This window comes from Protopterus annectens, chromosome 6.part0, assembly GCF_019279795.1.
Source record: "Protopterus annectens isolate FY-2018-M chromosome 6.part0, PAN1.0, whole genome shotgun sequence".
Taxonomy (NCBI): domain Eukaryota; kingdom Metazoa; phylum Chordata; order Ceratodontiformes; family Protopteridae; genus Protopterus; species Protopterus annectens.
This window is the reverse complement of record NC_056737.1, coordinates 971,842,384-971,914,472: the sequence shown is the minus strand read 5'-3', so window position 1 is coordinate 971,914,472 and position 72,089 is coordinate 971,842,384.

The window sequence follows — 72,089 nt, the reverse complement described above, 5'->3', positions numbered from 1 at the left end:
TACTTAGCACATCTATTCAAATAATAAAAATCTCTTTTAAGTCACTTTCATTATTTTGATATGCACAATTAAAACTGATAAAAAGAATCCTTAATATCCTTTAAAAATGTACATCTCTTCCCACTGGGAGATTACTACATTGATCAAAAATCTGATTTTTGTTTGTAAATGTTGCCAGCTACATTTTTTATAATTATTACTATGTACAACATGTGGACTGTGCATAGTTATGCCAACTTAAAAAGCAGGGCAAAATTTGGAATTAACACAATAAGCATGTGGCATTCATTGTAGGTGGCCAAAAAACACCACACAAAATCGAAGCATTCCACAAAGAAAAGACCAAAGACATGTCCATTACAGAATAAGTATAAATGCATTGGAAAAATAAAAATAAAAAGTTAGGTATTTTCATACTACTGTTGCATGAAAAAGGACTTCATCAGAACTAGTATATATAAACTCATTAATTCCTTTGTAATAACTGAGTTAACTAATATGGTCCTCTTAAAGATATAAGCATAAAAAGAGAAAAGATGCACAAACATGAAAATAAAAATAAACCACCAACAGGAATAATCTATCTCTCCAATAAATGCACAACAAATACTTGTCCACAACACACTCAATGTGTCTATATAACAAAGTTAAGCACCAAAACAAGATTAACATATAAAAAGTGTGGTTTTAAAACAAAATTAAAAAATATGGTCATATAGACTTTGTAGCAATGCTTTAATAAATATGAATGTAAATAGATGCTAAAATGTATGTATTGCTAAAATGAGTTTGTAAAATCTTAATTAGTGTATGAAAATAAATAATCTTGAATAAATATCCACATTAAAAATAATTTATATGGTGGACAGTAATTATAGTTTCACTGCCCACAAATAAAGAACTAGGTAAGAAAAATATGTTAGTTTAATCCAGGAGGTATGGTGGGGCTCAATTTTTTATTGTTGGACAATATGATTCAGATTTTTTGAAAACGATTAACTAAATTAAATAGTTTACAAATAGAAAATGCATATTTAAGAGAATGTCTTAATTTAAACATTATTCATTGGGGATTGCTTTGATACAAATGTTCTAATGAGACTGAAACTAATTCAAGTTTTATTCTGAACTTACAGAAATATTTGACAGGAATGTGAGCTCAACCAGGCTATCATAAATTTGAATGAGACTAAGATACAAGATTTCTTCACTTAGGTTAAAGACTTGAAAAACAAGATACAAGATGATTTACTGTGTTGTATCCACAATTATAAATATTAACAAGTGTTAAAAAGGCTAGAGAAAAACTGAATTTGTACAGAACAGGAAAAAAAATACGTAAATTATAAGAGACAAAAAATAGTTTACAAATAATTCTGCATTCCATCAGCCCAGTAGCAGCAATAGTAGTCTACATAATAATGAAATAGTGGGAGACCCTGCACATTAATGGACACTAGAAGTGGTGATTGTAATTATTATGGAATTATTGGTGAATCTTGTGATCCGCACCCTGATATTGGTTTATGGTAGGAATCTGTGCTTTTGATTCCCCAGTGCAAGTCAGAAAGGTTGTCCAACAGACAGAACACAGTGGGGGGTTGGTACCTTAGAATACTACAAAATGATAATGGCCCCCAACAGTCGAACAACTGGGCAAGGGAAAGGAACAGAGGAAGAAGGAAAAGCGGAACATATTAAATTTCAAGACTAGTGATGACATAATTTCCAACAGTGGCCTACCTTTAAAACATCAATACAAAAAAGAGCAGTAAAACCACCAGGCTGCTATTGTCCTTTTAATAAAACAAGATAAAACAACGTTAAAATCACATGAGCGCTTTTGGGTGTGTACCCTTCATCAGATTAAATACATCTTGTGCAGTACATACTTTTAAACACAAGACAACCAATGACAATTCAGTATACCACCCTCTTCCTCTTTAAGGCTGGTTTTAATGGTATTAACCCATTCAAACCTGAATGCCTATGAGCTGTAAGTTCTATAATCCACTTGGATTCATTAAATTCTGTATAATTTACCAAATCCCCTCCTCTTATACTACCCTTCACAGCTTGCAAGGCCATAAATTTAAAAACATGTCCTGTGTTTTCCATCACATGTTGATTTAGTACATTATGTTCATTATTTAACCTTATATCTAAGAGATGTTTCAAAATTCTTTGTTTGAACAATCAGTTAGTCTTGCCTATGTAAAAAGATGTACATGACTGACACTGAGCTACACAGACAATATTACATGTCTTACAGTCTGCGTATTCATTCATATAATAAATTCTGTCTGTAACCGGATGTTTAAAATAATTTTTTTCTTATAATGTGGGGACAGGCTTTGCAGCATCCACATCTGTAAGTACCCTTACTTTGAATATTAGTTTTCAGTACCCTTCTGTTCTCACAACATAACAAGTCCTTCAGGTTTTTATTTCTCCTATAACCTAAGGAGGGGGTATGACCCACTAGGGTACTTATCCTATTATCAGTGAAAAAAATTTTCCATTTGCATCTAATAATGTTACAAATGTCCTTAATGTCACTATTATAAGTTAATGTAAGACGTAAATGATTTGGGTGTCTACTACCTCTACCCTGATGCTCTAAATCAGTTGTTATTTGTGTGGCATTTCTAGAAAACCATGGTTTTGCTCAATCATTTCTGTTATGTCTGCTGTCACATATTATATTTTTCACCTTATTTCTCTTGTAGCCCCTATCAATTAAGTTGGAGGTTAAACCAATAAGCTCTTTGTCGAATTGCGTATTATTCATTCAAAGGCATGAGATTCTATTCACTTTTCCCCTGACAATATTGTCAAAGGTGTGTCTTGGGTGCATGCTGTTGTAGGCCAATAGACTATTCTTCCAACACTCCTTTTTAAATAAAGACATTTGTATGTCACCTGCACTTCCCTTGCTTACACTTGCATCCAAGAAGTCAATACCTTTTGTAGAGAAATGTAGTGAGAATCTAAGGAAGCTAGTAATTCCCACTAAATAAGCAACCAAGCATTCTAAGTCCACATTCATGCCATCCCATAAGAAAAAAGTCTCATCCATAAACCAGGCATAATAGCTAAGATGCATATTCCATTCATGTAAACCATTGAAAATTACATTATCTTCCCAGAACACCATAACCAAATTTGCATAGGTATTAGTGCATGGGGTTCCCATCGCTATTCCTTGTTTTTGTTTATAATCGGTTCCTAGGCACAAAAAGCTTTATTGTTAAGTATCAATCTAGGTATCTCACAAACTGCAGTGGTGGTGCTGCGGTAGCGTTGTCGCCTCACAGTAAAACGTCCTGTTCTATTCTCAGCTAAAGCGTCTTCTGTGTGGAGCCATGCGTGAATGGGCGTACCTTCGTTGAAGGTTGTGTGTCAGGGCCAGCAACTCGGCACATAAAAATCTACTGCCAATCATTAGCGGACCGGAGTTCCACTGTGGCGACCCCTAACCGGGAAAAGCCGAAAGAAACAACAACAACAACATCAATCTAGGTATCTCATGAATGAGCCTATTCTTGTTGGAATCAAATACCTTCTTACTACTCAATATGCTGTTAATTGCATCAATGCCAAAATCATTGCTGATGTCCATAAACAAATTTTTAACATCCAACATGACCATTAGGTAATCTTGTCCATTGCTTGAACTTAAAAATTCATACAAGTGTTGTTAAAAAATGACCAGTATCCTTTAACATTCTGGGGAATAATGGTAGAATCTGCTTAAGTGTACATTCAACCCAAATAGACTGATTTTCTGTGGCCCACCCCCTCTCATCACTAGGAATAATCACTTTCTCTTAGACATGGATTGAAGTAAACTCTCCTTTGTAAATGGTTCTCAATAATTCTTACATCCTGTAGCTTTTTACTAATAATGTTATGGCCACTTATTATTCTCCAGTTATTAATAGCATGTATAATAGCCTGTCTACAGTAAAGGTCAAAGCTATAACCATAACTTTATCATGCCTAACAACTACTAGACTAGGCACAGTATTGTCTATTTGTATAACTAGTTTACATTAGCTATTTCTGAGAGCATTAGTTTCTTACACTTTGGAAATTAAGATATTGTTGGGGTAACCTCTATCTTTAAATTGACTCAATAACAATAATAATACAGTTTTATCATAGGTTTTGCTGCTCAGACTAAAGCCTTCCCATTTCATCATAGGCTTCCCCTTTCAGTATAGTAATTTTTAAGGAGACTAGAAGCAGGACTATTTTATATGACTGACTTTTTAGAAAAGTTGAATTTCATATGATACAAGACCACTTGATAGACTTTTTAGAAAGTCAAACAAATTGTGCAGAGATCACAGTACAGTGGGAACTAGGGATTGTGCCATTTTCCCCACTGTAGAGTGATCTCAGAGTTGGTATATATAATTAGTAGGGGGTATGGGAGGTCCAGGGAGGGCTTGCCTCCCTGCAAAAATGTTGTTTCTGCTATTTTGTGCATGTTTGACTTTTTATACAGTCGATTACATGTATACAATCATGTGAAATAAATTTGACTAAATGTATACTAGAACACGTTAAGTACCCATTTTGCATTACCTGTTTCTTAAAAAATATTGTTTCTATCTTTGCCTGCTCATCTTTCTCAATTACAATACTATAAAACATTTGATCACAAAAGACAATTTTAAATACTTATCACATCTATTCAGATAATAAAAAACTCTTTTAAGTCACTTTCATTATTTTGATATGCACAAATAAAACTGATAAAAATAAACCTTAATATCCTTTAGAAATCCACATCTCTTCCCACTGGGACATTACTGCATCAATCAGAAATCTGCTTTTTGTTTGTAAATGTTGCCGACTACATTTTTTATAATTATTACTACGTACAACATGTAGACTGTGCACAGCTATGCCAACTTAAAAAGCAGGGCAACATTTGGAATTAACACAATAAGCATGTGGCATTCATCATAGGTGGCCAAGAAACACCACACAAAATCGAAGCATTCCACAAAGAAAAGACCAAAGACATGTCCATTACAGAATAAGTATAAATGCATTGGAAAAATAAAAATAAAAAGTTAGGTATTTTCATACTACTGTTGCATGAAAAAGGACTTCATCAGAACTAGTATATATAAACTCATTAATTCCTTTGTAATATCTGAGTTAACTAATATGGTCCTCTTAAAGGTATAAGCATAAAAAGAGAAAAGATACACAAACATGAAAATAAAAATAAACCACCAACAGGAATAATCTCTCTCCAATAAATGCACAACAAAGACTTGTCCACAACACACTCAATGTGTCTATATACCAAAGTTAAGCACCAAAACAAGATTAACATATAAAAAGTGTGGTTTTAAAACAAAATTAAAAAATATGGTCATATAGACTTTGTAGCAATGCTTTAATAAGTATGAATGTAAATAGATGCTCAACTGTATATATTGCTAAAATGAGTTTGTAAAATCTTAATTAGTGTATGAAAATAAATAATCTTGAATAAATATCCACATTAAAAATAATTTATATGGTGGACAGTAATTATAGTTTCACTGCCCACAAATAAAGAACTAGGTAATAAAAATGTTAGTTTAATCCAGGGGGTATGGTAGGACTCAATCTTTTATTGTTGGACAATATGATTCAGACTTTTTGAGAACGATTAACTAAATTAAATAGTTTACAAATAGAAAATGCATATTTAAGAGAATGTCTTAATTTAAACATTATTCATTGGGGATTGCTTTGCTACAAATGTTCTAATGAGACTGAAACTAATTCAAGTTTTATTCTGAACTTACAGAAATATTTGACAGGAATGTGAGCTCAACCAGGCTATCATAAATTTTAATGAGACTAAGATGCAAGATTTCTTCACTGAGGTTAAAGACTTGAAAAACAAGATACAAGATGATTTACTGTGTTGTATCTACAATTATAAATATTAACAAGTGTTTAAAAGACTAGAGAAAAGCTGTGAATTTGTACAGAACAGGAAAAAATACGTAAATTATAAGAGACAAAAAATAGTTTACAGATAATTCTGCATTCCCTCAGCCCAGTAGCAGCAATAGTAGTCTACATAATAATGAAATAGTGAGAGACCCTGCACATTAATGGACACTAGAAGTGGTGATTGTAATTATTATGGGATTATTGGTGAATCTTGTGATCCGCACCCTGATATTGGTTTATAGTAGGAATCTGTGCTTTTGATTCCCCAGTGCAAGTCAGAAAGGTTGTCCAACAGACAGAACACAGTGGGGGGTTGGTACCTTAGAATCCTACAAAATGATAATGGCCCCCAACAGTCGAACAACTGGGCAAGGGAAAGGAACAGAGGAAGAAGGAAAAGCAGAACATATTAAATTTCAAAACTAGTGATGACATAATTTCCAACAGTGGCCTACCTTTTAAACATCAATACAAAAAAGAGCAGTAAAACCACCAGGCTGCTATTGTCCTTTTAATAAAACAAGATAAAACAAAGTTAAAATCACATGAGCGCTTTTGGGTGTGTACCCTTCATCAGATTAAATACATCTCGTGCAGTACATACTTTTAAACACAAGACAACCAATTACAATTCAGTATACCACCCTCTTCCTCTTTAAGGCTGGTTTTAATGGTATTAACCCATTCAAACCTGAATGCCTATGAGCTGTAAGTTCTATAATCCACTTGGATTCATTGAATTCTGTATAATTTACCAAATCCCCTCCTCTTATACTACCCTTCACAGCTTGCAAGGCCATACATTTAAAAACATGTCCTGTGTTTTCCATCACATGTTGATTTAGTACATTATGTTCATTATTTAACCTTACATCTAAGAGATGTTTCAAAATTCTTTGTTTGAACAATCAGTTAGTCTTGCCTATGTAAAAAGATGTACATGACTGACACTGAGCTACACAGACAATATTCCATGTCTTACAGTCTGCGTATTCATTCATATAATAAATCCTGTCTGTAACCGGATGTTTAAAATATTTTTTCTTATAATGTGGGGACAGGCTTTGCAGCATCCACATCTGTAAGTACCCTTACTTTGAATATTAGTTTTCGGTACCCTTCTGTTCTCACAACATAACAAGTCCTTCAGGTTTTTATTTCTCCTATAACCTAAGGAGGGGGTATGACCCACTAGAGTACTTATCCTATTATCAGTTAAAAATGTTTTCCATTTGCATCTAATAATGTTACAAATGTCCTTAATGTCACTATTATAAGTTAATGTAAGACGTAAATGATTTGGAGGTCTACTACCTCTACCCTGATGCTCTAGATCAGTTGTTATTTGTGTGCCATTTCTAGAAAACCATGGTTTTGCTCTATCATTTCTTTTATGTCTGCTGTCACATATTATATTTTTCACCTTATTTCTCTTGTAACCCCTATCAATTAAGTTGGAGCTTAAACCAATAAGCTCTTTGTCGAATTGCGTATTATTCATACAAAGGCATGAGATTCTATTCACTTTTCCCCTGACAATATTGTCAAAGGTGTGTCTTGGGTGCATGCTGTTGTAGGCCAATAGACTATTCTTCCAACACTCCTTTTTAAATAAAGACATTTGTATGTCACCTGCACTTCCGTTGCTTACACTTGCATCCAAGAAGTCAATACTTTTTGTAGAGAAATGTAGTGAGAATCTAATGAAGCTAGTAATTCCCACTAAATAAGCAACCAAGCATTCTAAGTCCGCATTCATGCCATCCCATAAGAAAAAAATCTCATCCATAAACCAGGCATAATAGCTAAGATGCATATTCCATTCATGTAAACCACTGAAAATTATCTTCCCAGAACACCATAACCAAATTTGCGTAGGTATTAGTGCATGGGGTTCCCATCGCTATTCCTTGTTTTTGTTTAAAATGGGTTCCTAGGCAAAAAAAGCATTATTTTTAAGTATCAATCTGCGTATCTCATGATTGAGCCTATTCTTGTTAGAATCAAATATCTTCTTACTACTCAATATGCTGTTAATTGCATCAATGCCAAAATCATTGCTGATGGCCATAAACAAATTTTTAACATCCAACGTGACCATTAGGTAATCACGCCCATTGCTTGAACTTAAAAATTCGTACAGTGTTGTTAAAAAATTACCAGTATCATTTAAAATTCTGGGGAATAATGGTAGAATCTGCTTAAATGTACATTCAACCCAAATAGACTGATTTTATGTGGCCCACCCCCTCTCATCACTAGGAATAATCACTTTCTCTTAGACACGGATTGAAGTAAACTCTCCTTTGTAAATGGTTCTCAATAATTTTTACATCCTGTAGATTTTTACTGATAATGTTATGGCCAGTTATTATTCTCCAGTTATTAATAGCGTGTATAATAGCCTGTCTACAGTAAAGATCAAACCTATAACCATAACTTTATCATGCCTAACAACTACTACACTAGGGACAGTATTATCTATTTGTATAACTAGTTTACATTAGCTGTTTCTGAGGGATTTAGTTTCTTACACTTTGGAAATTAAGATATTGTTGGGGTAACCTCTATCTTTAAATTGACTGAATAACAATAATAATACAGTTTTATCATAGGTTTTTTTCTGCTCAGACTAAAGCCTTCCCATTTCATCATAGGCTTCCCCTTTCACTATAGTAATTTTTAAGGAGGCTAGAAGCAGGACTATTTTATATGATTGACTTTTTAAAAAAGTTGAATTTCACATCATACAAGACCATGTGGTAGACATTTTAGAAAGTCAAACAAATTGTGCAGAGATCACAGTACAGAGGGAACTAGGGATTGTGCCATTTTCCCCACTGTAGAGTGATCTCAGAGTTGGTATATATAATTAGTAGGGGGTATGGGAGGTCCACAGAGGGCTTGCCTCCCTGCAAAAATGTTGTTTCTGCTATTTTGTGCATGTTTGACTTTTTATACAGTCGATTACATGTATACAATCATGTGAAGGAAATTTGACTAGATGTATACTAGAACACGTTAAGTACCCATTTTGCATTACCTGTTTCTTAAAAAATATTGTTTCTATCTTTGCCTGCTCACCTTTCTCAATTACAATACTATAAAACATTTGATCACAAAAGACAATTTTAAATACTTAGCAAATCTATTCAAATAATAAAAAACAATTTTAAGTCACTTTCATTAGTTTGATATGCACAATTAAAACTAATAAAAATAATCCTTAATATCCTTTAAAAATGTACATCTCTTTCCACTGGGACATTACTGCATCGATCAAAAATCTGTTTTTTGTTTGTAAAGGTTGCCAACTATATTTTTTATAATTATTACTACGTACAACATGTAGACTGTGCATAGCTATGCCAACTTAAAAAGCAGGGCAAAATTTGGAATTAACACAATAAGCATGTGGCATTCATCATCGGTGGCCAAAAAACACCACACAAAATCGAAGCATTCCACAAAGAAAAGACCAAAGACATGTCCATTACAGAATAAGTATAAATGCATTGGAAAAATAAAAATAAAAAGTTAGGTATTTTCATACTACTGTTGCATGAAAAAGGACTTCATCAGAACTAGTATATATAAACTCATTAATTCCTTTGTAATATCTGAGTTAACTAATATGGTCCTCTTAAAGGTATAAGCATAAAAAGAGAAAAGATACACAAACATGAAAATAAAAATAAACCACCAACAGGAATAATCTATCTCTCCAATAAATGCACAACAAAGACTTGTCCACAATACACTCAATGTGACTATATACCAAAGTTAAGCACCAAAACAAGATTAACATATAAAAAGTGTGGTTTTAAAACAAAATTAAAAAATATGGTCATATAGACTTTGTAGCAATGCTTTAATAAGTATGAATGTAAATAGATGCTAAAATGTATATATTGCTAAAATGAGTTTGTAAATTCTTAATTAGTGTATGAAAATAAATAATCTTGAATAAATATCCCCATTAAAAATAATTTATATGGTGGACAGTAATTATAGTTTCACTGCCCACAAATAAAGAACTAGGTAATAAAAATGTTAGTTTAATCCAGGGGGTATGGTGGGACTCAATTTTTTATTGTTAGACAATATGATTCAGACTTTTTGAAAACAATTATCGAAATTAAATAGTTTACAAATAGAAAATGCATATTTAAGAGAATGCCTTAATTTAAACATCATTCATTGGGGATTGCTTTGCTACAAATGTTCTAATGAGACTGAAACTAATTCAAGTTTTATTCTGACCTTACAGAAATATTTGACAGGAATGTGTTTGAGCTCAACCAGGCTATCATAAATTTTAATGAGACTAAGATGCAAGATTTCTTCACTGAGGTTAAAGACTTGAAAAACAAGATACAAGATGATTTACTGTGTTGTATCCATAATTATAAATATTAACAAGTGTTTAAAAGGCTAGAGAAAAACTATGAATTTGTACAGAATAGGAAAAAAATACGTAAATTACAAGAGACAAAAAATAGTTTACAAATAATTCTGCATTCCCTCAGCCCAGTAGCAGCAATAGTAGTCTACATAATAATGAAATAGTGAGAGACCCTGCACATTAATGGACACTAGAAGTGGTGATTGTAATTATTATGGGATTATTGGGGAATCTTGTGATTTTCACCCTGATATTGGTTTATAGGAGGAATCTGTGCTTTTGATTCCCCAGTACAGGTCAGAAAGGTTGTCCAACAGATAGAACACAGTGGGGGGGGGGGGGGGTTGGTACTTTAGAATCCTACAAAATGATAATGGCCCCCAATAGTCGAACAACTGGGCAAGGAGAAGGGACAGAGGAAGAAGGAAAAGAGGAACATATTAAACTTCAAGACTAGTGATGACATAATTTCCAAAAGTGGCCTACCTTTTAAACATCAATACAAAAAAGAGCAGTAAAACCACCAGGCTGCTATTGTCCTTTTAATAAAACAAGATAAAACAAAGTTAAAATCACATGAGCACTTTTGGGTGTGTACCCTTCATCAGATTAAATACATCTTGTGCAGTACATACTTTTAAACACAAGACAACCAATGACAATTCAGTATACCACCCTCTTCCTCTTTAAGGCTGGTTTTAATGGTATTAACCCATTCAAACCTGGATGCCTATGAGCTGTAAGTTCTAAAATCCACTTGGATTCATTGAATTCTGTATAATTTACCAAATCCCCTCCTCTTATACTACCCTTCACAGCTTGCAAGGCCATAAATTTAAAAACATGTCCTGTGTTTTCCATCACATGTTGATTTAGTGCATTATGTTCATTATTTAACCTTATATCTAAGAGATGTTTCAAAATTCTTTGTTTGAACATGCAGTTAGTCTTGCCTACGTAAAAAGATGTACATGACTGACATTGAGCTACATAGACAATATTACATGTCTTACAGTCTGTTCTCACAACATAACAAGTCCTTCAGGTTTTTATTTCTTATATAATCAAAGGAGGAGGTATGACCCACGAGGGTACTTATCCTATCATCAGTTACTAAAATTTTCCAGTTGCATCTAATAATGTTACAAATGTCCTTAATGTCACTATTATAAGTTAATGTAAGACGTAAATGATTTGGATGTCTACTACCTCTACCCTGATGCTCTAGATCAGTTGTTATTTGTGTGGCATTACTGTCAAAAATGCACTTTAAGGAGACATTTCTACTGAAGAACATTAAATCAAAAACAACATCATTCAATATGGCTCCAGTACTTGGAACAAAGATCATTCCTTTGTTCAACACAAATCATTGCTCTTTAGAAAGTGCATAATCCAAAATATTAACAACAATATTATAAGTACCATCAGTCATGTTGACATCCTTCATTTTTTTGGTTCCCTGTTGTAGGAGCTGCTCTGTTTCCAATTCACTTTCTTCTTGACAGGAACTGGGAGCTGTGGAAAAGAAGAAGGGACCTTACAAGCTACTGAATACATTTTACATATATATATATATATATATATATATATATATACATATCTATATTTATATATATATATATATATATATATATATATATATGGGTATGAAATATGCTTGGCGAACTCAGTTGGCATCATTATCATACAACAGACTGGTAATTGTTATAGTAAATGCCTTGTATATATAGTTAAATGCTCTACTTGTCCATGTTTTTATGTTGGTAAGACAGACAAGACTTTATGTGAGAGGGCCTATAAGCATTGCTATGACATTTCTAAGAGGAGTTTTAACAATGCTCTGTATAAACATTCAGTGGTATATAAAGTTTTTAAAAAGTCTGAATAGTTTTGGTCCTTTTCATCTGCCATATCTTCTTGGTTCTTGGATTCACCATAGATGATTGAAATGCTAAAGCTAGTAATCAAAAAACACCAAAACTAGAAGCAAAATCAAACCAAGAATGAAAACCACTTGGCACGACAGGACCCGGGAGCACGTAAACAAAGGCTTTCAAAATAAGCAGATGAAGAAATCAAACAGCTGCTAGGTCTCCAAAAAGATTCTTTAATATAACTAGGCAAAGTAAAAATCCACAATATCTTCCTGTTAGCTAGTAATCAGTAAAAGCCCAGCTGTAATACTGGACAGATTTAGCAAGGCATAATCTAGTAGAATTCTGGCAAGATAATTTATTGGTCATAGCAAACACTCTCAAAAGCCTAAAAATGGCTTTACACATGGCTATCACCATATGGTATATATAGAAATCATAATTATGATTCACTTTGCAATCAGAGATACAAGAGTTTTACACCATCTGACTGTTGTTCAGACCATCAGCTTTCTTATTAGAAAGGTTAGAATTAATTTAAACAAGACAAGCATCTAGGCCAGTGAGATATGAGCTCAACAATATTCCAAGTACATATGTGATAGAGATGAACAATAGATTTAAGGGATTAGACCTACTGAATACAGCACATGAAGAACGATGAACAGAAGCCTGTGATTTTGTCTGGGAGGTGGCATAAAAATATGCTAAATAAAAAGATTATGAAGGCAGAATGGTTTTCTCTGGGGCCTTTAAAAGGGGTCATGATAAAGAGGAAAAGTCAATGGAGATAGGAAAAAATATATCAAACTGAAAGCAGAGTTTCAGTGAATAGCAAGGCAAGATATGAAAAATAAACTAAAAAAAACCCAGTAACTGCCAGGCAAGGTGTAATAAAAAACTAAATAATAAAATAACACCAAAAAGGCAGGAGGTAGACTTTCAGTAGTTTTTAGCGTTGTTAATCTTTGTCACTATTTGTCACAAAGACTTCCTCAGAAACACAGAAACATAGTGTAAAAATAAACTCACCATTATATAATTGCATCAATTAATTCTAAAAACAATCATCACTTTCAACCAATTATGTAAAACATGTTTCAAATTACGATTGCTATTTGTTGGCCCACAAAAATCAAAACTTCCTGAAAAAACGAATGCTTTCTAATAGTCACTTTTCTTTCTTTTAAAAACAACTAATATTTAGGGTCTATATTGAATTAGCGAATGCTTAGAAAAGCGAACACTAATTCATTGACCTCTTTTAAGCGAAAGCTTACAATCCCGAACACCCGGAACAACGATTTTTTTTCACAAGGCAAAAAATCGCTGGGCTGGTTTTGGGAGTTTGCCATTTCCTCCACTGTGGTGCGATCTCGGAGTTGGTATATTTAAGTAGGGGGGGCGTGGGTGGCGAAGCCCCCCACGTTATATAATGTTTTAAGTTTTTTTTTTTTGTTTTTTTTTTTGTGGTTCCGAGTGTTCGAGATTTTAAGCTTTCGCTTAAAAATGGTCGATGAATTAGCGTTCGCTTTTGTAAGCTTTCTCTAATTCAATATAGACCCAATATTTGCTATATCATTTAAACCTGGTGAAATATATGAAGCAAGATCTAGCTAACATTCAGCTTCTCTTTGCTCTACTAAATTCTTGTAATTTCCTCCCCTTGGATCTTGACTAACCATTTTTATTATAGAGAAAGTGAATTTTTTCCAATTTGAGCATTCTATAGAATGTTTATGTAAGGCATTATTTACATTTTTACTTTTTATTGCATACTGGTACTCTTGAATTCTCTTTCTCAAACTTCTTGTAGTCATTCCCATGTAAAAAGCTGTACATGCTGAGCACAAAGCTATGTACACTATTCCACTTGTTCCACAATCCAACCTACCAGGAACTGAAATAGTACGATCTAAATGTGTTAAACAAATGTATGATCCTTCATGTATAAAATTTACATGTTTTACACCCCAAACATTTGGTCATTCCCAAACTTCTCTGAGTTGGAAAACATTCTAAGTCTTTTTTCTTATTTTCCAGCATCTGTTTAATACTATAATTCTTCCTTATACACAAAGTTTGGACTATCACCTAACACCCTGGCAACATCACCATTGCCTAAAATGACCTTCCAATTGTTACTTATTAGTTTACATATAACGTAATTGTCAGTGCTCATGTCCAAACAAAATCTGGGTCCTTCCCCTCTACTCTCCTTTCTTCCCCTCATATTGTCAGAAGGACTCTCTTCCTTTTTAAAAAAACCTTTTACTAAAATGGGTGGAAACTGAGTATGCTTCTTTGAAATAATTTCTTGAGCTGCCCCATTCAATAATTCACCAGGATACCCCATTTCCAAAAATAAATCTTTTATGAACTTCACTTCTGTAATAAAAACAATATCTTCCACTGTCATATGGGATGCTCTAATGAACTGTGCTCGTGAAATATTCTTTTTCATGAACATAGGGTAACTACTTTTAAAATGTAGGTAACTATTACAAAAAGTACTCTTTCGATGAATACTACTAAAAAAAGAACTTGTTTGTGTGTCCCATCTAATATCTACATCTAAAAAGGATACCTTAGAACCTTGCTCACCCAAAGTGAACTTTAAAAATTCAGTTCATGCCAGAGGGCAAAGAACTTTAGTAGATGAGCAAGGTTTGACAGAGGAGACTTGTACAGAGAATATTTGTTACTTGTAAATTGAATTCATATCTAGTGGTCTAAGCTGACAGAAGCCAAGGAGTTACCATTCATTATTTCTGCCTTTGGTAAAGGTAGTTGGGGTTATGATAAAAGTATGCAGTACATTGTTACATATCAATGCACCATAAGGTAAAGACAAATGCTGTCAGGTACCTGAAAACATGATCTAGCCATTGTAACAAACAGAAACCGTCAGAAAATGGGCACTGTTTCATAATACAGAAAGTGGCTTCAGGACACTAGCTGCACATTCTCATCATGGCTGTCTGCACTTGCATTACAACAGAGTAGAGCCACCATGTGAGAGTGATCACATGGGGAGAGTGATGACAATAGAGGACATGAGGTCAGGTTTTTATCTACAGAATTTGTATATATTTGGTTTTGAAGAACAGAGAGGCAATTTTGGGGTGAAATACCATGGAATGTATGATTTACTCATTATAGAAGGACCTTCTTTTGCCATCCAGTTCACCAAGCTATAGGTCTACTCCATCATAGTGAGGTTCAAGAATGACATCATAATTACGGGTCTACTCCATCATAATGAGGTTCAGGAATGACATCATAATAACGGATGAACTGACACAGTGCTTAGTGACCCAATGAACTGTTTTGGAGCATCTTGATAAAGTGCATGATGATCTGTGGCTTTGGACTGCTGCCTGGAATGTAAACATATCATTTTTCATGGATGGGCATGGTTTAAAGCAAGCATCTGCCAAATGCATTTTCATTGTTCCCTGAAAGCTTTTCTTTTGTGCACCGGATAGCCTAGATGCTACTATCACTATGCAGGAGAGGAACATATGATTTTGCAATCCACATTGGTCTGGTGTTGAGTTTGCAAACTGAGGGGACTATGGAAATCATTCATTATATTGTGTTTTCTAGTGTGCCAATTATAGGTACATGAGTACTAACTAGCCTATTGATCTATGATGATCTTAAGAAGCCAGGAGTTTCTTTCCCATGATAGTTTTTAGCCCTTATTTTGTATATGGATAACCCAGAGGTGGGCAGAACAAGGATATGTTAGGACATTTACTTGCTGCCCCTATTCATGATAGATGTCAGTGCTAAACTGGAGATAAATGTGCTGTTTCCCATCCAATTACCCAAATTAAGCTTAAATGAAGCAAGAGAAGTACTTTGCTTTATGTGGCATAGAAGATGGTACAAAGAAGTTGTATCCCCTGTGATACATACCTGTCCTTCCAGAATGTCCCATTTATGTTGCAATATGGTTTGAGATACCCTGAAATGGTGTGGTCTATATTAGATCAGCGAACGCTTAAAAAAGCGAATGCTGATTGATCGAACTTATGTAAGCAAAAGCTTGCAATCTCGAACTGTCAGAACAGCGATTATTTTCCTAGGGAAAAAAATCGCTGATCCAAAACACATACACACAACACAAGCACACCAAACAAACAGCAATCCACACACACATACACCTAAAATCTGACACTTAACCCTACACTAAACTATACACACACCACTAACTATCCACTTACCTTAACCCAAACCCTAACCCTAAGGTCCGTCACTATCACACACTCACCTCACCCGCTCCCTAACCCTAACTCATCTAACCCGCCCTAACCCTCACGTCCACACAATCGCACACATACCTAACCTGTGCCCTAACTCACCTAACCCGCCCTAACACTCACATCCACACAATCGCACACTTACCTGAACCCGACCCGTAACTTTCCACCACAGCACTGAAAATACCAAAGCAACAGAAACGGACAACTTAATTCTTTCCCTAGGAAAAAATTCAGGTTCCTGTTGCTTTGATATTTTAAGCTTTCGCTTGCATAAGTTCGATCAAGCAGCGTTCGCTTTTTTAAGCTTTCGCTGATCTAATATAGACCTGAGATGGTGTTCACACTTGAAATGTGTAATAGGTCTGAAAGGCTTAGTTTGTTGAGTCTCTATATGCAAGGCAGAGGTCACATCTTAGCAACCTATAAGATACTGAGAAAAGGGAAAAGGGTTTTGATATAATCTGCATACTTTTTATGGCTTAAGCCCTTTTTTTACTAAGAAAGCATTGCAGTCATTCTAGTTATGACACATGTTTGGAGAGATACCATACCCCTCAACCTCTTAGAGCAAAAAATCTGGACAAAGCCATAAATAAAGGTGGGGGGGCAAAGGCCTAAAAATAGAGACACTTTTTAAATATTGCTCTTACAAACTTAGAACATAGCTAGAATAACAGATTTTGCATTAGCATGAATTTTCTGAAGGGTATGAATCTTGGAACTCAAATGTCTGTCATTATTTTCTGACTTCAACCCTCAATAATTTACCAAAAATGTGCCAGAAAAACACAATTTTTATGAGAAATGGAGCAAAAATATGATGCAAAAATCTGGATATTCTGTGAAAATCTGTACAGTTAAGAGGTATGAGAGATACATACTGAATGGGACATTATACTCAGTACTCAGCCTAATGAGAGCCAAATTCAGTGGAATGATTACATCCTTTGACCTGGACACTATATCTTTAGATATATGCAGGGAAATGAAAAAGGATTTCCTGACAATAGTGGGTATGTGGTGGTCAAAAGAAAGTTCATTGCTGGCACAGGTTCCCAGATCCTTAAGGAATCAAATATCAAGGGTATGTCAATGTGATAGTTAGAAGCAAAGTCATGCATGCTGAATGATACTGTTATGTATTTCCTGGCATTTAGTTTTAATCCATGGTTTTAACACCAGCTCTTTCTTTAGGAAATGACTTCTCAGAGAATACTAGCATCTTCTGGGGAATTTATGATGGCAGTAAGTTTACAGTTATCTGTGAACGTGGAAAGCCAAAAACCCTTAACATTTGCTTTGACCTCCAAGAAGTAAATGCCAAAGTGGAGTGGACCAAGGGCTGAAGCCTGAGGTACACCACTAGTGACAGGTCTTTTGGCGGAGATAGAGCTGCACACTCTAATTTCCTGGGTTCTATTTGTGACATCAGTTTACTATCCAATGAGTTACAGAGGGATTTACATTTAGCTGAGAGAGTTTATCTAAGATACCTGAGTGAGGGATAGTGTCAAACATCTTTGCAAGGTCCAGATGTGGAATGTGTACTGATTTGACCTCATCCATTGTTTCAGTAACTTTTCTCGATGAAGTCAGTCAGGATGAGTAGGCAGGATCTGCCCTTTACAAATCTGAACTGCTGTTACTCAAGAGTTTGTAGGTTACGTCATGCTCTTACTAAGTAATTCCATAATGATCCTTTCCATAGCCTTACAGATGAGGCTGATCAAGCTTATGAGTCTATAATTATCCGAGTCCATTTACACCCCACCTTTATTCAAGAGGATTACTGATGCTGTCCTCCATTCATCCAGCACAAGTCATGTTTGGAGGCTGATAGTGAATAACATCTATATGGGATATGACAAGTCCTGTTTCAGACTGGCCAGTAGGCAACACTGTATGTTATCTGGTCCCACAGAAGCAGTATTCTTGGCCTTCATCAGGTTGGACAGGATTTTGAATTTGAAACTCAGTTTTGTAGATTAGCCTCAGCATAATATCTGAATACTGAGATATTAGAAGATGCTTCCAGCTTTATTTTTATGATTATGGTATTCAATATAGTGTTAAGAACTCAGATATAGTAACAAATGGGAAAGAATTAGAATGTGGTATCCAAAAAAATGTGTTCCTAACTGAACGATTTCCCCCCTTTGCCCCTTTTCTTCCACAAGATAAACTTTTTTTATAAGCATTGATTTGAGGTAGTTGTAATAGTATTAACCTTTCATATTTTTGAGGACGTAACTTTTTAATCTTGTTTGTAGAGATGCAGTCTGCATTCTGATAGCTGAAAGCAGTAGGTAGATATGGCACCCTGTTATTTTTATGCACATCTCAGGTTTCAGGATAGTTTTGTCTGTCTGATTCAATTAAATGTGACTTCCTGGTAGTTTGCATTACTCAACATGTTTTATCCCTCTTGGAAGGAAACAATACAGTAGACAATTCAGAAAGCTTTGTGCATGTCCTCTAAACTCTTGACCCTTTTTGGTTGAACATAACTGTGCACATTTTAGGTCTCATGATATAGAAGTGAGGGACCCACTGCTGGTACCCAATAAAGATAAAATGCTAGGACACTAAGACAGTGCTGCAAGAAAATGTGTTGGGAAGTTCTGGATGATGCCTTAGAATTCTCTATCTTGCATAGGTTACAGGTCCTCTACATTCCCGAGTTTGCACAAGATTTTGTATCGTTATTTTCCCATGGTAGATTATGTCTTAAGGGTAACACCAAATATAAATGTTATCTACACAGGCACTATTCTGTTCCAGCCAGAGAAAAATGCAATGTTTTATGACACAGTATGTTGGCTTTGCTGGATTGTGAGAAAGGTCTTCTCAGTTTCTTGTGGGTCCTATATATTTGTCGGTATGAAACAATTATGTGGGAAAACAGCATGATAAAGTTCATAAGGCTTCTATGAATATTTTGATTTGATCCATGGTATGTTTGAAGTGGCATTTCCACTGTACTTCTGTTTTCTAAAACTCATTTTCAAACAAAATACATTGAGAGAGGTTAAATTGTCAAAGCCTGCAATTTGTAACATCAGGATGAAAGACAGAGACAGTTAATACTTAACAAGACTTTAAAACATGTCCCCACACAAAAGAGTTATATGTTAGAGATGTGAGGATTCAGGAAATGGCTCTTGAGAGCATATATTCTGGGAATGCAAGAAGTTATTCAGTACAAAAGTGAACAGGACAACATGCTAAGTTTTACACTTGGAAAAGAATGTAACCTTAGTATAGAGATGTTCTTGTTATGCTGGTGTAAAATAACATGTACTAAAGAGGGGAAAGGAGTGCTGATAGCAGTCAATAAAGATATATCTTAAAAATGGAAAACCAAAGACAAACCATCAATAAGAGAGGTAAAACAGTTATTGAAGAGATTAAAAATAAAGAACTGAAAACTATAAGAGATCAGAAACAGAACTGTCCAGATAAAAGTTGGCCTGTATGGGATTATGGAAATGAAACTGAGATTGAAGATGTCATTGGCATAAAACAAAGCACCTACGGCACACGTTAGATAGCAACACTAACACACACACACACACACACACACACACGCACACATATATATATATATATATATATATATATACACACACACACACACACACACACACACACACACACACACACACATATATATATATATATATATATATATATATATACACACACACACACACACAAACACATATACACACACAAACACATATACACACACAATACATATGAAGCCATTAGTCCAATTGTTAAATATATATAACATATGATGTCACTGTTAAATGGATGCAGTTACACTAGTTCATTCCTGATCTCATTTACATTATAAATAATCTACTTGTGTTTTTAATTGTTAATGTTTAAGGAGCAGAGTTAAATCAAACTGGAGTTAAGATTAGATAGAAAAGTTGTTTATTTTATATGGATTTACATGCTTAACTATGGTAAGTTAATGAAAGTTAAATTTAAGCACTGATTGTCAGACATGAGGCTAGTTTAGTAGAATGATATAAACATATAATTATGAAAATGGTTGCAGCAACAATCAGTGTTAAAATAACAAGTGCACCATGCATATGTACTGTGCAGTGTGTAAACCTGAAATTGTAGTAATCAGTAAGGAGTGAGCGAGTGAGAGGGAGAGAATACCCCATCATCAGGGAGATATACTTGCAATTCACCCATGCTTAAATCTTTTCATTACTACGGGGGGGGCATGAACTAAAAACAATCTGAGGCACAAGGTACACTTAATCCACTACTACGTTCACTTGCTAGAGTGAGTTTATTCTCTATCTATCTTTTTATTCACTATCATTGTGAATGACATGGGCAATCACTGTGGAAATGTTAAACTGGTTCAGTATGCTGATGACGTCGCAATTGTTTTTGTTCATTTACAGGAAACCCTAAACACCTCTTTGCAAATCTGGCTCAGCTCTATGGACCTGGACCTAAATACCGCTATAACAAATCAGTGCTATTTGTACATAAACCGAACACTAATTTTTCAATACCTAATGACATAACGATTCTCAGCATACCCTCCATAAGTTCAGTTGATCAGAAAATTAGTATATCCTCTTTCAAGTCAACTCCTATAGACTGTTTCAATAATAATGATTTAAAATTCAATTGGCTTGTGAACGGTATAAAAAATAAAACCAACCAAAAACTTATGCCAAAACTGTCATTGTCAACAGTGATAGGCTGACCAAACCAAACACAGTTTTGTTAATTTCCCTTTTGAATTCCACTCACCTCCTACTCACTGGATTTTCTATTACCCTGCAATGCACATAATAGAATATCCAGGTGTTGCTGGCTGCCATTGTAAACTTCACTGCTGTCTACAACTGGGGAACATTCGTTTACTAGACTGAGCTCATTCTCACCTATCTATTCTTCAATTATGTTTTATCCACAAACTAATATATTTTCTTACTGTCCCTCCTTTTCCACAAAAATGAGTTGGTATCAATTCCGTCATGAACTTTGGGCATCTATAGGCAGATTAGTAGACAATCCGGAGACAAAAAGCAGATTTAGTACTTTCTTGTTCCCTGTCATTGATAGCAAATTCTGGAATAAACCTGCAGACAGTCTTAGACATATCATGAAACGAATGGCTTCCAATCCTTATTAAAAACAGTTACCTGCAATGCAGTTGGTCCTGCTGCTATGACAGTATCTAGATTACGTCAACTTTCCAAATATGTTTGGTCGTCTGTAATTAATGTCGCTATGTCTGATACTCAGACTCCTCTATAATATTACTGTTTTTCATTATACTTCAGCAAACTCTGACGTCTCTATGAGAAATGTGTATTTGTGATTGCTGATTGCTTATGTTATATGGTTAGAATCTCTCTGTCAGTTCAGAATTTGTAAATATCTATTATGAAAGCTGTAAATGATGCCGGCAACTATAGCTTATAAAAGTTGCAAATTATGTAATGTTTCTTCGTCTCATTACCCTAGTCAGATGCAGTATTTAAACTGAGCAGTTAACTTTGCTTTAGTTCATTAATCATTTATCCTAATTATTTGCATGAACTGACTTGTCATTTACTGTTTACGTTGCAAACAATATTGTGGTATTGCATGTTTTGTCTGCAGAATTTCTATAATGAGATCACTGAGCATGGGATTTCCCACCTTAATATTCCTGATTAACAAATGATATAAGTAAAAACAAACAACTCCATTCCTTGATTTCTTATGCTGTGAGAGACACACGTATTACTTTAACACTGTAAATTAAGTAGTTGCCTGTGTGCTCAGGCACATTGTTGTTCCTGAAGAAGGATCATAAGACAGTGAAAGCTACTGCAGTAGCAAGAAGTAACAGTGCTTTAGCAGTTATAGTAAAGGAAATTAAATCTACATATTAAGAAAAGGGGTTGATAAAGGTGAAGGTGGCTGAAGCATTTACACTGTGCCATATTTGTAAATAGGTTCTGTAGTCCTTATACAACAGTCAAAAAAATGATTATGTTTCTTATAGACTCAGAATTCCAATTTGTTAATTTGTTTACCAACAGAACACATATTATCACTCCCTATTAGAAATGTGAGGTATGAAAATTTGAATTCCCATACTATGCAAAGAGTGATTGGCAGAGAAATACAGTGAAACACTAAACCCACTGTAATGCTTTTAACATGTTTTTGCAGGGGGAAATTGAGCTCCTCTGCACCTCCTGATGTGGTGGACTGTAGTTCCCACTCCTAGGTACAGATTGCCACACCACGTAGTAAGGGGAATACTGTGATGTACTTCAGTCTCAGACTTAGGATATAGTCCTTGTTTTTCATTGTCTCATTATTCCAAAGATTTGCCCTTATGGCCCTTGGAATTTCAAGAAGAGCCCATATGTCACTCGGGAAGACAAAAAAGTTGAGTAACTCTGCAGGCTTTGGTCTTCTGGATCATCTGCTTTTTACTTTGTAAACTGCAATGAATAAAGCAAACTTGTTTAAAGCAGGGATTGCTCCATGTTATACATCTAGACAGACTGAAAAATGAAAAAAAAAGTATGCTGAAACCTGATAATAAACACAGTGATGTTTAGTTAAGAAAGGTATTCTAGCTAGCTAATCCAAAGATATAGTGATGCAAATAAAAAAAATTAAAAAGGAAAACAGTAAAGAATTCAAGAGTGAGACAATATATGAGGAACAGGACAGGCTGCACAAGAAAGTGTGGGACAGAGACAGACACAGGTGATGTGCTCAGCGTGTGGGCAGTGGTATGGATGGTATGCTTCAGGGAGCTTTTGGGGTAACAGAATATGTAGAGTATTTCAAAAGAATTGGGGAATTTCAGGGGACAATATGAGAACTAGAGATGGTAGTGGATTGCCTAGTAAGGTAAGAGAGGGTAGACTGGGACTGGTACTGGATAGGAGGCAATAGTAGGCCAGTAGCAGGATGGGGTGAAAAAGAATGTAGGGAAAGGCAGAGGTTGACAAAGAAGTACAGGTAAGTGGTGTAGCAAACAGTAAGGAGAAAGTGAGGGGCTGTAGCCATGAGGGGGAGGACAAGGGAAAACGGCTAAGGTAGAGGGGCTTGACACAGACAGTAGTGATGTCTGCTAAAGAGTAGACACGGCAGAAACCAGCACAAATATAGAGTGTAGGAAGGGGCCACAGGGGGGCACTCATCTAGATGGGAGTACCAGAGGATAAAAAGGGACATCACAGTAGGAAGGGTTTGCAGAAAGAATGTAGGAGAATCAGTCAACACAAACAGTGAGGAGTGTCAGGGAAAGTGAAAATGGAGGAGGAAATGTTGCAGATGAGAGGAGTAAGGTCAGAAAGTGAAGGAGATGACAGCCAGTGTGTAGACAGATAACAGGGCTATGGTGATTAGAAACTCACTATCCAAGAAAATCAAGGGGTTTGGTAAGGTAGCCAGGAGAGAACAAGTTATAGTACAGGCAGTCTCAGAGCGCAGACTTAAGATATGACATAGACCAGATCTAGGTAATACTCCCTAGGCATCTCCCTAGGATACACGGTTAGCAAGGGAAGGGTCCCATCATACCAGTTATGACACCCGTGCCCTGGCCCAACAATCAAGCAGCCTCAATCCTCACCACTAACACCAGTGAGGGGTGTCCATATAGGGAAAGGATAATAAATACACACACAGTAAAGTACAATTTCCCTTAAGAGCACACAGAGATCACAGTCAGTCTGGAGTTGGTTTCTCCCTTTCTCTCCAGGTCCCCAATAAGACTCCCCACTGGCACAGCTATAGGGTCCAGATCTCAGCCTAGCAGGCAAGCTAAAACCTCCAGTACCCTCTCTGTCCATCCACTGCTTTGTGTCCCTGCCCAAGTAGCTGACACACACACACACACACACACACTTTGAGATAAGAGTTATATACAACCACACAGACACTCCTGGGGAAGTCTTGCACAAGTTCTTCAGCTGTGCACCTTTTACTCAGACTATATGGTAGAAATCACTGTCACCACCCAGCTAATATTTATCAGCTACTCAAAGGCCCTTATTAAAAGTGTCCAATTATTACTCTCCAATATTATTATTATCCAAATGGTAAGTGTAGCCCAGGGCTAAAGCTATTTTAGTGGCTTTGTACAGTTTTACCAGACATGCAAGTACCCTTAAGAGCTTAAATTATCTCTACACAAAACAGCCACAGTTGAAAGGTTTAAAAATATTTAATAATAAATAATAAAAACATAAGACAATACTTCTTACTACACAGTGCTAGTCAAGCATTCAGAGATCACAGGAAAATGCTTAAAATAATACAGTAGAATAGTTCTGACATCAACACAGAAAAACACTTAGTCTAATCTTACCTATTTCCTAGCTATTTCTAAGATAAAACTAAAGTCTAAGATCCTACTTACATATAGATACAGGCAGAGTGGTGAGTTGGATGATCTCAAGACAAATGCTCAGAGCTCTCTGATTCTCTCTCTTTAAATTGATAGCACATAGCTGCTTCACATGACATCATTCTTTGCACTTCTCTGGTGTTCCCAGGCTAACAGAAACTACATTTACATTCTTTACACCTGATCAGAAACCAGAGCAATAAAGGACATTTATACATGCAAATTTTAGCCATTAACTCTGGTCTTAAAATAATAGGCAGGATCCCTCCCTCTAGACATATTGGTTCTGAATTTTGACATCAAAGACTGTCATAAAATACTTGATTTAGTTTTCTTACAGCAGACAGCAGAGTGCACTGTTGTTACTTTTTTGCAGTTCAATATCCAATGCAGTCTTTTCACATTTAAGAGAACAGGCCTGTGGCTTACATTCTTCTTCTTCTTCTTTCGGCTGCTCCCGTTAGGGGTCATCACAGCGGATCAACTGTTTCCATTTCTTCCTGTCCTCTGCATCTTGCTCTGTCACACCAACCACCTGCATGTCCTCTCTCACCACATCCATAAACCTTATCTTAGTCCTTCCTCTTTTCCTGTTACCTGGCAGCTTCATCCTAAGCATCTTTTTCCCAATATACTCTGCATCCCTCCTCAGCACATGTCCAAACCAACGTAATCTTGCCTCTCTGGCTTTGTCTCCAAACCTTCCAACCTGGGCCGACCCTCTAATGTACTTATTCCTAATCCTGTCCATCCTCGTCACACCCAGTGCAAATCTTAACATCTTCGACTCTGCTACGTCAAGCTCTGACTCCTGCCTTTTTGTCAATGCCACTGTCTCCAACCCATATAACATAGCTGGTCTCACTACCCTCTTGTAGACCTTCCCTTTCACTCTTACTGGTACTCGTCTGTCACAAATCACTCCTGACACTCTTCTCCACCCACTCCATCCTGCCTATACTCTCTTCTTCACCTCTCTTCCACACTCACCGTTACACTGAACTATTGACCCCAAGTATTTAAACTCATCCACCTTCACCACCTCTACTCCTTGCATCCTCACCATTCCTCTATCCTCCCTCTCATTCACACACATATATTCTGTCTTAGTCCTGCTGACCTTCATTCCTCTTCTCTCTAGAGCACATCTCCACCTCTCCAGGGTCTCCTCCACCTGTTCCCTACTCTCACTACAGATCACAATGTCATCTGCAAACATCATAGTCCACGAGGACTCCTGACTGATCTCGTCTGTCAACCTGTCCATCACCATTGCAAATAAGAAAGAGCTCAGAGCTGATTCTTGATGTAATCCCACCTCCACCTTAAACACATCCGTCACTCCCACCACAGACCTCACCACTGTCACACTACCCTTGTACATATCCTGTACCACTCTTACATACTTCTCTGACACTCCTGACTTCCTCATACAATACCACAACTCCTCTCTAGGCACCCTGTCATATGCTTTCTCTCTAAGTCCACAAAGACACAATGCAACTCCTTCTGACCTTCTCTGTACTTCTCCATTAACACTCTCAGAGCAAACATCACATCTGTAGTGCTCTTTCCTGGCATGAAACCATACTACTGATCACTAATCATCACCTCCCATCTTAACCTAGCTTCCACTACTCTTTCCCATAACTTCATGCTGTGACTGATCAATTTAATCCCTCTGTAGTTACTACAGCTCTGCACATCACCCTTTTTCTTAAAAATCGGTACCAAAACACTTTTTCTACATTCCTCAGGCATCCTCTCACTTTCCAAGATTTCATTGAACAACCTAGTTGGCTTACATTAATATTTACAAATGACAGAATTATCGGTACTTACGTATTATCGCAGCCACACATTTGTCACCATTCAAGGCATTCTCGGCAGCACGTTATTTCAGTGAGAATGGAATAACGTGCTGCCAAAAATGCCATGAATGCTGTCAGTGTGTGGTTCTAATACAGAGTACTGATCACTTTAAGCTTGTCCAGTTTAAGTTTGGCCAGCATATTTAAGATAATACTCTTTCTAAAATATAACCAAGCAATGCAAAATATTTTAGAAATAAATCATAGAAAAATGAAAACCAGTTTAAGTCAAGGTATGAAAAGAGATGGAAGCCTGTTGTATGTGTGTGTGTGTGTGTGTGTGTGTGTGTGTGTGTGTGTGTGTGTGTGTGTGTGTGTGTGTGTGTGTGTGTGTGTGTGTGTGTGTGTGTGTCCATGTGTGTGTGTGTGTGTGTGTGTGTGTGTGTGTGTGTGTGTGTGTGTGTGTGTGTGTGTGTGTGTGTGTGTGTGTGTGTGTGTGAGTGGGGGGAATGGGGGAGGAGTACAATGAGCAAAACATATTTAAAAAGAATGTGCGATAAAACACAATGACTGCAAACATTAATAATTACACATATATTTTAATATATATGTCTACATTAAGATCTCTGTTGAATGATTTTTAAAGGAATAAAGCCTTCTTCTGTAAATTAATAACAGAATTTATAACGATATAAAGAATAAACTCTGTATATTAAAGTAAAAAAAACAGACAAGTAACAAGTTTAAAATATAAGCAGAACACTTGATTAACGGCATGCTTTGCAACGCTTTCTTAGCATTTCTAACTTTATTTTTTATATGTGATTGTAGTATTTCGGAAACCCATTTGTGAAATGTTGAAGCTGATACCAGAGATGCCACAAGAAGTGTTGAGAGCAGATGTTGTGTAGAAAAAACTTTAACAGACTATGACTTACATATTATAACAACCAGACATTGTCAGCATTCACGGCATTCTCGGCAACACGAAATTACAGTGAGAATGGAATGCTGCCGAGAATGCCTTGAATGCTGACAATGTGTGGTTGCGATAATATGTAAGCACCGAATTATCTACAAAATTATATCTGGCTAGGCTGGGAGCCTTTACCAATGTTCACACCAATACAAAAATCTTTTCTGTAATTGTTGCTGCAGCATGAATTACTGATGCATAACTATGGTAACCAAGTTCCATATTATGCATTTAAATGGACTAAAGATGAACTAAATTTAAAAAAGAAAAGAACACCATTCCCATTTTTTAAACAGGTAGTTTCAAAATAATTATATCCAGCCAAGATCAGTATTAAGACGTACTCTGTTCAGCCACTTGGCCTAGTCCATCTTGCCTACCTTTACCTTGCACGTCTACAGTGGCATTTTTTCTAAATCTCACCCAAAGGAACATTCCTACCCTTCTCTTGGTGCAACAGTTTATCTCAACAAGGGCATCACTCAATGAGGGGCAGCAGTCTGATTTTATGTTTTATATTCACAGCCTTTCTTCTTCTGCAGACATCAGTTTAGATTTCACTATCTTGGCTCCTACCAACCAATGGACAAATCGGTATTAAAAGAAGAAAACCTGTGATCTTTAAATATAAAATGTAGTTTGCTTCTGGTTAGAGGGCATTTATTGCCAGACCTTCTTGATGTTGCTCCAGAGTCTTTTGCTGCCCTTTCATTGGTGTATCTTCATGTTATCCCTTGTACTATAGATTTCAGAAGATTTTTAGCACATCTTGTCCACTGGCTTTATTGATCCTTCTTTTGTGAAGAGTCTGAATTGGTACTGTTTATTCCAAGACAGGAAATACAGAACAAATAGCCTGCACAAGGCATGCTAGGATTGTTACACCAAAAAAGATAACCATTTTAGTATTTGCTTATAGCATTTAAAAGTAATGTTATTCATCCTTGACTTTCTGATTCATGGAATCTGTAAAGGAATTGGACCAAATGTACCGCTCCATCATGGGCTACTGTTGGTCACACTGAGGCTGAGAGATGGCTTCTTTGTGGGAAAAGATTATCCCATATTGTTTGTTCTCACAGAGGGGTTCCCAGTGGGAGTGGGTGTGCATCAGGGTTCAGCTCTTAGCCTACTGCTGTTCATACTGGTGATGGATTACATTAGCAAACAGGTCAGAGGGCTGCATGCAGATGATGTGGCATTATTAGCAGACTCTGAGAAAGAATTTCAGCAAAGGATAGGGGAATGGAATGCAAAACTGAAAGCACATTGTTTGAAACTGAGTATAGATAAGACAGTGGTAATGGCAGTAAATGGGGGAAATCAGAAGAAGCTGAGAATTGAGACAGAACTGAAGATAGTACAACAGGTTAACAGCATCAAGTATTTGCAAGGGGTGGTTGAGGAGAATGGAAGTCTAAATGAAGAGTTCAAAGCTAGAATCAGTGGGGCTGCAGCCAACTGGCATAGAGTGTTAGGTGTAGTATATGACAAATGAATGCCAAAGAAGCTGAAAAGTAAGGTGTACAAGACAGTGGTGCAACCAGTACTACTGTATGGTACAGAAACCTGGGCAGTAAAGGCAGAGCAGATGAGGAAGCCAGAGGGGATGGAGATGAAGTGCCTGAGACAAGTGGTAATAGCCACATTGTGAGACAGATGAAGAAATAGAAATGAGGGCAATAGAGCAGAAGCCAAATAGCTCCAATTGCAGAAAAGGTCAAAGAGAACAGATAACAGTGGTTTGTGCACATGTATAGAAAAAGAGAAAAGCAGAAGATAACCTGGTGAAGAACATTTGAGACAGACAGAAAGAAGGCAAGAGAAAATGAGGTCATCCAGCAAATAATGGATTGTGTGAAAGTCAGGAATCATTGTCGAAGAATTATGGAGAGTGTCATTGAATCATGAGAGATGGTGACAGCTGACACAACACCCCAACTCCATGCAGAAAATGGGAAAAAAGGGGTTGATGATGGTTATCCCACAGCATCTAGCACAGTATAAATATTTAAGATAAAGTTAATTCTGTCCATGTGGGAATGCATTCAGGAAATTCTGAAATATTTGAATGGAGGATGACCCAAATTGTGATTTATTGCCCTTCTTTTGTTCCCTTCATCTGCTGAATGTCCCAGAAGTAATGTTATTTATTGTACTTCTTTTGTTGTCTTGCCTAAATGTATATATTACCCATTTCCCTTCTGCTGTGTATAATATAAGGCAAAGCAACATAAGTGTTATAGTTTAGAGTTGTCTTTTTTAATTGTAGAAATCCAAAGCCCATTTACAAGTCATACCTAATTTACTCTTTGATAGATCTCTCACTATTTCAACCCTGCAGTCTCATACATTTAAAAAGCCTTAATAGACATTGTGTGTGTGTGTGTGTGTGTGTGTGTGTGTGTGTGTGTGTGTGTGTCTGTCTGTCTATTTATATATGCATGATGTCTTTATTGATTGATGTATGAATCTATGTATTTAATTATGTATTTATATATTTAGGCAAAATATTAATATGCTTACCTCACTTAACTTTGTTCTGAAAATTGAGCTTTGCATAAAATCACTCTGTGGAAGTCTTAGAATGTTAACAAACATACCCAAGAATTGAATAAAATCTGTATAGGCACCATGTAGTGCCTACATGGACTGTTACCATGTCTGTATACACAGTTCCCCCTCAGCAGCGCGCCATGCATATTAATGATGGAGCATTGCCAAGGAAGAGGCAAGGAATACAGTTACTGAATCAGTGTAGGGAGAGGTGTAGTGCTAACCGTGGCTACAGATGAGTATGAGACTCCCTGCAATGTCCATTGTTTTATTTTTGTTTTATATATTTTTTCCTTTGTTTTATTTGTATTTTCTTTTTTTTTTTAAAGCATGTTTGTGTGCTGCAGTATGGAGCACAGCAAAGCAATGCCAAGCTCCGCTCACATATAAGATAGCAGACACCTGCCAGACATCTAAAAACAGAAACTGGATGTAATTAATTATTTATTTAAAGGTGTGTTTAAGTGTATCTAAGCATGTTTGCCTGGCACGCCACTCAGCACTGCTTATAGGCAGCTCGGTGATATATGTGAAAGTATACCAGGTAACTTAATATCCTTGTAGCTAAATGGGTAGAGTTATAGCTTTATGTGCAGTAGGTCCAGGGTTTGAATACATAGAAGGGAAAATATGTATTTAATTTTGATATACATATTATGCATTTGTTACATAACAGATGGTCTTGCTGCAGTCTGCCAAGCTCAGCTCAGCTATGCTGAGAGTTGCTAAGCACTGTATAAATGTGGTAATGGCTGCCAATGTTTGTGCCCTGCTCGGCTCTGCTTGGCTGGTTTGTGCATTACTAAGCTCTGCTAAGACTTCAAGTTTTCATGATTCGCAGCTCAACTGTGCTGGTTTGCTCAGTGCTAAGTGATGCGGCACTTTTTTGAATGTTGCCCAATGACAAGCAAGGGTGCGAAAGCAGTCTATATTAAGCCAAATAGGCAGGAATACAGCAGAAACTACTGGGAGTTCTTTCTCTGATGGTTACTATGGATGGTGTTGGTGAAGGTGCATGCTTTCAGGCACAGCATTGGGTCATTCTGAAGTCCAGGGTCATGGTTGGACTCCTAGTTAAAAACCATGATGACTGTCTGCTGCAGAGAAGTTTCCAGGGCTTGGAGTGTAAGGCGGAGGCATGGGACCAGCTGGCCAGAGAACACACCAATGTTACTGTATCTCCCACACAGGTGAGCAGTGTCATCACCACCATGATGATCTGAACTGATGAAAGAGGGGATTGTTGGACACCAGGGACAAAGAAGCTTGGGGAGGGAATGGCCCACAAATATGTAAGTAATTTACCTCTGTTTTAACAATATGTAATCTGAATGTCTGCAAAGCTGGTATGCATAATGATGTACTTCTCTCCCAACAGCTGCAGCTGAGAGGGCTCACAATGTCAAGTCACATGCCGGGCGCTTGGCCAGGTTGTGCCATGAGTGTGGTGAGTATGGATATATTATGCTAAATGCAGTGAAATAAGCAAGACAGAGTAAATTATTCACTGCATTAAAGTATATACAATAAAGTCTGTAGTGCCATACATGTGGAATTACAGCTGTATTGCAAGAAATTAATAATGCTGACTGTAGTGCAATAAAAACATGAAACAATACCAGTAACTGCATTCAGGTATATACCATAAAGTCTGTAGTGCAATAAATATGGAATTAAAGCTGTGTTGCAATAAAGGAATAATGCCAACTCTTGTGCAGTAAAACATGAAACAATACAAATAACACCAAGGAAAATGGTGTACATCAGGATTGTCTTGTTATAACCATTGCAGTAGAGCTGTATGCATTCAGGCTGTAAGATAAGGTGCTGCAGTCAAGTATAAGATTGTCATAGCTGTAGAATGCAAATCCAATGGATGCAAATTTATTGGTTAACTCATATAGTACTGTCCAAGGCTGTCTCTAGGCCAATATTGTTCACATAATGCTCTGTCATCCACAGACATCATGTAATAAATGTATATGGGTGAGGTAGCCCACTCCATGAGCTGATATTGTTTGTTGACTTCACAGATATTTCAAACCACTAACAATAAATTGTGTACACCAGCATTGTTTATACTGATATGTAGCTTACCTACTATTTTGGTTCCAGGTGAGCTCTAGGCAAATATCAATCAGTTAGTAATCAGCAGTGACTCAGTAGCTCAGTTTGTTAAATGCTCTGTATTTAGTACATTTTACCACACACAGACCAGGGTTCGAATCCAGTGCCATATATCACTAAATATTACAGTATCAGTCACGTAATGTTTATACATTCTCTCTCCACAGGAACTACAGGTAAATGAGTGAGGTAGCCCATATTATGATTATTAGATAATTGCGTGTTTAGATGTCACAAACTGGTAAAATAATTAGCAAGAATGTGTTCATCAGCAATGTTCAGTCAGAAATAAAATGTGTAATCCCAGTATGGCTGTATGCCTGGAGTGTCTATTAAAAGTTGCTGCAGTCAATTAATATATCCTTTGGTTTCTATTCCCTTGCCTGCCAACCAAGGCATGACAGCTGTTTAGTGTCTGTACTGTACACATGTATGTCTCTCAAGGTCACGATTTATATTATGTAATTAATAGTAGTCATCCATCTGTCACAGAATTACCATGGAAATGACTACCTAGATTGCAAAGTATCCAAATCAGCCCACAGAACACCTTGGTAATTATATAGGTCCACCTGATGTGCAAGTGCTCTGTGTAGTTGTGTACACACAGTTGTTATTGCTTGGCCCATAGTGTCCCAAGCAAATAGCTTGAGAGGTATGTACATGCTACATCAGCTATAGGGGACTTGTAGTCACTGTACACATAAATAAAACACAGACCCATAGAGTAGATAGTAGTAGTACTGTTGTCAAGGAAATAACCGGAAATGTTACCAATAGATTGTTTTTCTCCTCCCCCTTATCTTAATTTATTTCTTATTGTTATTCATTGGGTATGGTTTACTATTAACATATGTTGTTACATTAACTGTATTTTAGGACATGTATTTTATTATTGTCATGTATTATAATGGTTATATGTTAACATATCTTGTTACATTACTACTTTTGTTGGCAATATGCTGTAACTGTTACTGGCATGCTGTTAACACACTGACTGTTCTGTTATTGATTGTTGTGTTTCAAATAATATGCATTGATATGCAATTGGGTTATTTCCAATGTACTGCTATGCTGTTATTACAAACAATAATTTGTTCACAACTAACTTATGCTTATTGCTATACCTCCATTACTACAGCACATTAGGATAGGCCAGTCCTGGGTAATCTGCCTACCGTGTCGCAACCAGCCATAACACTGGGTCCTAGCTCTCCATTTCTCAAACGTGTCCACTGGACACAAGTAATTTAGTCCAGTTGGCTTGACAATGCAGTTATGTTGTCCTCACACCTCTCTCTGGGGTTTGAGAGTTCAAATTCATCTACAAAATCTGTCAAAGTGCACAGCTGTTGCTATACAAGAAATGGATAGCTATGGTTCTTTCCTACACCCTTCCTGAACATCCCTACATGCCTTTTACTATGTTTTCCTCCTGCTTGCCTCCATTTCACCACTTTTCTATCTCCCCTGTTTTCTTTTCTTTTCTTTATACTTTTTTAGCACAGAGCTGCATACTGCACCACATCACACAGCTTCTCTTAGCTCAGCTAAATAGAGCTCTGATCAGTGTGTTTATAGCATTGTAAGTTACATGTATTAAAAAAACACCTCTGCTATGTTTCAAACCCAAGCCCATCACACCTGCAGCACACTGCATTAACCCACCATGCCATGCAGATTTTAATTAAAACAGGTGTTTTCATCAAAACATACTGATTGCCACTTACAGTCATTAGGTGTGCCTCAGCAGAGCTGTGCACCATACCACATCGCGCAAACTGGAATTAAAAATTAATGGGAAACAAATGTGAGTCCTTGGACTCTGGTACAATAATACACTATTTGACAGTCAAAGACATAAAAATGTATGTAAGTGATAGGAGGTAAATGTGCCCTTGTATCAGCAACATGTAGAAAGATACCTGCTAAGGCATTCATGGCAAAATACATATTCAACTGAGACTCTGGAAAAGAAATACATCCATATAAAGCCATGCACATACTAATGGATGTAGAAAATGTTTGTCACAGCCTGTAAGTTTGCATATATATCTTGTAAATACACCTGCTATAGCAGTGACTCAGTAGCTCAATCTGTTAAATGCCTTGCATGCAGTGTATTTTTCCAAACACAGTCCAGATTGCATGACTCATTCATTAATTGCTGTCGTCATGATAATGTAATTGAACTGCACTCAACCAGGTATGTAATTGTTTTCTCCATATAACAGGATGCAGATGGGATGATGAAGGTATGGGGAAAAGGGATCACAGCAGTAAACCTGTCTTAGATCTATGGCAATCACATGTCATTGATACTCAGCTGTCCTACACCTACAGGCATGCCACTCAAATGTCTCTGACTTCCACTCACATCTTAGCTCTGTCCCTCTTATTCCCACCTACAACAGTTGGCTGTTGTACAGAAGCTAGTTAATGACACATAAAACATAGTGACAAGAGATAAGGGTGTATATTCCTGTAACGTCAGACGATGTACAATAATTCACCTCCTCTCAGTCCATCAATGTCTCACATAAATATGTCTAACATTTTAAAAGTGCCCCTGATTGCCCCTGATGTACTCTGGCTAAGTCCATGATCCTTTTTATAGTGTTCCCAGTCTGGTTGAGAGCTATGAGCATTGTACTGCCTATCTAAGACTAGAGGAGTGGTTTCCAGCTCTGAAATTGTAATTTTATTAGACTTTTTGGGCTGATTTCTATCCCTTTCAACTTTCTGGCTTAAAAACGTGTGTTTGCACATTTTTCGCATTGTGCAGCATCGCGGGGCTATGGTTAAACTATTCCAGGTGCCAGAAAGTCCACTAAAGTGTGCTAGCCTGTGTAACTAATTTATCACTGTCTCTGCATTTTCTGTGTATTTCTGCAAAAAAAACAAAAAAACAAAAAAATAATCCTTGTTTTTTCGCCTTTCTCGACTAGTTTAGACCAGTATACAGGCATTGCTGTATTCTGGGCTGTGGTGTAGTTCCTGTGTTGTCCATTACCTTACTTGGATAGAAGGAAGTTTCTTTGCTCACCAGTGGGAGTGGGGAGCCTTGAGCAGCCTACCTGTCCTTGGGGGAAGTGACCTCAGCACAAGAAGCTGTTAGTAATTGGTTGTTTGGGACCATTCCTAGCTCTTTTGTAGTTCACTGCTTAAAATCCGCCTCTGGGCATTTTTTCTGGCTATACTGCTCAGACAAGCTCCACGTGGGTTTACAGAGTGGTCCTAGCAGCAAGGAACTCGAAAAAGCGACTACCTTCTGGATTTAAGTATCTTTGCTTTTTTCACTGAAAATAGCTTCTGCTGCTTACTTTGAACTAGCCTGAACTGTTTTTTTACTGATTACTGCATTTATTTTAAAATCTGCACTTAAAGTTACATTTAGTCGAATTTAGTCGAAAGTTTGCTTGTTTGTTTGTTTAATTGAACTGTGGAGGCTGCCCACTAAAGTGTGCTAGCCTGTGTAACTAATTTATCACTGTCTCTGCATTTTCTGTGTATTTCTGCAAAAGAAACAAAAAACAAAAAATAATCCTTGTTTTCCCGCCTTTCTCGACTAGTTTAGACCAGTATACAGGCATTGCTGTATTCTGGGCTGTGGTGTAGTTCCTGTGTTGTCCATTACCTTACTTGGATAGAAGGAAGTTTCTTTGCTCACCAGTGGGAGTGGGGAGCCTTGAGCAGCCTACCTGTCCTTGGGGGAAGTGACCTCAGCACAAGAAGCTGTTAGTAATTGGTTGTTTGGGACCATTCCTAGCTCTTTTGTAGTTCACTGCTTAAAATCCGCCTCTGGGCATTTTTTTCTGGCTATACTGCTCAGACAAGCTCCACGTGGGTTTACAGAGTGGTCCTAGCAGCAAGGAACTCGAAAAAGTGACTACCTTCTGGATTTAAGTATCTTTGCTTTTTTTTCACTGAAAATAGCTTCTGCTGCTTACTTTGAACTAGCCTGAACTGTTTTTTACTGATTACTGCATTTATTTTAAAATCTGCACTTAAAGTTACATTTAGTCAAATTTAGTCGAAAGTTTGCTTGTTTGTTTGTTTAATTGAACTGTGGAGGCTGCCCACTAAAGTGTGCTAGCCTGTGTAACTAATTTATCACTGTCTCTGCATTTTCTGTGTATTTCTGCAAAAAAAAACAAAAAAATAATCCTTGTTTTCCCGCCTTTCTCGACTAGTTTAGACCAGTATACAGGCATTGCTGTATTCTGGGCTGTGGTGTAGTTCCTGTGTTGTCCATTACCTTACTTGGATAGAAGGAAGTTTCTTTGCTCACCAGTGGGAGTGGGGAGCCTTGAGCAGCCTACCTGTCCTTGGGGGAAGTGACCTCAGCACAAGAAGCTGTTAGTAATTGGTTGTTTGGGACCATTCCTAGCTCTTTTGTAGTTCACTGCTTAAAATCCGCCTCTGGGCGTTTTTTCTGGCTATACTGCTCAGACAAGCTCCACGTGGGTTTACAGAGTGGTCCTAGCAGCAAGGAACTCAGCGACTACCTTCTGGATTTAAGTATCTTTGCTTTTTCCACTGAAAATAGCTTCTGCTGCTTACTTTGAACTAGCCTGAACTGTTTTTTACTGATTACTGCATTTATTTTAAAATCTGCACTTAAAGTTACATTTAGTCGAATTTAGTCGAAAGTTTGCTTGTTTGTTTGTTTAATTGAACTGTGGAGGCTGCCCACTAAAGTGTGCTAGCCTGTGTAACTAATTTATCACTGTCTCTGCATTTTCTGTGTATTTCTGCAAAAAAACCCCAAAAAATAATCCTTGTTTTCCTGCCTTTCTCGACTAGTTTAGACCAGTATACAGGCATTGCTGTATTCTGGGCTGTGGTGTAGTTCCTGTGTTGTCCATTACCTTACTTGGATAGAAGGAAGTTTCTTTGCTCACCAGTGGGAGTTGGGAGCCTTGAGCAGCCTACCTGTCCTTGGGGGAAGTGACCTCAGCACAAGAAGCTGTTAGTAATTGGTTGTTTGGGACCATTCCTAGCTCTTTTGTAGTTCACTGCTTAAAATCCGCCTCTGGGCATTTTTTTCTGGCTATACTGCTCAGACAAGCTCCACGTGGGTTTACAGAGTGGTCCTAGCAGCAAGGAACTCGAAAAAGCGACTACCTTCTGGATTTAAGTATCTTTGCTTTTTTTTCACTGAAAATAGCTTCTGCTGCTTACTTTAAACTAGCCTGAACTGTTTTTTACTGATTACTGTATTTATTTTAAAATCTGCACTTAAAGTTACATTTAGTCGAATTTAGTCGAAAGTTTGCTTGTTTGTTTGTTTAATTGAACTGTGGAGGCTGCCCACTAAAGTGTGCTAGCCTGTGTAACTAATTTATCACTGTCTCTGCATTTTCTGTGTATTTTTGCAAAAAAAACAAAAAACAAAAAAAATAATCCTTGTTTTCCCGCCTTTCTCGACTAGTTTAGACCAGTATACAGGCATTGCTGTATTCTGGGCTGTGGTGTAGTTCCTGTGTTGTCCATTACCTTACTTGGATAGAAGGAAGTTTCTTTGCTCACCAGTGGGAGTGGGGAGCCTTGAGCAGCCTACCTGTCCTTGGGGAAGTGACCTCAGCACAAGAAGCTGTTAGTAATTGGTTGTTTGGGACCATTCCTAGCTCTTTTGTAGTTCACTGCTTAAAATCCGCCTCTGGGCATTTTTTTCTGGCTATACTGCTCAGACAAGCTCCACGTGGGTTTACAGAGTGGTCCTAGCAGCAAGGAACTCGAAAAAGCGACTACCTTCTGGATTTAAGTATCTTTGCTTTTTTCACTGAAAATAGCTTCTGCTGCTTACTTTGAACTAGCCTGAACTGTTTTTTTACTGATTACTGCATTTATTTTAAAATCTGCACTTAAAGTTACATTTAGTCGAATTTAGTCGAAAGTTTGCTTGTTTGTTTGTTTAATTGAACTGTGGAGGCTGCCCACTAAAGTGTGCTAGCCTGTGTAACTAATTTATCACTGTCTCTGCATTTTCTGTGTATTTCTGCAAAAAAAAACAAAAAAACAAAAAAATAATCCTTGTTTTCCCGCCTTTCTCGACTAGTTTAGACCAGTATACAGGCATTGCTGTATTCTGGGTTTTGGTGTAGTTCCTGTGCTGTCCATTACCTTACTTGGATAGAAGGAAGTTTCTTTGCTCACCAGTGGGAGTTGGGAGCCTTGAGCAGCCTACCTGTCCTTGGGGGAAGTGACCTCAGCACAAGAAGCTGTTAGTAATTGGTTGTTTGGGACCATTCCTAGCTCTTTTGTAGTTCACTGCTTAAAATCCGCCTCTGGGCATTTTTTTCTGGCTATACTGCTCAGACAAGCTCCACGTGGGTTTACAGAGTGGTCCTAGCAGCAAGGAACTCGAAAAAGCGACTACCTTCTGGATTTAAGTATCTTTGCTTTTTTTTCACTGAAAATAGCTTCTGCTGCTTACTTTAAACTAGCCTGAACTGTTTTTACTGATTACTGCATTTATTTTAAAATCTGCACTTAAAGTTACATTCAGTAATTTAGTCGAAAGTTTGCTTGTTTGTTTGTTTAATTGAACTGTGGAGGCTGCCCACTAAAGTGTGCTAGCCTGTGTAACTAATTTATCACTGTCTCTGCATTTTCTGTGTATTTCTGCAAAAAAACAAAAACAAAAAATAATCCTTGTTTTCCGCCTTTCTCGACTAGTTTAGACCAGTATACAGGCATTGCTGTATTCTGGGCTGTGGTGTAGTTCCTGTGTTGTCCATTACCTTACTTGGATAGAAGGAAGTTTCTTTGCTCACCAGTGGGAGTGGGGAGCCTTGAGCAGCCTACCTGTCCTTGGGGGAAGTGACCTCAGCACAAGAAGCTGTTAGTAATTGGTTGTTTGGGACCATTCCTAGCTCTTTTGTAGTTCACTGCTTAAAATCCGCCTCTGGGCATTTTTTCTGGCTATACTGCTCGGACAAGCTCCACGTGGGTTTACAGAGTGGTCCTAGCAGCAAGGAACTCAAAAGCGACTACCTTCTGGATTTAAGTATCTTTGCTTTTTTCACTGAAAATAGCTTCTGCTGCTCACATTGAACTAGCCTGAGCTGCTTTTTACTGATTACTGCATTTATTTTAAAATCTGCACTTAAAGTTACATTTAGTCGAATTTAGTCGAAAGTTTGCTTGTTTGTTTGTTTAATTGAACTGTGGAGGCTGCCCACTAAAGTGTGCTAGCCTGTGTAACTAATTTATCACTGTCTCTGCATTTTCTGTGTATTTCTGCAAAAAAAAAAAATAAAATAATCCTTGTTTTCTCGCCTTTCTCGACTAGTTTAGACCAGTATACAGGCATTGCTGTATTCTGGGCTGTGGTGTAGTTCCTGTGTTGTCCATTACCTTACTTGGATAGAAGGAAGTTTCTTTGCTCACCAGTGGGAGTTGGGAGCCTTGAGCAGCCTACCTGTCCTTGGGGGAAGTGACCTCAGCACAAGAAGCTGTTAGTAATTGGTTGTTTGGGACCATTCCTAGCTCTTTTGTAGTTCACTGCTTAAAATCCGCCTCTGGGCATTTTTTTCTGGCTATACTGCTCAGACAAGCTCCACGTGGGTTTACAGAGTGGTCCTAGCAGCAAGGAACTCGAAAAAGCGACTACCTTCTGGATTTAAGTATCTTTGCTTTTTTTCACTGAAAATAGCTTCTGCTGCTTACTTTGAACTAGCCTGAACTGTTTTTTTTACTGATTACTGCATTTATTTTAAAATCTGCACTTAAAGTTACATTTAGTCGAATTTAGTCGAAAGTTTGCTTGTTTGTTTGTTTAATTGAACTGTGGAGGCTGCCCACTAAAGTGTGCTAGCCTGTGTAACTAATTTATCACTGTCTCTGCATTTTCTGTGTATTTCTGCAAAAAAAAAAACAAAAAATAATCCTTGTTTTCCCGCCTTTCTCGACTAGTTTAGACCAGTATACAGGCATTGCTGTATTCTGGGCTGTGGTGTAGTTCCTGTGCTGTCCATTACCTTACTTGGATAGAAGGAAGTTTCTTTGCTCACCAGTGGGAGTTGGGAGCCTTGAGCAGCCTACCTGTCCTTGGGGGAAGTGACCTCAGCACAAGAAGCTGTTAGTAATTGGTTGTTTGGGACCATTCCTAGCTCTTTTGTAGTTCACTGCTTAAAATCTGCCTCTGGGCATTTTTTTCTGGCTATACTGCTCAGACAAGCTCCACGTGGGTTTACAGAGTGGTCCTAGCAGCAAGGAACTCGAAAAGCGACTACCTTCTGGATTTAAGTATCTTTGCTTTTTTTTCACTGAAAATAGCTTCTGCTGCTTACTTTGAACTAGCCTGAACTGTTTTTACTGATTACTGCATTTATTTTAAAATCTGCACTTAAAGTTACATTTAGTCGAATTTAGTCGAAAGTTTGCTTGTTTGTTTGTTTAATTGAACTGTGGAGGCTGCCCACTAAAGTGTGCTAGCCTGTGTAACTAATTTATCACTGTCTCTGCATTTTCTGTGTATTTCTGCAAAAAAACAAAAACAAAAAATAATCCTTGTTTTCCGCCTTTCTCGACTAGTTTAGACCAGTATACAGGCATTGCTGTATTCTGGGCTGTGGTGTAGTTCCTGTGTTGTCCATTACCTTACTTGGATAGAAGGAAGTTTCTTTGCTCACCAGTGGGAGTGGGAGCCTTGAGCAGCCTACCTGTCCTTGGGGAAGTGACCTCAGCACAAGAAGCTGTTAGTAATTGGTTGTTTGGGACCATTCCTAGCTCTTTTGTAGTTCACTGCTTAAAATCCGCCTCTGGGCATTTTTTCTGGCGATACTGCTCAGACAAGCTCCACGTGCGTTTACAGAGTGGTCCTAGCAGCAAGGAACTCAAAAGCGACTACCTTCTGGATTTAAGTATCTTTGCTTTTTTCACTGAAAATAGCTTCTGCTGCTTACTTTGAACTAGCCTGAACTGTTTTTACTGATTACTGCATTTATTTTAAAATCTGCACTTAAAGTTACATTTAGTCGAATTTAGTCGAAAGTTTGCTTGTTTGTTTGTTTAATTGAACTGTGGAGGCTGCCCACTAAAGTGTGCTAGCCTGTGTAACTAATTTATCACTGTCTCTGCATTTTCTGTGTATTTCTGCAAAAAAACAAACAAAAAAATCCTTGTTTTCCTGCCTTTCACGACTAGTTTAGACCAGTATACAGGCATTGCTGTATTCTGGGCTGTGATGTAGTTCCTGTGTTGTCCATTACCTTACTTGGATAGAAGGAAGTTTCTTTGCTCACCAGTGGGAGTGGGGAGCCTTGAGCAGCCTACCTGTCCTTGGGGGAAATGACCTCAGCACAAGAAGCTGTTAGTAATTGGTTGTTTGGGACCATTCCTAGCTCTTTTGTAGTTCACTGCTTAAAATCCGCGTTTGCACGGCTTTATGTGTGATAGCGGTTAAACAAGGTTAAACTTTTTCTGGCTCCGCCAAGTCTGCTCTTCAATTTTTCCCTTAGAACTGTTCTACTTGCAATCTAAACAGCCAATACTCTATCTGAAAAGCTCAGCACTTGCTCCTAAAGCATTTTGTATACAGGTAAAGCACTCTTAAACAAACAAAAGTACTTCATTCACCTAAATTCTGTTGAGTACCCATTTCCCTATAGGTCCTTTCTGACTCAGTTACACAGCAATCTTTTTCACTATTTCTAGCATGTCAAAGGGTCAGTTGCTGGCGTCCTCTCCTGTTCAGCTGGTGAATCTAGAATCTTGAGGCAATGTTACAATTGCCTCATGTACACAGACAACCCTCTCCTCCTCCCAACAAATACAAATATATGCGAGAGATGCAACTATATAGCCAAACTGGAGGCTGAGCTTTCTCAATTCAGTACTGGCAAGACCAGTTAGGAGGAGAAGGTAACCACGCACACCACAAACCCAGTCTCACATAGAACTATCACAACTGCAAACCAAACACATAAACACACAAAAACATACTCGGAGGCGCTAATTAAAAATCTACCAAAACAACAGAGGCCTCCAAAGCAGACACCCAAGCAACCACCACCTCAAGACATAGCACATGCAACACATAGTTCACAAAGTCAATGTGCTAAACAGTCACAGCCCTTAAGGCCAAACAACATGCCAGACACACTTGTAATAGGTGACTCCATAGTCAGGCACACTGACATCCCGCTCACCACACTGAACAAGGAGAGGGTCACAGTAAGCTGCCTGTCGGGAGCTAGAATCTGCCACATAACACAAGCACTCAGGTCACTCCACAGCAAGTACAAATATGACTCAGTCATTGTACATGCCGGTGTGAACGACCTGAGACGTACCTCCCTGGACTACATGAAAAGAGACATAGAGGAGCTCTCTGATTATGTAGCCCAGGCCGGTATGACCCTGACCCTGAGCAGCATCTTACCCTCACCAAGAATGATGCCACAGTACAAAGACAAAATGATCAGTTTTAACAACTGGCTTAATTACTGGTGTCATTCTAAGGGGATCCAGTGTCTGTCTGCTTGGGATGACATGCTTGACAAGCCACGCTGCTTCGCAAGGGATGGCTTGCACCTGTCACCCTGGGCTTCTGGATAATGGCCAAGGCTCTTGCCACCCCATAGTGCCTTTTTAGGCAAGGCTCAAATGACAAACCTACCTCCCTAGAAAACACAAGTGGAAAAAACTAAGGGTAATGCTGCTCAATGCCAGAAGTCTAAACCTCAAGATGCACGCCCTCGAAGCCCTCCTCAGTATGGAGAACATCGATGTCTGTGCAGTGACTGAAACCTGGTTCAAGGCTCCTGAGAGCACCCCAGCACTATCAGGTTTTACCTCATATCATGCTTTCCAGCCCCAAAATGTGGACCGAACCACAAAAGGAGGGGGAGTATCCATTTTCATCAAAGATACCCACACCTCCAGGTTAGTGGCAATGCACGAAGCATCGGAGACTATCCAGGTGCAACTAACCATAGGCAAAACTGCCTTACAGTTTGTAGCATGCTACAGACCACCCTCTCAAACTCAGGAACCCCACACAGCCTTCCTGAAGACACTGGAGAGTATGAATGTCTCTCCAAATACCATCATTTTGGGAGATTTCAACTACCCAAACATAGACTGGGAACATTACTCAAGCTCCAACACCCTAGCCCAAAGGTTCCTAGAATTCATAAACTCAAATGCAATGGAACAACTAGTCACCATTCCCACAAGAGGAGACAGTATACTAGACCTGATCATCATAAACATGGGGACAAAATGCTCCACACCGGAAGTACATCCCTCTTTGGTAAGATCAGACCATAAATTAATCTCACTGGAAATCCACATCCCGCCCCCACCCCCTGCACAAAAGACCACAGTGAAAAACTTCTCAAAAGCAAACTTCACACTTCTTAAGACTGAAGTGGTATCTTTCAAGGCCCCTGGGCCAGTGGAAACCACAACCCACACTGCTGAATCCTTTGCAAATGCCTTCTATGGGCACCTTCAAGAATGCATGGATCATGCAATCCCAAATAAAACCAAGACCCATTCCCCCAAAGGCAGACGCCCGGTCTGGTATACCCCAGCCATAAACAAACTTTACAACAGGAGGAGGAAGCTACTACATGACAGAGCAAAATCCCTAAAAGGGAAGGCATCTCTGATCAGTACTACGAAAAAACTACGATCACTCATAAAATCATCCAAGGCCAACTTTGAGAGAAAAATCGCAAAAGACACAAAAGACAATCACAAGGCCTTCTTTAGCTATGTTAGAAACCTGGGTGGAAACTCCCAGATATGCTCAGAGTTAGTCCAAAATGACACAAAATACACTGAACCCACTGACATTGCCAACATTCTGGCAGACAGGTTCAGTGCAAATTTCTCCTCCCCCTCCCCCACAAAAGGAGAAATAACTATCCCAGCAGAGTGTAGCCTCCCTAACATCTCAGATGCCCAGGTGAGTGCCGCCCTCTCTAAAGCTAAAAACACAGCATCAATGGGACCGGATGGTGTCCCGGGCTGTGTGCTACATGAACTCCAAGAGGAACTAAACCCACACATAAGGCTGCTGTTTAATCTTAGCCTTACTACAGGATACGTACTCAAAGAGTGGCGTACGGCAACAGTGGTCCCACTTCACAAAGGCGGTGCTTCTATGGACCCTGGAAATTACCGCCCATAAGCTTGACGAGCCTGGTCTGCAAAGCTATGGAGAGGATCATTATGGAACTCATAAACAAAGACATTGGGGACCTACAGACATTGGATCCTACCCAATTTGGCTTTGTCAAGGGCAGATCCTGCCTTTTGAACTTGGTCGACTTTTTGAAACAGTCACTAAGGCCATTGATGAGGGTAAGGCAGTTCACACAGCCTACCTTGACCTTGCAAAAGCCTTTGACACAATACCCCACTCGGGCATCATAGACAAACTCACCAGCTTAAATGTAAACCCATATGTCACAAGATGGGTTGCCAACTGGCTCAAGGACAGAACCCACAGGGTCAGAGTTGCTGGAGCTATGTCACACTCTAAGCCAGTCTGGCGGTGTCCCACAGGGCTCAGTCCTGGGACCCCTCTTGTTCGGCACTTATTTTTCCGAGGTACAGGCAAACATAGGAGGATTGTGGCTGACAAAGTTCGCAGATGACTGCAAACTGGGCGCCATAATTGATACTCCAGCGGACACAAACATCCTTCAGAGAGGCCTCATAGAAATGGATAATTGGTGCCAGAGCCATGGCCTTAAGCTGAACGCCAAAAAATGTATAGTCATAACCTTTGGGAAAAACAAGGTACCGACAAATTACCACATAGGCGGTAATCCATTAAGTACGGAGGAGGTAATCAGGGACCTAGGGACCCAGGTTGACAGTAACCTTTCATTTGACACTCACATTGCCAAAGTGGTTAGGAAGACCTTCTATATTGCCCACCTTATCATGAAGGGTTTCACATCTAGATCAAGAGAGGTCATTGTGCCCCTGTACTCTTCTCTTATCAGGCCAATGATTTAGTACAATGCCCCATTTGGGATGTATCTCACCCGACCCCTGCAGCAGTTGGAAAGACCCCAAAAGTTCCTCACCAAGAGGATAAAGGGTCTTAAACATATGTCATATGCTGCCCGACTGAAAAAACTCCAGCTCTATTCAGTCGCATACCGCCTACTCAGAGGTGATCTGTGCCTGACGTACAAGGCCATGTCCAATCCTGAATTAATGGACATGCTCCACCTCAGAAAATCCAAATCCATCAGAGCCACGAGAACAAGTGACTTAAACCTCAACACAGAAATAAATAGAACATGCTGGAGGGACAGATTCATAACCCAGAGGCTCCCTACACTCTGGAACAGAATCCCAGTCCATGTTAGGCAGAGCCCCTCACTGACTCTATTCAAGAGAAATCTCGACGAGTGGATGGGAGATCGTAGGTATACCCCGGGGGTCATCTCTGTGTCACTACTAGACAGAGGCATAGTAAACTAAACCCTAAAAGGGCGTAGTATTCTCATCCTAAGGGGTGGTGTAAGCCACATACACTCTGGCTAGGCTTATAAATGCCCTAGGGCAGATAGCCTAGTACGAACCTATGAACCTATGCTCTTCAAATTTCCCCTTAGAACTAGCTGGTTTATCAGTAGTAGCACTAAAATCTGAACCCCTGTGACTAGCACTTGCTCTAGAACCTGCTGGAAAGCACTAGGAAGCCTGAAACTGATACAAGCACTCAACTCTCCTTGTCAGTAAGGAGAAATTAATTGTAGGCACTAAACAGCCTATAATTCCAAAGTACCTTGCAAAGTTAAGGGAAAACAGCTCTTGTACTTTACAAAAAAAGCATCTAAACAGGCATGTCCAAGGGTCAGCTTCTGGTGATTTCTCCTGTCCACCTGGTGAATCTGGGCATACTGGGGCAATGCGGCAACTGCCTCATGTACACAGACAACTCTTTCCTCCTACCACCCAACACTACAACCTGCAAGAGATGCACTTACATAGCCAAACTGGAAGCAAAGCTCTCTCCAGCCAAGATTGTGCTAGACAGTCAAGAGGAGAAGGTTAACACCTGTACTACACCTCAAGCAACACATAGCCCTTCAAAACCCACACCAACAGCCACACATAGCAACACTAAACCCACATATGCAGAGGCCCTTAACATTAACCTGCCCAAGCAACAAGGACTTCCGAAGCTGAAACGCAAACAAACACCAGTCACAACCAAAGTGACACATAGCTCACAACACCAGTGTGCCACCCAACAAGAGCCCCTAAGGCAAGACAATGTACCCAACACTTTAGTCATAGGTGACTCTATAGTCAGGCACACTGATGTCCCACTCACCAGGCTGAACAAGGAGAAAATTACAGTCAGCTGTCTGTCAGGTGCCAGGATCTGCCACATAATGCATGCACTCAAGTCACTCCACAACAAGTACAAATACGACTCTGTCATTGTCCATGTTGGAGTGAATGACTTGAGATGTACCTCCCTGGACTACATGAAAAGAGACATGGAAGAGCCCTTGGATCATGTGGCCCAGGCAGGTATGATCCTAGCCCTGAGTACCATTCTGCCTTCACCCAGAATGATACCACAGTATAAGGACAAAATGATTGACTTCAACAATTGGCTAAGCCTCTGGTGTCATTCAAAGGGGATCCAGTATCTGTCTGCCTGGGAAGACATGATCGACAAACCACGATGCTTTGCCAGAGATGGTCTGCACCTGTCACCCCTGGGATTCAGGTTACTGGCTAAAGCTCTTGCTACCCCTACTGTGCCTTTTTTAGGCAAGGTTCAAAGGGCAAATCCACCACCATAACAGATACAAGCATGCAAAATCTGAAGGTAATGCTACTCAATGCTAGAAGTCTAAACCTCAAAATGCACTCTCTCGAGGCACTCCTAAAAATGGAGAATATCAATATCTGTGCAGTAAATGAGACCTGGTTCAAGGCTCCAGAGAGCACCACTGCAATACCAGGCTACAACTCTTACCACACTTTTCGGCCACCAAACCAAGACCGAAACACTAAAGGTGGAGGAGTGTCCATATTCACCAAGGATACTCACACCTCCAGGTTAGTTGCCCAACACAATGCATCTGAAATTCTCCAGGTGCAACTAACACTAGGTAAGACTGCAATTCAAATTGTAGCTTGCTACAGATCCCCACCATGCCCCAAGATTCTCACTACACATTTCTAAACATACTGAAAAATATTAAGATACAACCAAACACCCTAATACTGGGTGATTTCAACTACCCTGCCATTAACTGGGAAAACTACTCGGGTACCAACACCTTTTCCCAACGGTTCTTGGAATTAATGAATTCCAATGCCCTGGTCATTACAAACATGGGAAATAGATGCTCCACACCAGCGGTCACCTCCTCATTGGTCCAGGTCTGATCATAAGCAAATCACCCTTGACATCCACATCCCACTCCCACCCCCCAGTAAGGAAACCTCCATAAAAAACTTCTCCAACTTCATGCTACTCAAGTCAGAAGTGACAAACTTCATAACACCCATGCAGATGGTATCTGAAAGTTCGACAGCTGAATCCTACACTAAGGGACTGCACGAGGACATCCACTCGTGCATGAATCGTGCCATCCCAAATAGAACCAAGATGCTCTCCTCCAAAAAAGGAAGCCAATCTGGTGGTCCCCTGCCATAAACAAACTATACAACAGAAGGAAGAAACTTTTGCAGAAATGAGGAAAATCACAGGATGCAAAAAACTCCCTTACCAGCCTCAGTAAGAAGCTGAGATCCCTCATAAAATCCTCAAAAGCTAGTTACAAAAATAAAATTGCCAAAGATTCCAAAGACAACCACAAGGCATTCTATAGTTATGTCAAGAATCTAAATGGCAATGCTCAGATCTGCTCTGAACTACAATAGAATGGCATTAAATATACTGATCCCAAGGATATTGCCAATATCCTGGCAGATCGATTTAGTGCCAACTTTACCCCCCTCTCACCCCCTAAAGAGCCCATCTCAATACCAAAAGATTGCCAAATTCCGGTAATCACGGCCAAACAGGTAGAAACCACACTCTCCAAAGCTAAGAATACAGCATCCATGGGACCAAATGACATCCCAAGCTATTTACTGCATGAACTACAAAATGAACTGGCACCTCACCTAAGTGTCATGTTTAATCATAGCCTCACCTCAGGCTTCATGCCCACTGAGTAGCACACAGCTACAGTTATCCCACTACACAAGGGGGGATCCACCTTGGATCCTGGGAACTACCGTCCCATCAGTCTGATGAGCCTGATCTGCAAGGGCATGGAACGCATTATCATGGAACTTATAAACAAAGACATTGGCAACCTTCAAGCACTGGACCCCACCCACTTTGGGTTCGTGAAGGGCCGATCTTGTCTCCTGAACCTGATTGGCTTCTTTGAATCAGTCTCCAGAGCTGTGGATGAGGGTAAGACGGTCCGCACAGGCTATCTGGACCTTGCCAAGGCCTTTGACACCATCCCCCACTCTGGAATCATAGATAAATTTACTAAGCTGGGCATAAATCCCTATGTCACTTGATGGGCTGCCAACTGGCTTACTGACAGAACCCAGACTATAAAAGTAGTTGACTCCAAATCCAGCTCCAGACAAGTGGCAAGTGGAGTACCTCAGGGTTCTGTCCTGGGACCACTCTTGTTTGGCATCTACTTCTCTGAAGTACAGGCCAACACTAAGGGACTCTGGCTAACAAAGTTTGCAGATGACTGCAAACTGGGAGCCATTATTGAATCTCCAAATTATGTGGATATTCTACAAAAGGGCCTTATAGAAACAGATGCTTGGTGCCAGAGCCATGGGCTCAAGCTTAATGCCAAGAAATGTATAGTTATCCCCTTTGGGAAAAACCATGTACACATGAATTACCACATAGGTGACAGTACACTAAATACTGAAAGTGTGATGAGAGACTTAGGGACACAGGTGGACAGTGGTCTCACCTTCGATAACCACATCACCACAACAGTCAGGAAATCCTTCTACGTGGCACAACTCATCAATAAGGGCTTTTCATCCAGAAAAAAGGAGGTCATTGTCCCACTGTACTCATCCCTCATTAGACCCATTATAGAGTATAACACCCCACTTGGTATGTACCTCACAAGACATCTGCAACAGCTGGAAAGGCCGCAGAAATACCTCACTAAAAGAATCATAGGCCTAAAGCAGATGTCATATGCTGACCGTCTAAAAAAATTCCAGCTATACTCTGTGGGATATCGTCTACTCAGAGGCGATCTCTGCTTAACAAACAAAGCCATGTCAAACCCTGAGCTGTTGGACATGCTCCACTTAATGAAATCCCAATCCCTCAGAGCCACACACTCCAGGGATCTAAACCTTGTCATCACAATGAACAAAACATGCTGGAGGGATAGGTTCCTGACCCAGAGAATTCCCATACTCTGGAATAGACTGCCCATACATGTCAAGCAGAGCACCACATTGGCCCTCTTCAAAAGGAAACTTGATGATTGAATGAGAGATAGGAAATTCACCCCGGGGATCATGTCAGTCATAGACAGACATAGTCCTAGACAGGGGTCCAGGAAAGTAAATATTGTGGGAAGAAATATCCAGGGAATTGCTATGGCTAGGCTTCTATAGACCCTAGGGCCGATAGCCTAGTACCAACCTATGAACCTATGAACATAGCTGCCAACCTGTTACAGCAAGATATCTGAAGAAAGCCATAATGAATGGAAGGACAAAGTCTCAAAATTAGGGACACTGTAACTATTGCTCGTACAAAGTAAGAAGCTGAATAGAATAACAGATACTACACTAGCATAACTGTGTTCTGAAGGGTATGATGTCTTAAACTCAGATGTCTGTCTTTATTTTCTAACATCAACTGTCAGTGATTGGCCAACCTATTCTCAGAAATCCACAATTTTGTGTGAAAATGGCCAAAAATATGACACAAACATCTTGACATTCTGCAAACATAGGTTCATAGGTTCATAGGTATGTACTAGGCTAATAGCCCTAGAGCCTTTACAAGCCTAGCCCATAGAAGTGCACTGGCATCATGCCACCTGGCATTAGTTCCCAGTGTCTCTATCAAGTAGAGCCACTGGAGTGATCCCCGGGGTGAACTTTCTATTTCTCATCCACTCATCAAAATTTCTCTTGAAGAGAACCACCCTCCAACATATTCTGTTGATTGTGGTAATGAGGTTGAGGTCTCTGGAGCGTGTGGTGTGGAGGGATTGGGATTTTTTTAGATGTAGCATTTCTAACAGAGCTCTGTCAGACGTGGCTTTGTAAGTCAAGCAGAGATTGCCTCTTAGTAGACGATATGAGACAGAGAATAGCTGGAGTTTTCTGAGTCTGTCCATGTAGGACATGTGTTTAAGGCCTAGGATCCTCTTCATGAGGAATGTTTGTGGCCTTTCCAGCTGTTGCATGTGTCTAATGAGTTACATGCCAAATAGGGCATTATACTCAATGATTGGCCTAATGAGGGAAGAGTAGTGAGAGATGATGACCTCTTTCTTCCTGGATGCAAAACCCTTGGTAATGAGATGTGCCACATAGAAGGACTTTCTGACCACAGTGGCAGTGTTGTGGTCGAAGGAGAGGTTGCTGTCAACCTGTGTCCCCAGATCTCTTATAACACCTTCAGCATTCAGTGGGCTCCCATCAATGTGGTAATTAGTGGGAACTGAGTTTTTCCAAAAGGGGATGATGATGCATTTTTTGGCATTAAGCTTAAGACCATGGTTTCAACACCAGTCATTGGTCTCAGTGAGGCCCTTCTGTAGGATGTCTACATCACTTGGGGAGTTAATAATGGCTCCCAGCTTGCAATCATCTGTGAACTTGGTCAACCAAAGCCCCTCCATGATGGCCTGGACTTCTGAGAAGTAGATGCCAAACAGGAGAGGACCCAGGACTGATCCCTGTGGGACTCCACTCATGACTGGTCAGCAGTCTTACTTGGAGTCTGCTACATTCACACTGTGGACTCTATCTGTGAGCCAATTTGCAACCCACCTAGTGATATAAGGGTTGATGCCTAGTTTGGTGAGTTTATCAATAATTCCTCAGTATGAAATGGTATTAAAGGCCTTGGCCAGATTGAGGTAGGCTGTATGAGCTGCCTTGCCCTCATCCACAGCTCTGGTGAATTACTCAAATAAGTCAACCAGGTTGAGCAGGCATGATCTACCTTTCACAAAACCAAATTGCATGGGATCTAGAGTTTGGAGATTGTTGACAGGTATGATGCCTACAGGGAACATACACTACAGCAGGTTTGCATTTTTTGTCATTGTGGAACACTGGTGTTGCTGGACTGTCCCCATATAGTGGTTGTAATAGCACACTGCTATTTGTCTGTCAGTGGCCATATGACATAGTAGTGGGAGTTTGCCCATGGGGGACATACCACAGTAACCTGTAGTGCCAGGTGTAGGAACATACAGCACAATCTGTCACGGCACACAGGGACATATCCCAGTATTGCTACTATCTTGGTGGTATCCACACACTGTGCGTTGCCAGACTGTGGGATGATGTGTGAGGGAGCAGTGGATAGTACAAGCCATTATGGGTGTGCTGGATCTGCACATAGTGGATGTCCACATATCTGTTCCTGTACTATGTTCCCCTTTTCTTATCTTTCAGGAACAATGTACCACAGAAGACATGCCCCCTTCTCAGATGTGGAGAATGACAAAATAGTGGATGGACTGAGACAGCACCATCAGATCTTGTTGTCCAGGGGGAGACATAATCGGAAACAGCAGGCAGCATTGTGGGCAGACCTTGTCCGGGATGTCAATCACATTGGCCAACAGGACAGGACCTATAAGCAGGTCCGACACCAGGCCACAGACATGCTGAATGCTGCATGACAAAGAGCAACTGATGTTGCCAGGGATAGTGCCACCACCGGTGGAGGGCCTGAGATGCAACAACCACTCTCGGCTACAGAGAAATTCCTGGTGAACCTAGGAAAACATGACAGCTCCCAGGCATCCATCACACCATACATCATGGAGGTGGGTGCCACAGTGTCCACAGCAGGGGACCGTCCAGGTAAGCATATAATACTGCATCAGGCATTGTGGCAGGTTGTACATACCTGTACAAGGGTGTCAGGTCTATCTCCATTAGGGGGGTAGTTGAGATTTATGCTCAGTTGTGCACACATACTCAGAATGTCAGTAATACACCCAGTATCACAGGAGCTACTGTACATGTGGATATATGCACATATTACCTTGTAGTGCTGCAACATTTGGGGGTACTGGCAAAATCTCTCTCTCTCTCTTCTTTTCATAGGTCTGTCAGGTGTGGCCCAAGTCTGTGGCCATGTACCTGGTAAGTGTGATACTATTTTTTACAGATCATATATACCATATGAAAGTTAAGGGCTGCCATATTGCCCTATGTACAAATGTGATGTTTAGCCAGAGTAGAGTATTTGTATGTTCCATTCTGGAACAGTTAACTACGGTTCATAGACTGAGTAATCACAAGTATATTTGAATGACCATTGACACATTTGCACTTATAGCTATGAGCGGCTAAACAGCCTGGTAAACATGAAGCAATTACCCCCAGATTCCTGTTCAAACACTAAAGGGAGTTGGTACATACCTGAGGCAGTGACACTAGTACTGGCTTATCATTCTCAACATAGGTGTACTGGGTCTTATTTGTAGTTCTATCATGTATAGTGTCATATTGCATACCTTACAGGCAGATTGTACTGGCAACTTTACCTGGATGTGGCTGAAGTGCATGTTATAAAGGGCTTGACTTTTTCTGTATATGTCGGTGTGAGGTTCTCTGTTGTGCATGGGAGCGGAGATGAGAAGATGTGAGACTGGTATTGCAGTTGTGGATCCTCATTTGTATGAGTCTGTGTGATTTACCATTCATAAAAGTGCAGGTAGTAATGTATTGCTTTTGTCTTGATTTTCACAGGTGACCAGGGGGGTTGGAGTCTGTCCCCCTCACAACCTGATGTCAGTGTCTCATCAGACTCTGATGATGATGGTGGCCATAGTGAGGCACAGATAGAGTTGTTAGGGGCTGAATCTGTCCCAGAGGTTGACATCCCTCTTCTGTCCCCATTGTCACCACACATAGTATGTCCACACTTACCCAGTCCCCAGAGGCCACAGACAGTCAGAGGATGGTGACATTGAACTGGGCAGTGTGACAACTATGGCATCACTGAGTGTAGACACTGTCCATAGCCAGACAGCTGGTGAGGTCCCACACAGATGGATTGACAGGGGTGCTCATAGGAGGACTGCTGTCTATCCACCACCTGTTGCAGGTGTCACATCAAGGGTCACTCAGTGCATGTTTTGGGCCATCATGGAGGCACAGACACATTCTAAATGCAACAGCAGATGGATGCTTAGGGTTATGGACACAGCACAGACTGACATCCGTGACTACCTTCACTGCACTGAGGACACCCTGGATCAGTTCAGTGATGCAGTGGACAGGCAGTGGGCTGAGATAGTGTCAGTCCTGGACCGCACTTTTCTGTGCTGTAACATCTGGTTGGAGTTGGGTGTCGGACACGAGGACATAGGTCAGCAACACCATCTGCTGAGTGTCCACGTGGCTGTGCACAGTCATGCTCCCATAGTGGCAGTACCTCCAGCACTACAGTGGGAAGTGTGCTGTCCACACCACAATGTGGCAGGCCATGGGCAAGTGGTCTTGGGTGGTCCCATATGGGACACAGCCCCAACAGACAGCAGTCACCATCAGGTACTAGCACCGCATCTAACCTTGGTCATGGTAGTGCCAGTGCTACTCCTGGCAGAGCCAGTTCCCATGCTCATGTCCAGAGACGGTGAACTGTCCACTCTACCATGTGTGGTCCACAGCTATCCAACATACAAACATGTAGGGCTAGCACTGGGCTTGATCTTGTACATGCACACATTTAAACACCACTGTCACATACAGGTCACCAACAGACACACACAGCACCTCTCCATGGCCCATCTAATCCACACCCCTTCCTGACTCACACACATGCTGTCAACTGCTTGCCACAGCCTAGGCCTCCAGCATCCCCACACCACACCTTGTGCATGTGATGATACCTGTGCCACATCCCTGCCATCCATGCCATCGATGCAAGAAAATGCTATTATGTGTTTGATGCACAAAGTGTCTGTATTACTTGACATGTACTTGTGTAGTGCAATATTGTTTTGCCATGCCACCTGTTGTGGGCCACAACAGGTACTGTATGCTGGCATGTGTCATGACTACACATCAGACTTTGTGTATCTCTGTTGCATGATGTTGGAGTGGTGATAGTTTTACAGAATGACAGGTGTGTCACAGACCTATGTATGTTTTTGTTCCAGGAGTCTGAAGGGATAAACTATGGACACATGGCAGCAATACAGTGACACAGGATGGTATGGCAGCACAACAGACATATGACATCAGCAAGGTACGGCAGTATATGTGCATGGCTCCCAAGGTGCATATGTGTAGAATAGTTTATCAGGGACAATGGGGGCAGTCAGCATAATCATGGATTCATACTTTGTGATAAGGTCTGCTACTCTTGCTACGTGTCACATGGGTTTTCTGAAATTACAAATCTAGAATGTGTGGTGAAGGAATTGTATCCTCTACAAATATCCTGTGTTCAGGTCAGACAAGTGGCGGACATCAGTTATGTGTATGTAGAGGAGGGCAATGTAGAGGTCAGCAGCTAGTCACAGGGCCATAAAATGCATAACCATTGTATGGAGATAGCACATATGGGCATGTCCATAGTGCTGCAAGGGGATATATTTACAGACACACACACACACACACACACACACACATATATATATATATATATACACACATTTGGTTGATGTGAGACTAGAACCCCTACCTATCTATTATAACACACTTCAGCTCACAGTACTTAATGCATGCGCCATGGAGCTTATCTGATATTAGACTGTCTGCCAACACTCTTAAGCTGGATGACATCAGCAGGTGTTGTAGAAGAGGGCAATGTGGAGGCCAGCAGCTAGTCACAGGGCCATAAAATGCACAACTATTGCATGGAGATGACCCATATTGGCATGTCCATAGTGATGCAAAGGGATACATTTACAGACACACACACACACACACACACACACACACACACACACACACACACAGTTGGCTAAGATTAGAACTGCTACCTATCTACTATTACACAGTATAGCTCACAGCACTTATCTCATGTGCCACAGGTTACGTTTGTTGTATATGGGATTGCAGGCACAGTACTTGTGGAGTATGCAAAGCAGCCTTGTGTTAGACAGCATGTGTGGCCTGCAGAGTTGCTTGATACTATTATTGTATCTAGTGCCTTAGGAATGGGATACCTGTTAATATCCCTGCTATGTGTGCACAGTTACCAGTATGGCCATATGTGGCTAGTTGCAGTTAGATAGGCAACCATGTGGCCAGGGACAATATGGCCTGTCTAAGGCATACACTGATACCATTGTACATTACAACACCTGCTCATCTGTGTCTGTCTACAAGGTGACATTCTTCAGGCACAGGGGTCTGTGGGTGAGTGGATTATGTACGTTTGCGGCCTTGGTTTGGTTCCTTCAGACAACTGTTGTGATGTGTAAGTGGGGACAACCTCTGCATTCACACACACACACAGATATATATATATATATATATATATATATATATATATATATATATATATATATATATATATATATATATATATGTGTGTGTGTGTGTGTGTGTGTATAACAGGAATGTCTCTGTAAATGTTGCTGTGTGTGTACATTATGTACAAATGTTAGGTAGATATATATGGAGAGTCTATGTATCACTGTAATTTATATAGCTGTGTATATATATATATATATATATATATATATATTTATTTTATATATATATATATATCTATATATATATATATATATATATATATATATATATATATATATATATATATATATATATATCAGTATCATATGTATATGTGATACATACTGATAGATACACTAATCATATGTGAGGCAGAGAGGGACAGACAGATATGTATATGTAGCTGTCTGTATGTAAAGACATATTTCCACATAGCAGGTCTTTGTGAGGAAGAGGCAACAGACTTGCGCTCAAGTTAGCTAAGTGTAGGAGCCTGCCCAGTGAAACTGTCAGCACTTACAAGGTGACTCCAGTCCAGAGTTACCTGTACTCTGGTCCGGGATTGCCTACTGCACCTGTTTCCACAGTACAGCACTTCCCTGAAATTGTCCAAGGCATTCCCAGGCTGTGTGCTGTACTTAATATCTGACTGGGGTACATGATGTAACACCACACACAGGGTGACAGTCTACATACCTCTCACTTTACATGTTTTTGCAGAATGTCTAGCATTTTGCCCCATAAGTGTAGTCTGTTCCTCATACATTTTTGGTGTTCTGGTATAATAATATTGTATAATGCTGTCACTGAATTGTACTAACTATTGACACATTTAAGTGTTGGTCTTTATATCCTGCAGATATTCTGCTCTGTTGCAACATGATGTTATAATAGTCACCTTCTAGGTTCATCAGAGCATGTGTAGCATCTGTCTGCAGTTTTGGCCCTTTGTCCACCCATTCTCTCTGACATTGTCCAGCTGTCTTGCAGTAACAGACTGAGGGGGTATGACAGTCTGTGGGAATAACAGCATATGAGTACCTCACATGCAAAAGATGTGGATGCCGCCAGATTTAAACCATCAACACCATCACCCATGCTAACGTCCCTAGCCCAGCTGCCAGAGAGGTGTCAGTCCTCACACAATCAACAGCATACAGACATACATTGTCACCCTTGCATTACATGAGACATACAACATGTGGCCAGGTTCTATGTCACAGCCCTTGAACTGGCTGGTCTGCTGATATATCATTGCAGATGTACTGTTACAGCAGTTGTATGGGAACATTGATGTGTTGAGGGGAAAGAACATCACATAATCTGCTGGCATAGACAGTAGTGCAAATATCATGTGACCCCACTGTTTAATATCTCCCTTGACTGCTGTAGTGAATATTCCAACCATGAGGCCTAGTGAATATTATGAAACACGTACTATTGGAATGGGTATCTGTAGTCCCATGTGGATGTTACATCTCTCCAAATAGCCAACTATATTCCTTTGCATACATGCCGCAGATCTATACATACAATAGCATATTATATTACTCCTTACAAGTGGTGTGTAGGTGAGTGACTTACCTTGCGAATGCAGCAGTAGAAAGAACTGTATTTCAGGGCTGACGCTGTCTGATGCACGCACTGCAAAGCCAATACATAGTTAGGTACAGGTTGTGTGGGTTCCCTGGCATCCTTTTTACTATATGTATGCCAGTGAGAGTAAGATGTCAGTCCCTTGGGCCCTAGGTTGTCAGTGTATGTGCTATGTGTTGTCTCTTGTCCAAGGCCAGGGCATACTGGCCATGCCTATGTCTGCCTACAGGGACATCCTCAGGGGTTTCCTCCTCCAAGTCCCCTTGTGGGTGTGGTGGTGGAGACCTAGGCACTGGTGGGGTTGGGGCTGTGTACCCCTTCCCTTTGCTAATTCTGATGCAGCTGTTTCTGCAGGATCATATTGTGTTGCATGGAACATACTGTGAACATCTGTGCACATGTGGCTGGAGAGTACTGCAGGGCTCCACCAGATATATCAAGGCCTCAGAACCATGATTTCAGCAGCCCAAACACACACTCTATGATGTTCCTAGTTTGTGCATGTGCCTCATTATGGCGTTCTTCCATGGGTGTATGTGCATTTCTAATGGGTGTCATTATCCACAATTCCAGTGTGTAGCCAGCATCCCCCAGTAAATGGCCATGTGGGATGTCACCCCTAGCAAATATCTGGTACAGCTGTGATGCATGCCAGATATGGGAGTTGTGATAACTGCCAGGGCTGCCAGCACACACATTCATGATAATGCCCTGGGCATTGCACATGACCTGGTAGTTGGAGTGATACCCCTTGCAGATGACGTAGAATCTACCCTCCTCACCGGGTGGTATCTTGATGTGTACATGAGTGCAATCTATGCAATCTTTGGCACCCGGTATTTCAGGGTAGTGTGCTACATGGTAGAAGTGTTGCATACTGCTGGCCCTTTCCTCAGAGGTGTAGGGAAAATAAATGTGCTCACTGGCATGTGGTAGTATGGCATTCAGGAACTGATAGAGTACCCTGGAAGCTGATGCCTGCAAGACTCCCATCATGTCTCAATTGGTCTTTGGAAAGTACCTGTAGCTAGCACCTTAAGAGCTATACATACCTTTGTTTCCACTGGGATAGGTTCCCGTCTTTTGGCTCTGGGTTTGAGTTGAGGGTGGCAGAGCTCAGTGTGTTTTTGTAACATGTCCCTGTCCACCCTGTAGCACTCTAAAATCTCCAGCTCATGTAGCTCCTGGAAGGTTACCCTGGGCCTGAACACTCTTCTTCTTCTCAGTCTAGACCTATTGTCAGCTGCAGCAGCAGCAGCGCTGACCTCCGCATCTCACACATACAGACGTAGCAGACCTACAGCAGCCCCTAGCATTCCTTCAGTTAAAACTCCCAAGTCTGTACTTCACTGGTGCAGAGTATGAGGGTGAAATCTGATTGTAGGGTGTATGCAACCTTTATAGTGCTCTGCTGTAGGTGCAGCCTGTGTGATTGGCTACCTGTGATGCATTCCACTTGCCAAGCACATCGTTATGGACTTTTAATGGCCCTAGTTTAATTGAAACAGGAGTCACCAGTAATTAATATACCATTGACTTTCTCAGCCAATCTTTTTTTTTTTTTGGACAGCCTTTCTTGCACAGCACTGTGGCATGCCATGCAAACATGCGCCCCGAATGTAAACAAGGCTTAGCAGTCAGTGTACACACCCACTTGCTGAGCACAGCAGTGTGCTGCACCAACAGATGCCATGAAGGTAAACAATCATCAGCAGTCACTGCACACACCACCCTGAAAGGTTAAGCTCAGCACAGAGGTGCACCATGCAAATGTGCACCCTGAAGGTAAACAACCTTAGCAGCCAGTATACACACCCCTCTGCTGAGCACAGTGGCGGCCATGCAAACAGGTGTAGCAGAGCTCTAGTGCACTTACAAGTCCTCAGACACCCCCCCCCCCTTGATGTCAGCTACCTCTTCTCTGGACAACAACATGGTTCTGTGCCTACATGAATGGGATCTGCAGGCACAGATACCCATTTGTGCTATTCAGTAGGGATCATGCACACAAGCAGGAAACTACACAATTCCAGACCCTGCCTCGTTGGCAACAGCACCATTCCACCATTGTAGAGTCCACACAGGGTCCTATAATACATTACTGTCACATACTACTAAATTTGGTTTTTACAATCTTTTATTTTTTGTAACATAATGTTTGTGCACTGTGAGTGCCACGCAAACATACACAGATCATTAAAAAAATTATTATTTTAAAGTATTTCCCATATGGTTTTGGACACACTGTGGATAATTTTGCACATATCTGTGTCTGCTATCCTATTTCTGTCCATTGAACTACAGTTTTGCAGCCCCTGTTCTCTGTTTAAATTCCTGTACATGGAATTGTTTGGTGTACGCTACAGACACAAACACAGGGTTTGCTGGACTGCCTCTCCACTTGCTGGATTGCTCTACCTCCCTCATTTGCATACAATTCATCTGCTTATGAGGTGATATTCATGCCATGGATACTTCCATGTTGGTGCTTACATGGGCTACTCTGTTAAATGGATCGCAAACCTGTGTACTTTGATGTAAGCAGTGTGCCATGATGCATAAATGGAAATAAAGTCTGTGTAGGCTTTATTAAATTCTCCCCATACTTTTTATTAGGTAACAAAAGGTGGGGTAGGTATAGTGAACATTAAGAAAGTGGTTTCGTAAGGAGCAAGCCCCCCCAAGCACCCAGACGTTTCACTGAATATCCAGATTTTTGCCTATTTTTGGCCTGTTCCTCATAAAATATGTTTTTCTGGTAAATCACTGAGGTTTAAAGTCACTAAATAATGGCACACAATTGAGTTTCAGCTTTCATATCCTTCAGAAAATGTATGTAACACAAATCTTATTATTCTAGCCACTTTCTAAGTTTATAAGAGCAATATTTAAAATCTTTCCCTATTTTTGGACCTTTGTTCCCCATTGTTTTATGCTTTCCAATGATTTCTTGAATTAAGAGGTTGAGAGGCATGACAGTGCCTTCACTCCACAGCCAGACTATAAAGATATTGCTTCCAAGATTACACAAACTTGGAGAAAATAGAAGATATCTTCTGAGAGATTAAGTTGCCTACACAAAGTAAGGATGATGTTTAGTAAAACATTACCTGTATATATTTATGTATGTACATACCTGTATATGTGTGTATGTATTTTATGACCAAGATGGTCTGTCTGAGCTGTGATAGTCCATATTCAGAGGAGTTCCAGGGAGAAAACTCCTAGAACACAAGTTAAATATTACAATTAACATGAAACATTGAATTATAACTGTATAGTGTATACATTGAATGCATAACATAGGGGTGGAAAATAACAAAAATTAGAAAATATGGCAGCTAGTAACAGGGAGTAGTAAGACAGGAAGTGATATGAAAGAAATGACAGAGAGAGAGAGAGAAGAGAAGAGAAACAGTAAAGAGGATGAATTGCTATGTTGGTTAGTGAATTACAGAGATAAAGATGTATCTTTGGAAGAGGAGGCAGCTGGGAGAGTTGGGTGAAAGAAGGGGTTGTGGGTATGTAGTGTCTATGAAAGCTAGCGTTCAAATGATTTAAGGTAAGATATGTTTAGAGGAAGAAGTCCTAAACTCAGTGGAAGGAAATTGTATAACATGTTGTACATAACCTGTGGTTAATTCTACTAAGGGAGTGGATACAGGTAGTTTACTAATCAGTTCATATTTTAAATGTTTTTTTTTTTGTTTTGTTTGTTTTTTATTACAGGGACAGGGCTGTATAATAGTTTTTTTGGCCTTTTTTACACGTAATTTGTGATGGTATTGTGTGCCATAATTTAGCTGCATTAAATGAACAAAGACATATTTGTTCCCGTTAGTATGACCATTATGTTGTCTTTTGTCTTTTTTATTTTTACTTGCATAATAGGTGTATGTGTATGTAATTTTATTTGCATATTTTTACACAGACATGGAAAAGAGTTATTGTCCTGTTTTTGGGTATATGTATTTTCTTATTGTGAACCTTTATTAAAATATATAGGTTCATAGGTTCATACTAGGCTATCTGCCCTAGGGCATTTATAAGCCTAGCCAGAGTGTGTTTGGCTTTCGCCACCCATTTTAAATGAATTTTTCTATGCCCTTTTTCAAGGTTAGTATACTGTGCCTCTGTCTAACAGTGACACAGAAGTGATACCTGGGGTAAACCTACGATCTCCCATCCACTCATCAAGATTCCTTTTGAAAAGAGTCAATGAGGGACTCCGCCTAACCTGGACTGGGATTTTATTCCAGAGTGAAGGGAGCCTCTGGGTTATGAATCTGTCCCTCCAGCATGTCCTATTTATTTCAGTGCTGAGGTTCAAGTCTCTCGAGCGCGTAGCTCGATGATATTTGGATTTTCTGAGGTGCATCATGTCCATTAATTCCGGGTTGGACATGGCTTTATACGTCAGGCACATATCGCCTCTGAGCAGGCGGTATGCCACTGAGTAGAGCTGGAGTTTCTTTAACCGGGCAGCATATGGCATCTGTTTGAGCCCTTTGATCCTCTTGGTGAGGTACTTTTGGGGTCTTTCCAGTTGCTGCAGGTGTCTGGTAAGGTACATCCCAAAAGGGGCATTGTACTCAATTATGGGCCTGATGAGGGATGAGTAAAGAGGCACGATAACCTCCCCTGATCTAGATGTGAATCCCTTCATGATTAGGTGGGCTATATAAAATGTTTTTCTAACCACTTTGGCCACGTGGTTTTCAAATGAGAGATTGCTATCAACTTGGGTCCCCAGGTCCCTAATTACTTCTTCCGTACTTAATGGAGTACCACCTATGTGGTAATTTGTGGGCACTTTGTTTTTGCCAAAGGGGATGACTATACACTTTTTGGCGTTTAGCTTGAAGCCATGGCTCTGGCACCAGTTGTCTGTTTCTATGAGGCCCTTTTGTAGGATGCTTGTGTCGGCTGGAGAGTCGATTATGGCACCTAGTTTGCAGTCATCTGCGAACATAGTCAGCCACAGTCCTTCCGTGTTGGCCTGTACCTCCGAAAAATATATACCGAACAAGAGAAGTCCCAGGACTGAGCCTTGTGGGACGCCACTTGTAACTGGTTTGGAGTCTGACATGGCTCCAGCAATTCTAACCATGTGGGTTCTGTCCTTGAGCCAGTTTGCAACCCATCTAGTGACATAGGGGTTTATATTTAAGCTGGTGAGCTTATCTATAATGCCCGAGTGGGGTATTGTATCGAAGGCTTTTGCGAGGTCCAGGTAGGCTGTGTGGACCACCTTCCCCTTGTCAATGGCCTTGGTGACTGTTTCAAAGAAATCGACCAGGTTTAAGAGGCAGGATCTCCCCTTAACAAAGCCGAACTGGGTAGGATCCAGTGTCTGTAGGTCCCAAATATCTTTATTTATGAGGTCCATGATGATCCTTTCCATAGCTTTGCAGACCAAGCTAGTCAGGCTTATGGGGCGATAGTTTCCAGGATCCGTTGAGGCACCACCTTTGTGGAGAGGGACCACTGTTGCTGTACGCCACTCTTTGGGTACATATCCTGTAGTAAGGCTGAGATTGAACAGTAGTTTTATGTTTGGGTTTAGCTCTTCTTGGAGTTCATGTAGGACGCAGCCCGGGACACCGTCTGGTCCCATTGATGCTGTGTTTTTTGCTTTGGAGAGGGCGGCTCTTACCTGAGCATCTGAGATGTCAGGGGGGCAGCACTCTGCTGGGATAGATATTTGCCCTTTGGGTGGAGGGGGGGGAGTTTGCGCTGAACCTGTCAGCTAGGATGTTGGCAATGTCTGTGGGTTCGGTGTATTTTTTGTCATTTTGGACTAATTCTGAGCATATCTGGGAATTCCCACCCAGGTTCCTAACATAACTAAAGAAAGCCTTGTGATTATCCTTAGTGTCCTGTGCAATTTTTCTCTCGAAGCTGGCCTTAGACGATTTTATGAGTGCCAGTAGTTTTTTGCTATTACTGATCAGAGATGCCTTCCCTTTTGGGGATTTTGCTCTATTATGTAGTAGCTTCCTCCTTCTATTGTATAGTTTGTTTATGGCTGAGGTCCACCAGACAGGACGCCTGCCTTTGGAGGATTGGGTCTTGGTTTTATTTGGGATTGCATGATCCATGCATTCCTGAAGGTGTCCATAGAATGCATTTATAAAGGATTCTGCAGTCTGGGCCATATTTTCCACAGGCCCGGGGGCTTTGAAGGATTCCACCTCGGTTTTGAGGAGTGTGAAATTTGCTTTAGAGAAGTTTTTCACTGTGGTTTTCTGGGCAGGGGGTGGGGTCGGGATGTGAATATCCAGTGAGATTAGTTTATGGTCTGATCTTACCAGTGAGGGATACACTTCTGGTCTGGAGCATAGAGCCCCCATGTTGGTGATGATCAGGTCCAATATGTTTTCCCCTCTTGTGGGAGTGGTAACAAGTTGTTCCATAGCATTTGAGTTTATAAATTCTAGGAACCTTTGGGCTAGGGTGTTGGAGCTAGAGTAATGCTCCCAGTCTATGTTTGGGTAGTTGAAGTCAACCAATATAATGGTGTTTGGAGAGACCTTCATATTTTCCAGTGTTCTCAGGAAGGCCAAGTGGGGTTCCTGGGTTTGGGAGGGTGGTCTGTAGCAGGCTATAAACTGGAAGGCAGTTTTACCCACTGTTAGTTGCACATGGATAGTCTCTGATGCTTCGTGCTGTGCCACCAACCTGGAGGTGTGGGTATCTTTGACGAATATTGATACTCCCCCTCCTTTTGTGGTTCAGTCCAAGTTTTGGGGCCGAAAAGCATGGTATGAGGTATAACCTGGTAGTGCTGGGGTGCTCTCGGGAGCCTTGAACCAGGTTTCTGTTACTGCAAAGATATCGATGTTCTCCATGCTAAGGAGAGTTTTGAGTGCGTGCATCATGAGGTTTAGACTTCTGGCATTGAGTAGCATTACTCTTAGTTTCTTATCCCTTGTGATACCTATGGAGGTGGGTTTGTCTTTTGAGCATTGCCTAAAAAAGGCACTATGGGGGTGGCAAGAGCCTTTGCCAATATCCGAAAGCCCAGGGGTGACAGGTGCAAGCCGTCCCTAGCGAAGCATCGTGGCTTGTCGAGCATGTCATCCCAGGCTGACAGGCATTGGATCCCCTTTGAATGACACCAATACTTAAGCCAGTTGTTGAAATTGATCATCTTGTCTTCATATTGTGGCATCATTCTTGGTGAGGGTAAGATGCTACTCAAGGTCAGGGTCATACTGGCCTGGGCTACAAGCTCAGAGAGCTCCTCTATGTCTCTTTTCATGTAGTCCAGGGAGATATGTCTCAGGTTATTCACACCAGCATGGACAATGACTGAGTCATATTTGTACTTGCCTTGGAGTGACCTGAGTGCTTGTGTTATGTGGCGGATCCTAGCGCCCGACAGGCAGCTCACCGTGACCTTCTCCTTGTTCAGCCTGTTTATATATATCTATGTGAGTGTGTGTGTGTGTGTGTGTGTGTGTGTGTGTGTGTGTGTGTGTGTGTGTGTGTGTGTGTGTGTGTGTGCATATACACACACATCCTACTTGTTATTTTTATTATACAGTGCATCTTCATTAAATAAGTCTTGTGTTTTTGTTTGCAATTGTTTGTGGGCTTTTGCAAGGTACCTGATTAAATGGCCCTGTTATAATGATCAGCAACAAATGTCAGTGTCAGATACACTTTAAATGCAAGTTTCAAGAGTATATTGTAAATATAAATAACACAATATTACATAACTTGGGAATCTGAACATAGTTTTATCATAATTGGTGACAGAGAGAGAGAGAAGTAAAGGGAGTTTGGTGTGGTTGTGGACCTGGACCTTAGTCCATTATATTGTCTAGGGCCTTGTTTTATCATGATCCAGCTCTGGAAAGAACCAAAGATGGTCACCAAGGGGAAGGAACTGACACATGATGTGGTATATGCTGGCACCAAAAACCTGCCAGAGGCAACAGCAGAGGTGATAGCAATCAGGGCCAATGATATAACAGACAGATGCCAGGGTAGAAGCTCAGAGACAGCATTCACAGAAGTGTTACCTGTGTCAGCAGCCAGCACAGCAAGGAAGGAGAAGAGATGGGAGTGTAATAGCTGGTTCTGGCAGTGGATAGTGGAGAATGGCTTAGGACTCACAGGAGGATGGAAAGAGACCTAGCAGAGAGACCAGGAACAGGCTTTAGCCCAGAAGGGGCAGCAGTGATTAGAGCTGACTTAGAAAGGTACATTTTAATGACTGTACCTTTAAGCTAAGAGAGAAGGGGTTAGGACACATCACAGAACCAGAAGAGAGTGTGAGGTAGGCATACCACTCAACTATACAGATTTTTGCAGAATGTCCAGATTTTTGCATCATACTTTTGGTCTGTTTTTCATAAAATTGTGGTTTTTTGGCAAACTAGTGGCAAATCATTAAAGACTGAAGTTGGAAAATAATGACAGCCATTTGAGTTTCAGACTTCATACCCTTTAGAAAAGTTATTATTCTGTCAACTTTCTAAGTTTGTATGAGCAATATTTAAAAATTGTCCTTATTTCTGGGCCTTTATCCTAATTTTATTTATGGCCTTTTCCAGATTTCTTTCTCTAAGAGGTTGACAGGTATGGGTAGGGCACATCACAAAACCAGAAGAGGGAGTAAGTACTCAGGCAACATAAAGAAAGAAAAGGGGGGCACAGGAAGAGTAACAAACAAAAGAAATTTGGAGTATGTAACGAGAAAAGGGAGGGATATTAATGAGAAATAATCTTCATAAAGGACTGCATCAAATGTGAGTCAAAGAAGAGAAACAGTACCATGAAGGTAGCAAGGCAGGGGTAAACATGCTTGCAGCCTGATACAGTGTATCCATGCCCAGCAAAATCAAGACAGGAGGATAAAAGAGAATAGAGGGTCATAGTTCTGGATGATCTAAATCTCCCAGGCTTAGACTGGAAATTTCCAAAGTAGTAGGTAGAGACAGAGAGAAAATGAGTTGATTAAAGTCTTGGAAAATGAAGGGATTTGGCCAACTACCGAGGGAGCTGTATCAGAAAGGACAAAATTTCAGTTGTGATTCAAAATAACATGATATTGGTTAGGGATGTCTTGCTGAAGGCACTATTAGCTGGTTTTGTGACAAAAATGCCATCCCTTTATGATTGACAGTATAACAATAAACAAAAAGTGGAATTTCCTAAAATTAATTGAAATTTGAAAATCCTAAAATTATTGCAAAAATGGAAGCCCCCATGTAATTCTCAATGTATGTGTGTGTGTGTGTGTGTGGGGGGGGTTCTGTTACTTATATATACAACTATGAAACTGATGTAACCTGGGCTAAGGAGAAATCCTTCAATGCTACAATCTTGATCTTTTAATGCAAGTCGCAGGAACTGTGCTTCAGTGAGCCTGCATTAGAATGCTGATCTTTTATGTGTCATAGCTAAGCCTAGCACCCCTATTAGCCAACAAACATCATGTTAATGTGTGGTTTAAAGTGGAGAAGAAGAGTAAGAAAACAAAATCAAAAATGCCAGTGTGGGTTTTAGGGGAGTGATTTTAATAAACGGGTGCGGGAGATGGTCAAAGATGAGTTAGAGGAGTGAGATAAACTTAACAGGTAAACAAACTACAAAAAATGGATCGTAGCTTCAGTAATCAAAACAATGGCAAGGATTTGAAGAAAAGGCAAGAACGCACAAACAGGAGCAAGGATTTGAAGAAAAGGCAAGAACGCACAAACAGGAGAAGGTGAATGTGCTTACAAAGGAAGATGAGGTGTGCAATGGAGCAAAAGACAGGGTCGTACATGAGGATGGGGAGTAGGAACGTGGGAGAGTTACAGTGCAAGAAAACATGCAGGAGGGCAACAAAGGCACAAGCTGAAAAGGAGGTGTTAGACTGAATCCTGGTGGGGAACAAAAAGTTTCTTAAGTTACATAGCAGAAAGAAGGTAGGGATGGACAGATTTAGCCAGCCTGATCAAAAATTGGAAGGAGATAACAGAAGATTGGGAAATACAGAGGTAATGAGTGAACGCTTTGACAAGTCTTTACAAAGGAAAGCAAAGGAAGACTACCATGTTGGGACAGAAGTAGGCAGAGTTTAGAGAACACTGAACAGACAAAAAGATAGAGCGGAAGAAGTTGACCTTGAATGTGTCTTTCCTAAAGGAGAATAAAGCACGCAGATGGGCTGCCTACTGGGTTCCTTGCGAATCTGAACAGTGTGCTGGTAGGTCACATGACTGAGATTTTGTGGTTTCAGCATATCACTGGCCACTGTAGAAGTGCTTACCCTTGTATAAGTGGTACCTTTGTACAAGAGGAGAGTAGGAATAATCAAATGATTTACAGACCTGTTAGGCTAACAGCAGTGATAAGGAAAATCATGAAAAATCCTGAGGGACAGGCTGGTTGCATTCTTCGAGGATAGGAATCTTTAAACCAACATCCAGCACGGGTTCATTGCTAGAAGAAGTTCTAATTCTGAGATAAGCCAGTTTTATGACTGAGTTACAGGAGAACTTGACAAGGGAGTGCCAATAGATGTGGTTAAATGGACCTTATCAAGGATTGTCACTAGGAAAATTGGAGGGGTTAGACGTAGGATTAAGACTAAGGAACTGGACTGGTGCATAGGTAAATCATAGGACACAGAGGGTTGTGGTGAAAGGAACAATTTCATTAAATAGGAAAATAACTAGTGGAGTACAACAAGGTTGGTCCTGGGTCCAGTACTCTTCAGTGTGTTGGTCCCAGACATATCTGAAGGAGTATTAGCATCAGTGGATGATGGGAGGCAGAGTGTAAGGAAGGATTTGGAAAGGCTGAATAAGTGGGCAGAGAGGGAGCAGTTGATATTTAGTGCAGATAATTGCAAACTACTGAACTTGCACCACAGTGTCCCTGTTTGTGAAGTATCAACTAGAAGAATGAAACTGAGAACAAAAGAGCAGTAAGGGGATCTGGAAGTGTTGATCACATGACCCACCAGGAGCACAGTGTGAGGGCTGTGTAAGCAGCCAATAGAATGCTGGGTGTTTTCTCAAGGTGATAACTTTTGAAAGTAAAGAGGTCATGGTCCTGTCATACTGGTCCCGAGACAGATCACACCTTGAGTATGGTGTACAGTTCTGGAGGCTATAGAAGGAGAGGAATATCGGGTTACTGGAAGGAGTCCAGAGGAAATTCACCAGAAGGGTACATGTGTTAGAGGTGGAAAAATCTACTAACGGAGATTAGAAAAGTTAAAGCTCTTCTCACATTGGAACAAAAGAGACTGGGAGCATAATATGGGTGAAAAGGTCAGGGAGATATTAAGGGGCTATATTGAACAGGGAAGGGGGTAAGTTCCAAGTACTCTTTGAATCTGTTAAAATACTTTCCCACGGAGAAGGTTATTGACAGATGGAACAGATTACCAAATGAGTGGCAAAAACAGAATCCACAGATCCATTCAAGAAATTATAAAACAGGTGGACAACAGGTGAAGGTGAAAATAGGAAAGGTAAGGCGGAAGCACACTGCATGCACTTAAACTGCAAACTAGATAGGCTTATTGCATATTTCTGCATTCAAACAAATGTAATGAAATATAAAAGGGGCAGAAGCATGGGAATTTAACAAGCAATTAACAAAATTGTTAATACAAATGTCATACATCAGACATCAGATAACAAAGCAACTAAAGAAAGTCTTAGTGACTATTGCAGGCTGAGACTGTCTTGAGCAGATATGTATTTTGTATCATTCCTTCTATGTCCCAGTTGAAATGAACAAGCAAGAAATAGGACACAGGAGGACAAGCAAGATGAAAGGAGGATGGAAAAGAAAGAAAGAAAAAGAAAGAAAGAGAAAAAAGCATGCTCAGCACATTGAGTGCAGTGATATAGATACATGTGTATTTGCTTTGCTCCTTACACCGCAGTATTAGCAAAAGAATCTTACTGAATTCAATATGCATCAAATATACGTCCTCAGAAAAGACTAAATAAAGGATGCAAATAGAAGAAATGCAAAACAATTACCCACATGAGTGTTTGCCTGCTAAATGCAGCAACATGTAATCAGCATTTAAATGTTTTTTATTTAAACACCTTTACTGAATTATCACTTGTGACATAGGTACATTTACTGCTGACTCATTCTCACCATCCACAAACCCATAAACACACATTAAGCAGCTAGTAATCAGAACCTGATAATTTCTTTATCATTGTGGCATTCCATAAATAACTTCATATGGCCATGGATAGTCAGTCACAAAATGAGTTTAATTTCCCATTAGTATTCAAATTAATGCTGCAAAGATTTAGGAAAACAAGCAATGTGTTTTACAGTGCTTGCATTCATTACTTGTTCACTTAGGCAACAAAATAAAAACACCGTGGATACAGTATTTATGACATCATAAAGCAAGTCAAAAAGCATGCACACAAATATTTGCATGTACAAGCAAATTTACGTGCAGATGTACAAAATCCCCTGCATATTTGGACCAACATTACATTGTATTATTTAGGTGAATATAGCTATGCAGGTATGCACAGATCCAGCTAAAGTGAATCTATATAATGCTATGTCATTGTAATGAAATATAATACAAAAATAGCTGAAAAAAATAATAAAAAAATGCGTGTATTTTTTTGTGATATTTATAAATATATGTATTATATTAATATATATTGAATGCACGTGTCTTACAAGTGTTTCTTATGATGCATGCTTTATTTATGTATATATTTCGAAGAATGTTGTTTATAAAGCATGTCTTTTTAAATTTTAAATTTCAACATGATGTCATAATTGTTTCTGTTGAACCATAGGCCAGAAGGGTTTGAATTTACTATTTATGGTTGGCAGTTAATGGTTTTTACTTAAAGTCTGATGAAACGTTGTGATAACGTGAAAGCGCTCACTGTCTTTATAATCAATTGGATTAAAAGTTCGTTTTAAAGGATTATCTGCTTTGGTGTCGCCTTTTTCAGCTATTTTTGGATTTTTCTATGTTTATTCTGAAAGGCACTTTATCCAGGACTGACTGAGTGTTTTTCTTTTTATTTGGATATATTGTTTCTCAATGGTCGCTGGAACATGGCAGAGGGAGTATTAAATGAGAACATTTGTCTGTTAAGAGGGAAGTGATTCCTTCCAAAGATTTTTCAATGTTGAAAGCAACCCTTTGTTACGCCTTACTACTACAGAATTGACGAGAGAAGGGGAAGAGACAGTAAGTACCCTCAGGAACATGAATGTTTTGCAGTTGACAAGAAAGTTAGAGAATAAAATGACTAAATTAAAGTCTGCACAATGGCAAATACTCCACATGGAGGCGTGTCTCAGTTTTAAGGTGGTACCGAAAGGATTACGTGTTTTAAAAATGCCTACCTTCGGTACCACCTATCCTGAACTGCTAATAAAATGGCAAAAATTAAACTTAGACACCAGCCATGGCTACATTAAGCTTCTAATTGAGCAGTATAAGAATATAGAAGCAGTGTTGGCCATGGAAATTACTTCTACAAGAAATGAGCTTAAGGATGTCTTAAGTGTGACAGAAATGGACAGCTTCATTAGCGATCTCACTATAAGTTTAACGGCACTTGATAATAAGTTATTACAGGAGAAGAAGAAGAAATTGGAGAGAGACTTCAACGATTTCCGCAGGGGTAATGTCTTCTTGTGGCCCAGGGAGACTAATGCTGCTACTAACAACACACGCAGAGCATTTTCACCTTCCACAAGCAGAGAGGGGCGGATCACTGAAGGTACAACGATGAAGACACCGGAAACAATGGCACAGGTGGTGCAACAAACTGAAGAATTGAGGGGAACTCAGAACAGCAGTGCTCATGAAGGCACCATGTGTTTGCCAGGTAGGGAAGTCATCTCACACCTGGGCAGCATGGATGTCAGGAGGAAAGTTCAACAAGTTCAACAGGAAATGGCGACAACTTCCACAGGGAATGTGGAGATACCGGCAGATGATAGCAACAACCTTTTTTCCTTTCCATTACCAGTACGCCAGATAGAGAGGCAAGTTTGGTCTCCACAGAACCGTGTGAGGAAGCACAAGGGTTCAGAAGAGAGGTACGAATTTCAGCGCAAGGTGCTACGACTGATACAGAGGACTTGATTATTAACTTATCCAGGTATATACTTTCTAATAGTGAGAGATCTCTGTTAAACAAAGGTCTCTCATTTATACCGTCTAAAAACTCTGACTTAATGGATGTGATTATAGACATTAAAATGTTCACTAGAAATGTGGCGCTGAAAATTATGTTTGGGGATAATATGAATAATGGTTATAAAGTGTTTAAAAAACCTTCTATATTTGTACCTCAGATGCATCCACTTTTAGATGCGTTTAAAAGAGCTTGTGAAAGTGATTTATTACAATTGTCAATGTTACACACCAGACCTGACTTTTTTAA